Genomic DNA, 60,948 nt, shown 5'->3' with positions numbered 1-60,948 from the left:
GAATGAATACACCTGCTCCTGTCTTCCCATTCATGAGATCCTTTGAACCATCTGTATTCACTGCAAGACAAGAATAAAACGTATTACTACTATATTGACCCACTATTGTTCCTACATTATCTTCTTCACACCACTGTTTCTTTTCTTCTGTCAGGCTCAGATCAACATGTGGTCTTGTATAAAACGTGTATAAAACCACAGTGGCACATTTCCTATTGCCACAGATGGCCTTATAATAACATCTCTGAGTCCATATTCATCAACCCTTTTTCCAATCTTTGGGCCAAAACCTCTCTTTTGATATTGTTCATATTCCCAGCACTCTTCCAGTACTGTCAGTATATGATGGTCTACCATACTACCCTTTAATCCAGTATGCCAGGGCTGGCTTAACTCTTCTAAGGGATAGTGGCATTTACCCAGTATCTACTTGTGAAGCCTCAACCGGTGCAGTTTTAAATGCACCACCGCACATCCTGAGTGCCCTCACTTGCATCCTATACTATTGACATCACTTCCTTCATTGGCAAAGCTTTGGTCCTCTCAGTACTAACTTTAACAAATGCATCAAGGCTGGTTCTTCATTTTCTGAATCCACTCTGGTGTGGACTTAATAGACCCCTATGTCCCAGATAATACATAAATCTGCCTACAATCCTGCTGGATTTAGGTTTTTCCTTTCAATTAAGACCTAACCAACCAGGTGAGGGGAATTCCTTACTAATTAGTGACCTTAATTCATCAATCAAGTACAAGGGAGGAGAGAAAACAGACAACCGGCCCTCCGTGGAATGAGTTTGACACGTGATGTAGGCTATACCTGCACTGTATCTGTTAGCTGATTGCTCAGGTACGTGTCATACCAAAGTGGGAACATTCGCTACAGCTTAAAACACTTCCTTTTTTGTGTGACAACACCAACAGCTGAAAATATGATGGAAACCCATTTCATATATTTTTTAACAGGTACATTTCTATTTGTTTATTTCATTTAACTAGGCAAGTCAGTTAAGAACAAATTCTTATTCACAATGACGGCCAAACCCTCACCCTAACCCGGACAACGCTGGGCCAATTATGCGCCACCCTATGGGACTCCCGATCACAGCTGGTTGTGATACAGCCCTGGATCGAACCCGGGTCTGTAGTGATGCCTCTTGCCTTGCAATGCAGTGCCTTAGACCGCTGCGCCACTCGGGCCCCAAAAGTTATTTTTATGGGCATGTCATCATGCCCAGCCTTATATCTGCAAAAAGACAGTTTGATGGAAACATCTCTGGTGGGAAAGTGTGCAGACTGTTTTTATGCAGATTTGTGAATATTCACGTTAAAGTCTGTCACCAATTGGATGGAAACCTAGCTCATGAAACCGCTCGCATGTGCTGTGTGCATTTTAGAATGTTTTTTCTTGTTTTTTCTTCATTCCCCCTACATGCTGGGTTCTTAACACCTCTATCTAGACTCCCACTGGGAGGAGGAGGAAGACGCATATTCAAGGAGGAAGGAGTAGCATCCTGGAAGGAGGGACATGTATATATGAAATATATATGTCAAAAATGTGATATGAAAATATATACTTCCACACTATGAGGTTGGTATAATACTGTGAAATTGTGAAAATTATGATAATGCCCTTTTAGTGTTTAATTGTTATTATTTTTATTTCACCTTTATTTAACCAGGTAAGCTAGTTACTAGAATTGACAGATGTGGAAAATGAAAAACCCAGTGGAATATCAGAATTTCTGCCTGACAGGCCCAGTGGGCAGCAGCAGTAGAGACCTGTCTGACAGGCCCAGTGGGCAGCAGCAGTAGAGTTCTGTCTGACAGGCCCAGTGGGCAGCAGCAGTAGAGTTCTGTCTGACAGGCCCAGTGGGCAGCAGCAGTAGAGTTCTGTCTGACAGGCCCAGTGGGCAGCAGCAGTAGAGTTCTGTCTGACAGGCCCAGTGGGCAGCAGCAGTAGAGTTCTGTCTGACAGGCCCAGTGGGCAGCAGCAGTAGAGTTCTGTCTGACAGGCCCAGTGGGCAGCAGCAGTAGAGTTCTGTCTGACAGGCCCAGTGGGCAGCAGCAGTAGAGTTCTGTCTGACAGGCCCAGTGGGCAGCAGCAGTAGAGTTCTGTCTGACAGGCCCAGTGGGCAGCAGCAGTAGAGTTCTGTCTGACAGGCCCAGTGGGCAGCAGCAGTAGAGTTCTGTCTGACAGGCCCAGTGGGCAGCAGCAGTAGAGACCTGTCTGACAGGCCCAGTGGACAGCAGCAGTAGAGACCTGTCTGACAGGCCCAGTGGGCAGCAGCAGTAGAGATCTGTCTGACAGGCCCAGTGGGCAGCAGCAGTAGAGACCTGTCTGACAGGCCCAGTGGGCAGCAGCAGTAGAGTTCTGTCTGACAGGCCCAGTGGGCAGCAGCAGTAGAGACCTGTCTGACAGGCCCAGTGGACAGCAGCAGTAGAGACCTGTCTGACAGGCCCAGTGGGCAGCAGCAGTAGAGATCTGTCTGACAGGCCCAGTGGGCAGCAGCAGTAGAGTTCTGTCTGACAGGCCCAGTGGGCAGCAGCAGTAGAGTTCTGTCTGACAGGCCCAGTGGGCAGCAGCAGTAGAGATCTGTCTGACAGGCCCAGTGGGCAGCAGCAGTAGAGTTCTGTCTGACAGGCCCAGTGGGCAGCAGCAGTAGAGACCTGCCTGACAGGCCCAGTGGGCAGCAGCAGTAGAGACCTGTCTGACAGGCCCAGTGGGCAGCAGCAGTAGAGATCTGTCTGACAGGCCCAGTGGGCAGCAGCAGTAGAGATCTGTCTGACAGGCCCAGTGGGCAGCAGCAGTAGAGACCTGTCTGACAGGCCCAGTGGGCAGCAGCAGTAGAGATCTGCCTGACAGGCCCAGTGGGCAGCAGCAGTAGAGATCTGCCTGACAGGCCCAGTGGGCAGCAGCAGTAGAGACCTGTCTGACAGGCCCAGTGGGCAGCGGCTGTAGAGTTCTGTCTGACAGGCCCAGTGGGCAGCAGCAGTAGAGTTCTGTCTGACAGGCCCAGTGGGCAGCAGCAGTAGAGATCTGTCTGACAGGCCCAGTGGGCAGCGGCTGTAGAGTTCTGTCTGACAGGCCCAGTGGGCAGCAGCAGTAGAGACCTGTCTGACAGGCCCAGTGGGCAGCGGCTGTAGAGTTCTGTCTGACAGGCCCAGTGGGCAGCAGCAGTAGAGACCTGTCTGACAGGCCCAGTGGGCAGCGGCTGTAGAGATCTGTCTGACAGGCCCAGTGGGCAGCGGCTGTAGAGTTCTGTCTGACAGGCCCAGTGGGCAGCAGCAGTAGAGTTCTGTCTGACAGGCCCAGTGGGCAGCAGCAGTAGAGATCTGTCTGACAGGCCCAGTGGGCAGCAGCAGTAGAGATCTGTCTGACAGGCCCAGTGGGCAGCAGCAGTAGAGATCTGTCTGACAGGCCCAGTGGGCAGCAGCAGTAGAGTTCTGTCTGACAGGCCCAGTGGGCAGCAGCAGTAGAGATCTGTCTGACAGGCCCAGTGGGCAGCAGCAGTAGAGTTCTGTCTGACAGGCCCAGTGGGCAGCAGCAGTAGAGTTCTGTCTGACAGGCCCAGTGGGCAGCAGCAGTAGAGACCTGTCTGACAGGCCCAGTGGGCAGCAGCAGTAGAGATCTGCCTGACAGGCCCAGTGGGCAGCAGCAGTAGAGATCTGTCTGACAGGCCCAGTGGGCAGCAGCAGTAGAGACCTGTCTGACAGGCCCAGTGGGCAGCGGCTGTAGAGTTCTGTCTGACAGGCCCAGTGGGCAGCAGCAGTAGAGTTCTGTCTGACAGGCCCAGTGGGCAGCAGCAGTAGAGATCTGTCTGACAGGCCCAGTGGGCAGCGGCTGTAGAGTTCTGTCTGACAGGCCCAGTGGGCAGCAGCAGTAGAGACCTGTCTGACAGGCCCAGTGGGCAGCGGCTGTAGAGTTCTGTCTGACAGGCCCAGTGGGCAGCAGCAGTAGAGACCTGTCTGACAGGCCCAGTGGGCAGCGGCTGTAGAGATCTGTCTGACAGGCCCAGTGGGCAGCGGCTGTAGAGTTCTGTCTGACAGGCCCAGTGGGCAGCAGCAGTAGAGTTCTGTCTGACAGGCCCAGTGGGCAGCAGCAGTAGAGATCTGTCTGACAGGCCCAGTGGGCAGCAGCAGTAGAGATCTGTCTGACAGGCCCAGTGGGCAGCAGCAGTAGAGTTCTGTCTGACAGGCCCAGTGGGCAGCAGCAGTAGAGACCTGCCTGACAGGCCCAGTGGGCAGCAGCAGTAGAGACCTGTCTGACAGGCCCAGTGGGCAGCAGCAGTAGAGATCTGTCTGACAGGCCCAGTGGGCAGCAGCAGTAGAGATCTGTCTGACAGGCCCAGTGGGCAGCAGCAGTAGAGACCTGTCTGACAGGCCCAGTGGGCAGCAGCAGTAGAGATCTGCCTGACAGGCCCAGTGGGCAGCAGCAGTAGAGATCTGCCTGACAGGCCCAGTGGGCAGCAGCAGTAGAGACCTGTCTGACAGGCCCAGTGGGCAGCGGCTGTAGAGTTCTGTCTGACAGGCCCAGTGGGCAGCAGCAGTAGAGTTCTGTCTGACAGGCCCAGTGGGCAGCAGCAGTGGATCTGTCTGACAGGCCCAGTGGGCAGCGGCTGTAGAGTTCTGTCTGACAGGCCCAGTGGGCAGCAGCAGTAGAGACCTGTCTGACAGGCCCAGTGGGCAGCGGCTGTAGAGTTCTGTCTGACAGGCCCAGTGGGCAGCAGCAGTAGAGACCTGTCTGACAGGCCCAGTGGGCAGCGGCTGTAGAGATCTGTCTGACAGGCCCAGTGGGCAGCAGCAGAGTTCTGTCTGACAGGCCCAGTGGGCAGCAGCAGTAGAGATCTGTCTGACAGGCCCAGTGGGCAGCAGCAGTAGAGATCTGTCTGACAGGCCCAGTGGGCAGCAGCAGTAGAGTTCTGTCTGACAGGCCCAGTGGGCAGCAGCAGTAGAGATCTGTCTGACAGGCCCAGTGGGCAGCAGCAGTAGAGTTCTGTCTGACAGGCCCAGTGGGCAGCAGCAGTAGAGTTCTGTCTGACAGGCCCAGTGGGCAGCAGCAGTAGAGTTCTGTCTGACAGGCCCAGTGGGCAGCAGCAGTAGAGTTCTGTCTGACAGGCCCAGTGGGCAGCAGCAGTAGAGTTCTGTCTGACAGGCCCAGTGGGCAGCAGCAGTAGAGTTCTGTCTGACAGGCCCAGTGGGCAGCAGCAGTAGAGACCTGTCTGACAGGCCCAGTGGGCAGCAGCAGTAGAGTTCTGTCTGACAGGCCCAGTGGGCAGCAGCAGTAGAGTTCTGTCTGACAGGCCCAGTGGGCAGCAGCAGTAGAGTTCTGTCTGACAGGCCCAGTGGGCAGCAGCAGTAGAGTTCTGCCTGACAGGCCCAGTGGGCAGCAGCAGTAGAGTTCTGTCTGACAGGCCCAGTGGGCAGCAGCAGTAGAGATCTGTCTGACAGGCCCAGTGGGCAGCAGCAGTAGAGTTCTGTCTGACAGGCCCAGTGGGCAGCAGCAGTAGAGTTCTGTCTGACAGGCCCAGTGGGCAGCAGCAGTAGAGTTCTGTCTGACAGGCCCAGTGGGCAGCAGCAGTAGAGTTCTGTCTGACAGGCCCAGTGGGCAGCAGCAGTAGAGACCTGCCTGACAGGCCCAGTGGGCAGCAGCAGTAGAGACCTGTCTGACAGGCCCAGTGGGCAGCAGCAGTAGAGTTCTGTCTGACAGGCCCAGTGGGCAGCAGCAGTAGAGATCTGCCTGACAGGCCCAGTGGACAGCAGCAGTAGAGACCTGTCTGACAGGCCCAGTGGGCAGCAGCAGTAGAGTTCTGTCTGACAGGCCCAGTGGACAGCAGCAGTAGAGTTCTGCCTGACAGGCCCAGTGGGCAGCAGCAGTAGAGTTCTGCCTGACAGTACCAGTGGGCAGCAGCAGTAGAGATCTGCCTGACAGGCCCAGTGGACAGCGGCAGTAGAGACCTGTCTGACAGGCCCAGTGGGCAGCAGCAGTAGAGTTCTGTCTGACAGGCCCAGTGGGCAGCAGCAGTAGAGACCTGTCTGACAGGCCCAGTGGGCAGCAGCAGTAGAGTTCTGTCTGACAGGCCCAGTGGGCAGCAGCAGTAGAGTTCTGTCTGACAGGCCCAGTGGACAGCGGCTGTAGAGTTCTGTCTGACAGGCCCAGTGGACAGCGGCTGTAGAGATCTGCCTGACAGGCCCAGTGGACAGCGGCTGTAGAGTTCTGTCTGACAGGCCCAGTGGACAGCGGCTGTAGAGTTCTGTCTGACAGGCCCAGTGGGCAGCAGCAGTAGAGTTCTGCCTGACAGGCCCAGTGGGCAGCAGCAGTAGAGACCTGTCTGACAGGCCCAGTGGGCAGCGGCTGTAGAGATCTGTCTCATTTTTATTTTTAATTTTTAATTTCACCTTTATTTAACCAGGGAGGCTAGTTGAGAACAAGTTCTCATTTACAACTGCGACCTGGCCAAGATAAAGCATAGCAGTGTCAACAGACAACAACACAGAGTTACACATGGAGTAAACAATAAACAAGTCAATAACACAGTAGAAAAAAAAAGAGTCTATATACATTGTGTGCAAAAAGCATGAGGAGGTCGGCGAATAATTACAATTTAGCAGATTAACACTGGAGTGATAAATGATCAGATGGTCATGTGCAGGTAGAGATACTGGTGTGAAAAGAGCAGAAAAGTAAATAAATATAAACAGTATGGGGATGAGGTAGGTAAATTGGGTGGGCTATTTACCGATGGACTATGTACAGCTGCAGCGATCAGTTAGCTGCTCAGATAGCAGATGTTTAAAGTTGGTGAGGGAAATAAAAGTCTCCAACTTCAGCGATTTTTGCAATTCGTTCCAGTCACAGGCAGCAGAGAACTGGAAGGAAAGGCGGCCAAATGAGGTGTTGGCTTTAGGGATGATCAGTGAGATACACCTGCTGGAGCGCGTGCTACGGGTGGGTGTTGCCAAAGCTGTTTGAAAAGACTGCCTGAAATGTCAGCCTGTTTGGGTGGGATGGAGCTTTGACCTGCCTGGTGACATCACCAGGAGGTAAATTAGTTAATAGACCAATAAGAAATAGTTCCAAACCTCTCTGCCAATAATACCTAGTTTTGAGTTTTCCCCTCCTTACTCAGACCACTCCCAGACAGTTCCAGCAGTTAGAGCTTGAGAAATTGCTCTTTGATAATTGAAAACAATCACAGTAAGGTACTTAATTGTTACCCAGAAATGATTTGATATGAAAAAATATTATAAATAATTAAAACGGCTGCATTTGACCTTTAAATATATTTTAAAACAAATATGTTAGGCCAATTTTAAATATTACATGTATCCTTAAAATCCACACAAATATATATTTTAAATCATTTTTTTGTATGGGAGTTCACACTGACAACAAGCTGCTGCTTTTTAGGCTGAATCAAATACACCGAATCGCTTTAGAATATTGAGGTTTACTGAGGAGCGTTTGAAAATCAAGTGAAGAAGCAGTTATAAACATGTCCTCAAGATGTCAGCAAAACCCCAATTTATTCACATGTGTCAAAGCAACGGTCTAATCAGTTCCTGATTAATTTGGGCCTTACTTACACACTCCGACAGAAACACACTGTGATGTGGCACCTCCAGTTTCTCCCCTTCACATGACCATATGTCATATATTGTACTTTTGGGATACATGTTGAGTGGGAATCTACACTCTGATAGTTAAAAACCACACTCTGTTACAGGCTTATGTTCATATCAATTACATTCTGTAGCTGCATGAATTACACGTTTTGATTGGTGATGAGTATTTTACCCTGTGCCCATAGAGGGTGAATGTCCATTTTTTTCTTCAAAATTGTGAATTGTATCCTGCTGCATCTTACATAGTGCTGTCCAGGGGGAGTACTTGTACATCAAGCTGCCTCACACTACACAAACATATACAGTGAGCTCCAAGAGTATTGGGAGTGTGACACATTTTGTTGTTGTTTTGGCTCTGTACTCCACACTTTGGATTTGAAATGATACAATGACTATGAGGTTAAGGTGCAGACTGTCAGCTCTAAGTTGAGGGTATTTTCATCCATATCGGGTGAACCATTTAGACATTACAGCACTTGTTGTACAATCGTGAATAATGATGAGTGAGAAAGTTACAGACACACAAATATCATACCCCAAGACAGGCTAACCTCTAACCATTACAATAACAGGGGAGATTAGTTTTTGGGGGGGTATGATGATATTTGTGGGTCTAACTTTCTCACTCATCATTATTCACGATTCATTCAAGACTATACATAATCATGGTAGCATCCAGGGGCGTAGGCATGGGTGGGCCTGGGTGAACGCAGGCCCACCCACTGGCGAGCCAGGCCCTGCCAGGCTCAGATTGAACAAAAACAAAAAATATAGAATTTGAAGAGTAAAAGATTACTTTTACTCTTATATATATATATATATATACAGTACTGTGCAAAAGTTTTAGGAAGTTGTGAAAAAATGCTGTAAAGTAAGAATGCTTTCAAAAATAGACATGTTTTGAAGGCAAAGGCTGGTCACACCAAATATGGATTTGATTGAGATTTTTCTTCTATTCACTCACTTTGCATTTAGTTAGTTGATAAATATAATCTATTAACATGTCTATTTTTTTTAAAGCATTCTTACTTTACAGCATTTGTTCACACCTGCCTAAATCTTTTGCACAGTACTGTATATACACTCCTCTCGCTACATTTAAAACCTGTATTTCTATGCCAACGTGCATATCATCAATTTCAAGAATATCAGATCACATGGTTATCTAAAATAAAAGTAAAAGTAGAGAAAAGGACTGGTGAAAACACGAGGACACACAAAATGACACAGGTCTTTTAAGGTCCATGTTTTATTAAAAACTATACAAATAAAAATCTACATTTCCTTTCAGTTTTTTGGGGGGGATTTTTATGTTTGTCGTTAATTATTTGAAGCGCTAACAAACAAACATATCAAACATGACACCAAAATCAATTGTAAACAAATGGAACTTGTTCAATCTTTTCCAAAGTTTGTTTCACATAGCTTCCACTTGTTAGCCGGTGTAGATAGATATGGGATTTGGGAATGCTTCCTAAATGACACACTATTCCCTATGTAGTGCACTACTTTTGACCAGGGCCCATTGGACTCTGGCCCAAAATAGTGTAATATAAATAGGTTACTACGTATATAGGGACTGGGGTGCCATTTGGGACACAAACAGGGAGTTGTTTAATAGCTAGAGAGGTTCTTAATAGTTAGGGAGGCTCTTAATAGCTAGGGAGATTATTCATAGCTAGGGGGTATTTAATAGCTAGGGTTCTTAATAGCTAAGGAGGTTCTTAATAGCTAGGGGGTTCTTAATAGCTAGGGGGTTCTTAATAGCTAGGAGGTTCTTAATAGCTAGGGGGTTCTTAATAGCTAGGGGGTTCTTAATAGCTAGGGGGTTCTTAATAGCTAGGGGGTTCTTAATAGCTAGGAGGTTCTTAATAGCTAGGGGTTTCTTAATAGCTAGGGGGTTCTTAATAGCTAGGGGGTTCTTAATAGCTAGGGGGTTCTTAATAGCTAGGGGGTTCTTAATAACTAGGGGGTTCTTAATAGCTTGGGGGTTCTTCTAGTTCTCAAAGGAATGTCTTTACAGAAACTTCACAGCCATCATCCTCCTAAAGTAATCTTTTACTCTTCAAATTCTATATATACATATATCAAAACCTTTTTTTCTATACAAAACTATTTATATCAAAGACATTGAGAAGAAATGTAAAATTCTCACTACATGAGTTTTAGAGCGTGATTACATGTTCTATTAGTTAATTCAATTTTCATGTTAATTCAAGTTGTGTTTGTCGGACCGTTTGGGTATGTCACATAACAACCACACTCAATTCTACATTCTAGATTTTCTTCTGCCCAATCATTACGACAGTAACACCATAGAACTGGGAAGTACAATTTAATAGGATCTCGATTAGAATAATAGACTGAAAAGTTTAAAAGCAGAAAAGTACCAATTACCTTTAGTGCTCTATTTACAGCTGGCTCTAAGGAGGCGCGAGTGTCAAAGGCACGTTAGTTTGCAATTTCCTTGTGTAAAAACTGTCGCACTGGCATTTTCCAGGCCTCATGCCAGGTTTGGCAATTTAGCTGTTTTAACATCAGCTCGATGGCGCTGAGGTGGTGGAGGGGGGTGGGGGTGGGGGGGGGCAATATTTGATGTGTGTCCTTAAAAACGAGTGACAATTTTAACAGTTTTAAAGGGACGTTTTAAGACGCACAAAAAGCAGGTCTTAACATGTAACAGAGTTGATAATGGAATGGATGTTGAGAGAGGAAGCGCAGCCTATCCTGCCATGGCACACAGTGCCCATAGAAGGAAAGCTGTGCCTTTTGTGCTGGTGAATCTCATATTTATAAACATTAAAAAATGATTGGTTCCCCCCCTATTTCGTTTAATTTGCTAGAAATCCAAGCACAACCTATCCTCCCTTTAATCAAGGCTGGTTTAGCAGAATTACATTGGTGCTGCTTTTTATCCTGGACATTATCCAAGTAGCTTATTATTAAAGGTGCTTGAAATTGTCTACCTGAATTTCGTTTGTTCAAGTAGGCTATCCATCCCTTCTCCTATTACCGAAGATGCGCTCCTCCAAATGATTCAGTCCTATAATGCTATGTTAATGAACAATCTTTTGAGAATCTACCTCGCACATAGGGAACGATACAATTGACAGGATTCTAGTATTTTGTTTACTGTAGATGTGCAAATGCTATGCGTGAAGACATTTAGGCCTGCGTGTGCACACAGTGCCATGGAACGAAAGAAGCGATTTATGATATCATGCTTCTGACTCGATCATATTTAGAAATATTGTTGTTTGAAAATCGTGTTGTTTAACGTTTAACGTTGTTTAACGTGTTGTTTAACGTGTTGTTTAACGTTTGTTTAACGTGTTGTTTAACGTTGTTTAACGTGTTGTTTAACGTTGTTTAACGTGTTGTTTAACGTGTTGTTTAACGTGTTTTTTAACGTGTTCTTTAACGTGTTGTTTAACGTGTTGTTTAACGTGTTGTTTAACGTTTAACGTTGTTTAACGTGTTGTTTAACGTGTTGTTTAACGTGTTGTTTAGCATTGTTTAACGTGTTGTTTAACGTGTTGTTTAACGTGTTGTTTAACGTGTTGTTTAACGTGTTGTTTAACGTTTGATGAACTTGATTACCGTATTATTAAGATTAAACCTTCCATGTGTTTATGGTGAGGCTGGTTTAAGGCTCAAATGCAATGCAATTTAATCTGCTATTTCTGGAGAAGTGCAAATATGATCTGTGAGATGGTTCCATAATGTTTACAGAACATTACATTTGCAAGCAGTGTAACGGTGAGCGGACATGACCCTTTTCTCTTCATGATGGATCTTTATCCCGTTTGGATGCGCGTAAAACCCTCCATAGTCTAAGTTGCCTTGTCTGTATTATACGCCCAACGCAGCAATTACGGTGCTGTAACTGTATTTAAACATAGCCTATTTAAAACAAGTTATGGTTCCATTTGTATTAGAATTTGATTAGAATGATATACTGTCTTCTTTGGCTATATCAATAGCCTAGGGAATGTTATATCACTTATTGACTACGTTTTGCATGTCCATGTCCAGCATGAAATAAACAATACGCCTAGCCCCTATTTTAGTGAGAACGCTACAGCCTATGTTAACAATGTATTTCCATATTGAAGAAATGCAACTAGATCAATGTGGACTGCAAACATGTTCAACATATTTAGCTAATATGGGGGCAGGCTATTTAAGGAACTAGGTTATAATGGGACTAACATTCGAATTAGAGTTGACGACAACACAATACATAAAAGACGGTAAATGCACAACTTGAAGCAACCATGGAGCATGTTCTGATTGGCCAGTGAGGGGCCAAGTCTCGACACACCACAACTGGATTATTCATCAAAACCCAGCCCTTTCATGTCACCGCCAGCTATTGGGCTCATTGCATTACATTTGTTAACATAGAGCCCTTCGACATCAAGGGTTTCAGTATCAAATCATGAAACTTGTTCAACTGTAATAGGGATCCTTGTAATGTCTTTACACAAAAAGGCATGACCAAAATTGTAACATACAGAAATTGTTTATATTTTTGGTAAGATTATAATTATGTGAAAATGTCATACTGTTCAACTCCCACCTCAAGTTGAAACTAATATTTTGGCAGTTTTACAAACAAAAACCTCAATCTAAAAAGCTCTGATGCAAAAGGTTTGGCAACCTATTCTGGTTTGTCAGGCGTAAAAAAAAAAAAATGACAAAAGCAAGAATGAAAGACCACATAATTTCACATCTGATTTATCAAAAATAAATCATCTCTGTCAAACTGTTGAACTTTAAACACCATCAAAGGGTATGGTAAAGGCATCTTATAGAAGAGTGGCAGGGACCCTTAGTTATTCCCTACCCAGAAAACAGGGGATGTCCTGATGACAATCAGCTCTGTTCCCAGTTAGGTTCCTTAAAGGTTTGGGATGGTCCCAAGGGAACATTCTCTGGGGGACCTTTTTATAGTTCCTAGTTTGTCCTGAGGACATTTTTAGGACGTTGTGTCATGGTAGCCTGAAGGTCCCCTGAACATTCTTGGGATGTTGTGTCATGGTCCCCTGGACGTTTTTGTCACGTGATGGTCCCATGTGTCCTAAACCATTCTAAGTAATATAATGATATGACGGTTTTCAGGTAAGTGGTAGGCTGTACATCTAAAACAGTGTAAACATCTATAATCAATGATTACATTTGACATGATCACTTCGTACTGACTTTTCAATATGACCCCAACTTCATTTCTAACTCATGACCTCTGGATTTAGGATATGCTGATCAGGGTATGATGTGTAATGAAACTACTGAAACATTTCTTTGCGACCTTTAGGGGACGAACAGGAAACTAGACAAAAACCTCCAGGAGGGACCATGACACAACGTCCTGACAACTTTAGGCGACCATTTTGTGACATCCTGGGGATGTCCTAATGACTCATTATTGTTTGCTGGGTATCTAATTCAGAAGTTCAACATTTTATGTATGTAATTCATACTAGGCACTTAAAACCATTGATTTACAGTAGGGTCCGAAATGGTTGACACCCATAAAGATCAGTGGTGTAAAGTACTTAAGTAAAAATACTTGAAAGTACTACTTAAGTCGTTTTGGGGGGGAATCTGTACATTACTATTTATATTTTTGCCTCCCTTTACTTCACTACATTGCTAAAGAAAATAATGTACTTTTTACTCCATACATTTCCCTGACACCCAAAAGTACTCGTTACATTTTGACAGGAAAATGGTCCAATTCACACACTTATCAAGAGCACATCCCTGGTCATCCCTAAAGCCTCTGATCTGGCGGACTCACTAAACACAAGCGCTTCGTTTGTAAATTACGTCTTAGTGTGCCCCTGGCTATCCGTCAATAAAAATAAAATAAAAATAATTGTGCTGTTTGGATTTCTTAATGTAAGGAAAGTGAAATGGTTTATTTTTTATTTATTTTACCTTTATTTAACTAGGCAAGTCAGTTAAGAACAAATTCTTATTTTCAATGATGGCCTGGGAACAGTGGGTTAACTACCTGTTCAGGGGCAGAACGACAGATTTGTACCTTGTCAGCTCTGGGATTCGAGCTATACTTTTACTTTTGATACTTAAATATATTTAAGCAAATTCTTTTACTTTCGATACTTAAGTATATTATAAACCAAATACTTGTAGACTTTTACTCAAGTAGTATTTTACTGGGTGACTCTCACTTTTAACTTGAGTCATTTTCTACGAAGGTATCTTTACTTTTACTCAAGTATGACAATTGAGTACTTTATCCACCACTGTTAAAGATGAGCAAAAAATACTGTTTAAAAGAATTAAAATACTGAGCTATGTTGTATGCTCCATTTCTTTTTAAAATTATATTATTTTGTACTAAAACAATTGCTCAGAGAAATGATATTGTTTAACAAGTGATATATATCTATATATTTTACCTCCCCTTGCGAAAATAATGACACTGAGCCTTTTTCTAAAAATGTGTTATAAGATTGGAGAACACATTGGGATCTTCGACCATTCCTCCATACAGAATCTTTCCAGATCCTTGATATCCTTATTCTGCACTTATGGCCTGCCCTCTTTGATTCAAACCACAGGCATTTTCATGTCAGTCCATGAGCGCAAGATCCCTCCCAATGTGTTCTCCAACTCATAAAATATTTTATCAAAAGGCTCAGTGTCGTTATCCTCACAAGGTATTGAAAACAGGGGTGTCAATCATTTTGACCCTTACCTTTTTGAAAAAAGAATACATGACTTGTTAAACAAAATCTATTTTTTTCCGCACTATTCTATAAGTATAAAATAATATAACTGTCCTTTTTTTTGTGCATACAATATAACTCAGTAATTTAATTATTTATTTGATACGGTCATTTTTGTAGATTTTTATCAACGGTGTTAATGATTTCAGACCCCATTGTATCTTCTTGATTAGATCAATATCAATAAGTTATTCAATGAAATCTAATCAGCACGAACGGCTGCAGAACTCCTGATCAAATAAAATACATCCTGTACATACTCTTGGTTCAGCTTCTTGGTCTAAACAAACACTATCATTTTTTTTAGTGTTTTGAAGATTGATATGAGTTGCTTCCCTTTACCATGGGATTAAAAACACCACAGTGGTCAAACTGTTGGTGCTACATCTTGGTCTCACTGACTGGAGGCTTCTCGTTTTCATGCTCGTTCTCGTGGGCGATGAGCTGGTATGATTTCTTGTCTTTCTCCTCCACCACAGAGTTCCCCATCTCCGCATCCTTGGATTGTAACTCATGACGAGACAGATACTCAACAATACCTGTGCCAATCGAGTCTCCCAGCACGTTAGTGGTGGTACGCAACCTGTCTCTGTATAAAATGGAGGGAGTCCAGTTGTTAGAGATAATATACCGTACAGAAGGGGAATGTAACACTCAGAATATTACTCTTTCAGCTTTCCTACGAGGGACTCATTTTCTAAAATATTTTTCTCCCCAAAGAAAAGGCAAGGTTTGCACAGAGGCAACACTTTGGTGTGAAATTTGGCAAAGGCATGCATGCACTACTCAGCCTATTTCTTAGAGAGAAAAAAAACGGTTTATTTTCCATTGGAGGTTTGGCAAACTAAAACCAGGTGTATCATTTCACATACTGGTGGACATAATTTGTATTTAATAGGATTTATTAGGGATGTCCATTAGTTCCTGTCAAGACAGCAGCTATTCTACCTGGGGTTTATTAGGGATGTCCATTAGTTCCTGTCAAGACAGCAGCTATTCTACCTGGGGTTTATTAGGATGTCCATTAGTTCCTGCCAAGGCAGCAGCTATTCTACCTGGGGTTTATTAGGGATGTCCATTAGTTCCTGTCAAGGCAGCAGCTATTCTACCTGGGGTTTATTAGGGATGTCCATTAGTTCCTGCCAAGGCAGCAGCTATTCTACCTGGGGTTTATTAGGGATGTCCATTAGTTCCTGCCAAGACAGCAGCTATTCTACCTGGGGTTTATTAGGGATGTCCATTAGTTCCTGCCAAGGCAGCAGCTATTCTACCTGGGGTTTATTAGGGATGTCCATTAGTTCCTGCCAAGACAGCAGCTATTCTACCTGGGGTTTATTAGGGATGTCCATTAGTTCCTGCCAAGGCAGCAGCTATTCTACCTGGGGTTTATTAGGGATGTCCATTAGTTCCTGCCAAGGCAGCAGCTATTCTACCTGGGGTTTATTAGGGATGTCCATTAGTTCCTGCCAAGGCAGCAGCTATTCTACCTGGGGTTTATTAGGGATGTCCATTAGTTCCTGTCAAGACAGCAGCTACACTTCCTGGGGTCGAAATATATTAAAGCACTTACATCACATATAAAACAAAATATAAAACACTACATCATGTAACATTATTACACCACTTCATATCTACAATACAAAATATATAATACAACAATAGTATGATTATTGTTGAACACAATGGGTATGTTTAAATAACCTCAGAAAAGAAAAGTGGAAACGCTCAGCCACTCGATCCCATGCATGAGATCTTTAGAGGAATCACATGTCGATAGAATCAGAAACAGATGGATTGGGATGAATGGAATGTGAAGGGAGTTTCTCACTACCTATACTGACTGAGTCTTCCCTAAGGCTTTGGTTTCTGTCCAGAGATGGAAATTAAGCTAACCCGTTAGTCACTGGCTAGTTTTCAGACCAGGCTAGTAGAACATATATAAAATATATAAAATATAGCCAGAAATCTGTCTTCTTAAATATGGCATGGCATAGATTTTGGCTAGTGGAACAACACATGGGCTGGTAGAAACTGCAGTCTACTAGTCCAGCTCGTCAGGACCCAACATCTTAAAATTTCATCCCTGTGTCTGACACTGTCCACACAGTAAATATCCAAACTTCTTTAGAAGATGATCATATCAGTCAAACTATAAATAATTGTTACAGAAAATAGACTGTACTCACAGGAGCCAATCCACTGCAATGATGAGGGTGATGTCATCAGTGGGCAGTCCAACAGAGGTCAGCACAATCACCATGGTGACCAGTCCAGCCTGTGGTATCCCAGCTGCACCGATACTTGCTGCGGTGGCAGTGATGCTATTCCACAGGACAGAGAGACACAACCAAAGAAATAGAATAGATTAGATCAGGGTTTGCCAAACTCAGTCCTCAAAGGGTGCATGTTGTTTTTTGCCCTAGCACTACACAGCTGATTCAAATAATAAACCAATTTAGTGGGGTGTCAGGTAACCTAGTGGGGTGTCAGGTAGCCTAGTGGGGTGTCAGGTTGCCTAGTGGGGTGTCAGGTAGCCTAGTGGGGTGGCAGGTAGCCTAGTGGGGTGTCAGGTAGCCTAGTGGGGTGGCAGGTAGCCTAGTGGGGTGGCAGGTAGCCTAGTGGGGTGGCAGGTAGCCTAGTGGGGTGGCAGGTAGCCTAGTGGGGTGGCAGGTAGCCTAGTGGTTAGAGTGTTGGACGAGTAACCGTAAGGTTGCCAGATCAAATCCCTGAGCTGACAAGGTTAAAAAAACATCTGTCGTTCTGCCCCTGAACCGGCAGTCATTGAAAATAAGAATTTGTTATTAACTGACTCACCTAGTTAAAAAAACTAATTTAACATGCACTGTTTGGAGTCCTGAGGACAGAGTTTGGGAAACATTGGATGAGATGAACACACTAGCTGCCAGTCCCACCTGTTATGCCATTCTAGTTCTGTGGACACATCACTTCTGTAAGACACTTTTCCCTTAAAAGGATTAGCCCTTTTTTTTCTTCAATTTTCGCCTTAAATGACATACCCAAATCTAACCTGCATGGAGCTCAGGCCCTGAAGCAAGGATATGCATATTCTTGGTACCATTTGAAAGGAAACACTTTGTTGTTTATGGAAATGTGAAAGGAATGTAGTAGAATAGAACACAATAGATCTGGTAAAAGATAATACAAAGAAAGAAAAAAACTTGTTTTTGTATTTTTTTTGTAGCATAATCTTTGAAATGCAAGAGAAAGGCCATAATGTATTATTCCAGCCCAGGTGCGATTTAGATTTTGGCCACTAGATGGCAGCAGTGTATGTGCAACATTTTAGACTGATCAAAGGATCCATTGCATTTCTGTTCAAAATTTTGTGTCAAGATTGCCCAAATGTGCCTAATTTGTTTATTAATAACTTTTCATGTTCAAAATTGTGCACTCTCCTCAAACAATAGCATGGTATTCTTTCACTGTAATAGCTACTGTAAATTGGACAGTGCAGTTAGATTAACAAGAATTTAATCTTTCTGCCAATATCAGATATGTCTATGTCCTGGGAAATTTTCTGGTAATTTACAACCTCATGCTAATCACATTAGCCTACGTTAGCTCAACCGTCCCGTGGAAGGGACACCGATCCTTAACAAACCCTTGACTCATTCAGTTTCAAAGAAACCAACCTCTACAGCTCCTCCTTTTCCCAGAAGCTTACTAAATCCCAGAAAAATATATTTTAACTTCCATGAATTTGCATTGATGTTAGTGGGAGACTAAGCGTAAGTCATGATTCATCCCAAAGAGCTTGGTTAATGGACTGGATGGACATACCTTATAGTGAGGATCTGTCCAAAGTTCATGTCCATGTTGTTGACCTGGGCTATGAAGAGAGCCGCGATAGCTTCGTACAAGGCGGTGCCGTCCATGTTGATGGTGGCGCCCACTGGCAGCACGAAGCGTGTCACTCTCTTATCTATCCCATTGTTCTCCTCCAGACACTTAAAGGTGATGGGCAACGTGGCTGAGCTGAGGGTGAACAGGAGGAAAGGCGAGAGAGAGACAGACGAGACATTAGGAGTCAGTAAAAGTCAGATCTACTGTCTATCACCATGACAACTCACCTAGATGAGGTCCCCAACGCGGTGATGAGAGCCTGTAGGAGTCCACAGATGAAGACAAAGGGATTCTTCCGTGTGATCACAAAGTAGAGTGTGGGCAGTACCAGGAAGGCATGGATAGACAGGCCAATGATGACTGTTATTGTGTACATGCCCAACTGGCCGCCCGTTTCTGTGATGTCATCCATCTCCACTATCTTCCCAGCGATGAGAAACAGGATACCAACGGGTGCATACCTGATGCAAAACAAATGTAAAACAAATCCCACGTCAAATTTAGGCTCACAATACCAAGCGAGTGCTACATCACGTTATTGTGGTACCGTCAAGATCAACACATTTCCACTATCACATAGTACACAATACCAAGTTCTACTTTTCTTATTTTTTTAAGTATTTTCTCTTTATTGGATAGATACAGAGGTTAATTAAATGGGTGAGAGACCGGTACATTGAGATTTAAATTCCCAGCCAGTCTGTAATTCCCAACCAGTCTGTAATTCCCAGCCAGTCTGTAATTCCCAGCCACCCTGTAATCCCCAAACAATCTGTAATTCCCAACCAGCCTGTAATTCCCAACCAGCCTGTAATTCCCAACCAGTCTGTAATTCCCAGCCACCCTGTAATTCCCAAACAATCTGTAATTCCCAACCAGCCTGTAATTCCCAACCAGGTCTGTAATTCCCAACCAGCCTGTAATTCCCAACCAGTCTGTAATTCCCAAACAGTCTGTAATTCCCAACCAGTCTGTAATTCCCAACCAGTCTGTAATTCCCAACCAGTCTGTAATTCCCAACCAGCCTGTACTTCCCAATCAGCCTGTAATTCCCAACCAGCCTGTAATTCCCAACCACCCTGTAATTCCCAGCCACCTTGTAATTTGAACTCTCCGGGGTGAGGTTTCCTCTAGGTACAGATTTAGGATCTGCTTCCAGTCCCACAATCCTAAAACTGAATCAAGATCAATGTCTAGGGGCAACTTCGCCCTAAACCTAATTCAAACCATGCCTAACACTACACCACGCACCACATGATAATGGCCACCAGTCTCATGATAGCCTCGTTGAGACAGACAAAGAAGTCCTTGAGGGGCTTTCCCTGCTCCTTCATGCTGCCAATGATGAGACCGAAGCATATGGAGAACACGACCAGACCCAGGGCATTGACCCCGTTCACCTGCCCCGGGATGGGGATCACCTCCTCCCGCATGATATGCTGCCCCTGGGTCCCGTTCAAGACGAAGAGGGTATCGTTCACCGTCATCTTCACATGGACCACTCTCTTTCCGTACTGCGTTTTAAACTGTAGGGCAAAGGTGCAAAGCTTTATTGATTTTTGTTCAGTGTATATACAGTGTATTCAGAAAGTATTCAGACCCCTTGACTTTTCCACATTTTGTTACGTTACAGACTTATTCTAAAATGGATTACATAGTTTTCCCCCTCATCAGTCTACACACCATACCCAATAATGACAAAGCAAAAACTGAAATATCACATTCAGACTTTTTTCTCAGTACTTTGTTGAAGCACCTTTGGCAGCAATTACATCCTTAAGTCTTTTTGTGTATGATGCTACAAGTGTGTCTTGGACTATCATTACTGTGAAGACTTAAATTATCAAATCAATTGTCTATGTGTAATTATTACATGATTAAACTAACACCATGGGAAAATGTTGTTTAAATAGTTACTATTTCCAGAATTTAAGTCTCTCAGATATTTTCATATCTTATCGATTACAGTCACTTATTAATGTATTATCACATCATCAGTCATATTCTGAAGGTCGCAAACTCTTGGATATCAGCACGAACCCTAGTATAAATGATGAATCAGTGATATATCAATTGCTTAATTATTTATTTACTAACTAGCTAAATAATCACACAGAGAAGTACATAAATACACACAGGATAGGTTATACATTATATGTTCCTAGGCCGTCATTGACTGACTTGCCTAGTAAAATAAAGGTAAAATAAATAAATAAATAAATAAATACTTGATACAATGAAAAGTCCCTAGTGGACAAAACCAATATGACGGCTTGTTACACCAAATGAAAAGGGAGGGGCAGGTGAGAAAGAGCGGGAGAAAGAACAAAACGACTCCACTATCGTACACACAGCTGATAACTATGCTCATGGAAATGCTAATAACTTGCACATGAATGGCCGCTCATTCGAAAATAATTGCAATTTACACATTTACGATTGTATGCCTTTGTTTGATTCCTGGGACCACCGATATGATAAATGTATGCACGCATGACTGTAAGTCTCTATGGATAAAAACTTCTGCTAAATGGTATATATTATTGTATACATCTGGGATCTGTATAATATGTCATGTACACTGAGAGTAGAAAACATTAAGAACACCTGCTATTTCCATGACAGACTGACCAAGTGAAGGCTATGATCCCTTTGTGATGTCCACTGTTAAATCCACTTCAAACATGTCACACCCTGACCATAGTTTGCTTTGTATGTTTCTATGTTTTGTTTGGTCAGGGTGTGATCTGAGTGGGCATTCTATGTTATATGTCTAGTTTGTCTATTTCTAAGTTTGGCCTGATATGGTTCTCAATCAGAGGCAGGTGTTAGTCATTGTCTCTGATTGGGAACCATATTTAGGTAGCCTGTTTTGTGTTGGGTTTTGTGGGTGGTTGTTCCTGTCTTTGTGTTTTCTGCACCAGATAGGGCTGTTTAGGTTTTTCCATGTTTATTGTTTTGTATTATGTTCATGTTTAGTTTTCTTATTAAAAAACATGAACCTCAACCACGCTGCATTTTGGTCCTTCCCAGGAAGAACCCTGTTACAAAACAGTGTAGATGAAGGGGAGGAGACGGGTTAAAGAAGGATTTCTAAGCCTTGAGACATGGATTGTGTATGTGTGCCATTCAGGGAGTGAATGGGCAAGACACAATTATTTAAATGCCTTTGAAAGGGGTATGATAGTATGTGCCAGGTGCACCGGTTTGTGTCAAGAACTGCAACAACGCTGCTGGGTTTTTGACACTCACCAGTATATCAACAATGGCCCACCACCCAAAGGACATCCAGCCAAGTTGACAAAACAGTGGGAAGCATTGGAGTCAACATGGACCAGCATCCCTGTGGAATGCTTTCGACACCTTGTGGAGTCCATGCCCCGACGAATTGAGTCTGTTCTGAGGAAGGTGTTCCTAATGTTTGGTGTATTCACGATAAGCAGTGGACTTTGATATTTCCCTGTGGGTTATATTACTAGGCTTCGTTAATACTATCTGGAAATGGCACTGATCCGGGTTTCACATTGTTCCCTTTGTACAAATATGTCAGTGAGATCGATGTACGGTCCAGGTTTACATTTTGGAACAGAAAAGGACGTACCTGCTGTGTGCAAGCTTGCACAATGTTTGGAGGGAACATGTTTCTAGAAGAGAGAAACAAACCAATCAAATCTCACTACTGAAAAAAGTATTTTACTTGATTTTTATTTTCCTTTACAGTGACAAACTGATCATTCAAACTGATCATTCAAACTGATCATTCAAACTGATCATTCATGTGAATGTAAGAGAACTAGAAAACAACAACAGAACAGCAACGGGAAGCAACAACAGAACAGCAACAGGAAGCAGTATAAATTACAGTTGCGACTCTAACTCAACACCAAGTGACCTCGTTAGCCAGTTTCGGATCTCTTGGCGTAACGGTTAAGGTGTTGGGTTGACAATCGCTGGACCTGGGTTTGAGTCCCGGTCAGGGCACCACCCTGAATACACAACAATGATTATGGCCTACCTGATGAGGTCCAGGAAAGCGTCAGCAGGGCTGACCTGCTCGATCTTCTGCTGATTTTTGAATTCATCCTTGGAGCCCTTCCCAGGGTGGATGATGAGCACCATGACGATGCCGATGAAGACTGCGATGACTGTGGTGGTCATGTAGTACACCACTGCCCGCATACCCATCTTCCCAGAGGCACGGCTGTCCAATGCTGCAATGCCTGGTGGGACAAAAAGACAGCCTGGTGAGTCAGTCTGAGAATAGAGAAAACACTTGATGACAATCCCAGATCTGCCATGCTCACCAAGTTTGTGTTCCAAATGGCTCCCCATTCCCTCTATAATGACTAGGGTGCTATTGAGGACACAGGCCACCACTATCCCCTGACGTTTTCTAACACAGGAATTGAAACTAGCTGTGACTTCCAGGCTGGACTGCTTCAGCTGAGTCGCTGGACCTGAGTTTGAATCTCTTTGATGGGATGTAAAGGATGTTAAAGTGAGACATTTTTTTAAAATGTTATTCTGGGGAGGATAACATACTGGGACAATAAGCTTGCTTCAATAGCAATGACGTTAGTTAGCGACATATTTTCAGTGTCAGCAGTTCTTATGGGCTATTCCCCCCAGTTCAGCCTTTTGTGTGAATGAGATGTGATGTATGTGTTCTTTTCAGAGGTGCACTGTGTGACCCCTACATGGCCCCCAGTCTCTCTCCTCTGCTCTCCCCCTTTACACACAAATCTTATTGCCTGCAATTCTCTTTCTTTACTCCCCCCCCCCCCCCTTTCCCTTTCGGACAACCCTGGGAAAACTTGTTGACTTAGTCCAGCTTGCACAGCTACATTGATTCTCCCCCATCTCTTTGGCAACAAGAAATGCAGCCACTGCATTTTCATCCTTTAGAGTGAAATAATGACTTTCTCATTCAGAGAATGTTCATTAAACCAAAGTGCTGTACACCCTTAGGAAAAGAGTTCCAACAGGGTTCTTCAACTGGCCCCATAGGAAGAACCTTTTTGGTTGCAGGTAGAATACTCTGTGGTTCCAGGTAGAACGCTTTTGGGTTCCATGTAGAACCCTCTGTGTAAAGGATTCTACATGGAACTCAAAAGGGTTATAAATGAAACCAGAAGGGTTATTCAAAGAGTTCTAGAGGAGAGGAGAGTAGAGGAGACATTGTGATGTTAGAGCTATGCCAACTAAAATTCACAGCCATCCAGCACAATACCTATTCAGTTCCTTTAGGTCCCGGACAATGAGCATGAGGCCATTAACTCTGTATAGGATCTGTCCTAAATGGTACTCTATTCACTTAAAAGTAGTGCACTATATGGGGAATAGGGTGCCTTTTGGGATGCAAACCCAGATCTCTGGCATTAGCACAACAGACAAAAGTGAACTATTTATTTGAAGCCTGTCAGAAGTAGAAGTTCCCTGCAGGGTTCCTTCATTTATTGAACGGATGCAAATGCAGATAGTCTGTCCGATGGTCTATATTGACTTAGACCTTTTATGAACAGTGATTTTTAGGCCAATTTTTTTATGGCAAAAAAACATCTTGAAGACAACTGATCGTGCCAATCAAGGCACTGTTTAGGCCTACATTGCCAACTGTGCATCAACAGTGTGGTGTTTACTTTAAAATGAGAGATTATACATACATCCGGATGAGCAAAACAGAGGCACAGTAATTAGAGCAGCTGACGCAAAGAGGGAGAAAACAACAGAGGCCTCTCTCTCCCTCTCTCTCAATTCAATTTACATTTCAATTTAAGGGCTTTATTGGCATGGGAAACACATGTTAACATTGCCAAAGCAAGTGAGGTAGATAATAAACAAAAGTGAAATAAACAATAAAAATGTACAGTAAACATTACACTCACAAAAGTTCCAAAAGAAGAACGACATTTAAAATGTCCTATTATGTGTATATACAGTGTCGTAAAGATGTTTTTTTTTTTTTAAATGTATTGTTATTTCACCTTTACTGAACCAGGTAGGCTAGTCGAGAACACCTTTATTTAACCAGGTAGGCTAGTCGAGAACACCTTTATTTAACCAGGTAGGCTAGTCGAGAACACCTTTACTGAACCAGGTAGGCTAGTCAAGAACACCTTTATTTAACCAGGTAGGCTAGTCGAGAACACCTTTATTTAACCAGGTAGGCCAGTCGAGAACAAGTTCTCATTTACAACTGCGACCTGGCCAAGATAAAGCATAGCAGTTCGACACATACAACAACACAGAGTTACACATGGAATAAACAAACAGTCAATAAACAAACATACAGTCAATAATACAGTAGAAAAGTCTATATACAGTATGTGCAAATGAGATAGGGTTATTATTTTTTATTTTATTTTACCTTTATTTAACTAGGCAAGTCAGTTAAGAACAAATTCTTATTTTCAATGATGGCCGAGGAACAGTGGGTTAACTGCCTGTTCAGGGGCAGAACAACAGATTTGATATATAAATAAATATAGTATGGGGATGAGGTAGTTGGATGGGCTATTTACAGGTGCTGTTCGACACATACAACAACATAGAGTTGTTGGAGTAAATGGAGTACATGGAGTAAAACAAACATACAGTCAATAATACAGTAGAAAAATAAGTCTATATACAATGTGAGCAAATGAGGTGAGATAAGGGAGGTAAAGGCAATACATAGGCCATGGTGGCGAAGTAGCAATTAAAACACTGGAATGGTAGATTTGACAGTAGGTGCATGTGCAAAGTGGAAATACTGGGATTTAAATGAGCAAAATAAATAACTAAATACAGTAGGGGAAGAGGTAGTTGTTTGGGCTATTTATAAATGGGCTATGTACAGGTGCAGTGATCTGTGAGCTGCTCTGACAGCTGGTGTTTAAAGCTAGTGAGGGAGATAAGTGTTTTCAGTTTCAGAGATTTTTGTAGTTTGTTCCAGTCATTGGCAGCAGAGAACTGGAAGGAGAGGCGGCCAAAGGAGGAATTGCCTTTGGGGGTGACGAGAGAGATATACCTGCTGGAGTGCGTGCTACAGGTGGGTGCTATGGTGACCAGCAAGCTGAGATAAAGGGGGACTTTACCTAGCAGGGTCTTGTAGATGACCTGGATCCAGTGGGTTTGGCGACGAGTATGAAGCAAGGGCCAGCCAACGAGAGCGTACAGGTCGCAGTGGTGGGTAGTATATGGGGCTTTGGTGACAAAACGGATGGCACTGTGATAGACTGCATCCAATTTGTTGAGTAGGGTGTTGGAGGCTATTTTGTAAATGACATCGTTGAAGTCAAGGATCGGTAGGATGGTCAGTTTTACGAGGGTATGTTTGGCAGCATGAGTGAAGGATGCTTTGTTGCGAAATAGGAAGCTAATTCTATATTTAACTTTGGATTGGAGATGTTTTATGTGAGTCTGGAAGGAGAGTTTACAGTCTAACCAGACACCTAGGCATTTGTAGTTGTCCACATATTCTAAGTCAGAACCGTCTAGAGTAGTGATGCTGGACTGGCGGGCATGTGCAGGCAGCGATCGGTTGAAGAGCATGCATTTAGTTTTACTTGTATTTAAGAGCAGTTGGAAGCCACGGAAGGAGAGTTGTCTGACATTGAAGCTTGTCTGGAGGGTTGTTAACACAGTGTCCAAAGAAGGGCCAGAAGTATACAGAATGGTGTCGTCTGTGTAGAGGTGGATCAGAGACTCACCAGCAGCAAGAGCGACATCATTGATATATACAGAGAAGAGAGTCGGCCCAAGAATTGAACCCTGTGGCATCCCCATAGAGACTGCCAGAGGCCCGGACAACAGGCCCTCAGATTTGACACACTGAACTCTGTCGCAGAAGTAGTTGGTGAACCAGGTGAGGCAATCATTTGAGAAACAAAGGCTATTGAGTCACATCTGTTGATGTGCAAATGGTTAAAATACAAAAGGGAAAATAAATAAACATAAATATGGGTTGAATTTACAAAGGTGTTTGTTCTTCCCTGGTTGCCCTTTTCTTGTGGCAAAAGGTCACAAATCGTGCTGCTGTGATGGCACACTGTGGTATTTCACCCAATAGATATTGGAGTTTGTCAAAATTGGATTTGTTTTTGAATTCTTCGTGGATCTGTGTAATGTAAGGAAAATATGTATCTAATATGGTCATACATTTGGCAGGAGGTTAGGAAGTGCAGCTCAGTTTCCACCCCGTTTTGTGGGCAGTGTGCACATAGCCTGTCTTCTCTTGAGTGCCAGGTCTGCCTACTTTCTCAATAGCAATGTTCACTGAGTCTGTACATAGTCAAAGCTTTCCTTAAGTTTGGGTCAGTCACAGTAGTCAGGTATTCTGCCACTGTTTGGGGCCAAATAGCATTCTAGTTTGCTCAGTTTTTTTGTTAATTCTTTCCATGTGTCAAGTAATTATCTTTTAGTTTTCTCATAATTTGGTTGTGTCTAATTGTGTTGCTGTCCTGGGGCACTGTGGGGTCTGTTTGGGTTTGTGAACAGAGCCCCAGGACCAGCTTGCTCAGGGGACTCTTCTCCAGGTTCATCTTTCTGTAGGTGATGGCTTTATTATGGAAGGTTTGGGAATTGCTTCCTTTTAGGTGATTGTATAATTTAATGGCTCTGTTCTGGATTTTGATAATTAGCGGGTATCGGTCTAATTCGGCTCTGCATGCATTATTTGGTGTTTTACGTTGTACACTGAGGATATTTTTTGCAGAATTCTGCATGCAGTCTCAATTTGTTGTTTGTGAATTCTTGGTTGGTGAGTGGACCCCAGACCCTCTCTCTCTCTATCTACCTCCGTCTCTCCTTCTCTCTATCGCTGTCTCTTTCTCTCTCTCTCTACCTCCGTCTCTCTCTCTCTCTCTCTCTCTACCTCTGTCTCTCTCTCTCTCTCTACCTCCGTCTCTCTCCCTCTCTCATCTAACAGCCAACATAATTTGAAGGACAGGCAATATCAGAAATTATCTAGACATTATGGTACAATTTATCAGTAAAATATTGGTATATACACTAAACAACATATGGATATTGGCAGGAAATGGAACACGCTGTTGTACATGTCGATCGAGATCTTTCCAAACATGCTCAAAGGGTGACATGTCTGGTGAGTATGCAGGCCATTGAAGAACTGGGCCATTTTCAGCTTCCAGGAATTGTGTACAGATCCTTGCGACATGAGGCCATGCATTATCATGCTGAAACATGAGGTGATGGCGGTGGATGAATGGCATGACAAAGGGCCCCAGGAGCTCGTCACAGTATCTCTGTGCATTCAAATTTCCATTGACAAAAAGCAATTGTGTTCGTTATCCATAGCTTATGCCTGCTCATAACATAACCCCACTGCCACCATGAGGCACTCTGTTCACAACATTGACGTCAGCAAACCACTCTCCACCCGACACCATACATGCTGTCTGCTATCTGTCCGGTACAGTTGAAACCAGGATTCAACCGTGAAGAGCACACTACTCCAGCATGCCAGTGGCCATCAAAGGTGAGCATTTGCCCACTGAAGTCGGTTACGACGCCAAACTGCAGTCAGGTCAAGACCCTGGTGAAGACGATGAGCACGCAGATGAGCTTCCCTGGGACGGTTTCTGACAGTTTGTGCAGAAATGTTTTGGTTGTGCAATCCCACAGTTTCATCAGCTGTCTGGGTGGCTGGTCTCAGACGATCCCACAGGTGAAGAAGCCTGATGTGGAGGTCCACGGCTGGCATGGTTACACGTGGTCTGCGGTTGTGAGCCGGTTGGACATACTGCCAAATTCTCTAAAACAACATTGGAGGCGGCTTATGGTAGAGAAATTAACATTAAATACTCTGGCAACAACTCTGGTGGACATTTCTGCAGTCCGCATGCCAATTGCACACTCTCTCAAAACTTGAGACATTTCTGGCATTGTGTTGTGTGACAAAACTGCACATTTTTAGAGTGGCCTTATTGTCCCCCCAGCACAAGGTGCACCTGTGTAATGATCATGCTGTTTAATCAGCTTCTTTATAAACCACACCTGTCAGGTGGATGGATTATATGAGAACTGCTCACTAACAAGGATGTAAAAAAGAAAAAAAAGAAAAAAAAATTGTCCACAAAATATGAGAGAAATAAGCTTTTTGTGCATATGGAACATTTCTGAGAATATTTCAGCTCGTGAAAATGGGATCAACACTTTACATGTTGCGTTTATGTTTTTGTTCAGTATAAAAGTGTCAACCCCTTTAACTGTTGTATGGCACAATATATTTAAATGTTTCACTCTTCTTTACAATGTTGAAATTCCCGAAGTTGTACGTAACATATTTTGTACCATCAGAAGTCATATTAGCCAAGCTCAACAATATCCATCCATTTTATCACGTCCATGTTTGCATTTGATGGGATACCAAAAAGCTTCCCTACATTCTTATATTATATATCGTAGTCTGAATCAAAGTGTTTATTTCAAGTCTCAATGTGGCAGCCACCCAGTGTTAACATCGATGTCATTCTCTAACCATAGACTCCAATGTAGTCAGGCAACAAGAGTTTCCCATTTCATAGTGTAAATCAAACCCTGCGGCAGTTTTATGAGCCAATGACCAACGTAATGTTTCCTACAGCTGTTTAACACAGTATGCTAGATGAGGAAACACTTTCACAGATGTAATAATACTGATAAGATTATATATTTACAGAAAATAATTGCCCAATATGCTCCTTAATAAAGTTATTCTCTTCTTCACTGTTTTGGGGGGGTTTACTTTAGTCTACACAAAGTTCACAGTATCAAAGAGGCCCAAACTTTTCCTTTCACTTTCAATGGATTTTTCCTCCATTGTCAAATTCTGAATTATAGATTAAATTGCAACCAGTAAAAATGGGGGAAAAAACATCCCCCTTCACATTTTTAAAGTGTGAAATGCTTTTTTTGGGAAACATAGGCGCAACATATCTTACTGGAAGAGTCTCTTTTCATGACGTGAGAGAAAGGCTGCTTTGTCTCTCCAGGCTGTCTCTGCATGGCCACCGTGACCCTTGACCCTAATCGACCCTTGGCCATACTCAACCCGAGTCGGAAGCTCCTGTTGGGTGAAGAGATCGGCGACCACACAGGAGCAGCACCACCTAGTCTCACAACAACCCCTGTTCAGTTCACTCTTCCCCTTTATTACTCTCTCTCCATTCCATCTGTTCATCTGTAACTCAACACTCAATCACCTATCTTTACTCCCCCAAAACAGATCTGAAGGTTTATGCTCGATACCACAACTTCCCAGAGCTCAGTCTGAACACAGATCCTATTAAATGACAGTCTGGCTGGCTAGCTAACAAACATACTGCGCAGATGTACCTACAAATGCATTGATTAAAGATCCAATGCAGCCGTTTTTATCTCAATATCAAATAATTTCTGGGTAACAATTAAGTACCTTAGCGTGATTGCTTTCCATTCAAATGTTCAAAAATAAACAAAAATAGCTTTTAGCAAGGACTGACTGGGAGTGGTCTGATTGGGGAGGGGGAAACTGAAAACTAGTTGTTATTGGCTGAGTGGTTTGAAACTCTCTTTCTTATTGGTCTATAAACTAATTGACTGCCTGGTGATGTCACCAGGAAGGCCATAAGTCCATCCCACAAGTCTTTTCAAACAGCTCTTACATCATTTTCACTTTTCACACTATTATTCCATTTGACATTTTAGCCATTTAGCAGATGCTCTTATCCAGAGTGACTGACAGATAATGCATTTTAAGATAGCTAGGTGGGACAGCCACATATCACCTTCATAGTAAGTACATTTTCAAATGAAGCATGTGTTTTGTTAGTCCACCAGATCAGGGGCAGTAGGGATGACCAGGGATGTTCTCTTGATAAGTGCGTGAATTAGGGAATTTTCAAAATGTAATGAGTACTTTTGGGTGTCAGGGGAAATGTATGGAGTAGAAATTACATTATTTTCTTCAGGAATGTAGTGAAGTAAAAGTAGTACTGTATAGTATTTTTTACTTCACCACTACGGCATCGGTGACACTACCACGAGACGGTTGAGCTAACGTAGGCTAATGTGATTAGCATGACGTTGTAAGTAACATTTCCCAGGACATAGACATATCTGATATGGGCAGAAAGCTTAAATTCTTGTTAATCTAACCGAACTGTCCAATTTACAATAGCTATTACAGTGAAATAGTACCATGATATTGTTTGAGGAGAGTGCACAGTTATGAATTTGAAAATGTATCAATAAACCAATTAGGCACATTTGGGCAGACTTAATAAAAAATGTTTAACAGAAATACAATGGTTCATTGGATCAGTCTAAAACTTCACATACACTGCTGCCGTCTAGTGGCCAAAATCTAAATTGCACCTGGGCTGGAGTAATACATGATGGCCTTTCTCTTGCATTTCAAAGATGATGGTACAAAAAATTACAAAAGAACGGTTGTTTTTTCTTTGTATTATCCTGTACCTGATCTATTGTGTTATATTCTCCTACATTCCTTTCACATTTCCACAACCTTCAAAGCGTTTCCTTTCAAATGGTACCAAGAATATGCATATCCTTGCTTCAGGGCCTGAGCTTCAGGCAGTTAGACTTGGGTATGTCATTTTAGGCGAAAATTGAAAAAAACCAGTCTGATCCTTAAAAGGTTTTTAAGTACTTTACACCACTGTACAAACTAGAGGGATTTCTTGAAGAGCTTTGGTCTGAAAACACAGAGCGTTGTTTACTATCCTGTATCATGTGACATTAGCTCAGAGGATATGTTAATGAAGAGCTGCACGGTACAAAGCATGTTATTATAGGCCAAGAAGACTTCAAGGGAACTGGGCCAGCCCTCTGTCTCACTCACTGTGAGCAACCACTCAGAAGCCACATGCATAACGCCCACTCCTTGTCAAATACAAATAAGCAGACACGACCAGGTACGAGCCCATCCGGAATCACTGATGTTTTGGTTTGACTTTGTACATTGGCTAAGAATTGGGACAAAGAAATACAAATATCTGTCTTTGGAACATGACCTAAGGTAATTTAGAAGAACATCTGGACCCCAAAAAACATGCACTGGTAAACATGGAATAGTGTTTGCTCTCAGGTTAGGTCCTAAATACCACCTTATTCTCCTAAATAGTGTACTTGGCCTGAAGAAAAGAAGTTCACTATATAGGGAATAGGGTGCCATTACGACGTGACCTCAGAGGTACATGGTAAAGTCAAGAAACAACAAAGTGTTCACCTAAATCACATAGCAATATCTATCAATATATACTGAACACAAATATAAACGCAACAATTTCAAAGATTTTACTGAGATAAAGTTCATATGAGGAAAATCCTAATCTCTAGATTTCACATGACTGGGCAGGGATGCAGCTATGAGTGGTCCTTGGAGGGAATAGGCTTACCCACTGGGGAGCCAGAACTAGCTAATCAGAATATGTTTTTCTGGACAAAAGGGCTTTACCACAGACAGAAATACTCCTCAGCACCCACCCAATGACGATTCCGCAGGTGAAGAAGCCGGATGTGGAGGCCCACGGCTGGCGTGAGGCCGGTTGGACATGCTGCCAAATTCTCTACAACGACATTGTAGGCAGCTTATGGTAGAGAAATTAACATTAAATTCTCTGGCATCAGCTCTGGTGGACATTCCTGCAGTCAGTATGCCAATTGCACACTCCCTCATATCTTGACACATACAGTATTTGGCATTAACAAAACTGCACATTTTAGAGTGGCCCTTAATTGACCCCAGCACAAGGTGCACCTGTGTAATGATCATGCTGTTTAATCAGCTTCTTGATATGCCACATCTGTCAGGTGGATGGATTATCTTGACAAAGGAGAAATGTTCACTAACAGGGATGTAAACAAGTTGTGCACAAAATTTTGGAAAAGTGGTCTCATCTAAAGGCTACAGTGCATTCAGAGAGTATTCAGACCCCTTCCCCTTTTCCATGTTTTGTTACATTACAGCCTTATTCTAAAATGGATTGAATAAAAAAAAATCCTCATCATTCTACACACAATACCCCATAATGACATCACAAACCCCATAATGACATCACAATACCCCATTATGACATGGCGAAAACAGGTTTTTAGAACTTTGTGCAAATGTATTAAAAATAAAAAACAGTAAGCATTCAGACCCTTTGCTATGAGACTCGAAATTGAGCTCAGGTGCACCCCGTTCCCATTGATCATCCTTGAGGTGTTTCTACAACTTGATTGGAGTCTACTGTACCTGTCGTAAATTCAATTGATTGAACATTATTTGGAAATGCACACACCTGTCTATATAAGGTCCCACAGTTGACAGTACATGTCAGAGCAAAGACCAAGCCATGAGGTCGAAGGAATTATCCTTAGAGCTCAGAGACAGAATTGTGCCGAGGCACAAATCTGGGGAAGGGTACCAAAATATTTCTTCAGCATTGAAGGTCCCCACGAACACAGTGGCCTCCATCATTCTTAAACGGAAGAAGTTTGGAACCACCAAGACTCTTCCTAGAGCTGGCCGCCCGGCCAAACTGAGCAATCGGGGAGAAGGGCCTTGGTCAGAGAGGTGACCAAGAACTCAATGGTCACTCAGACAGAGCTCCAGAGTTCCTCTGTGGAGATGGGAGAACCTTAGAAGGACAACCATCTATGCAGCATTCCACCAATCAGGCCTTTATGGTAGAGTGGTCAGGCCGAAGCCGCTCTTCAGTAAAAGGAACCTGACAGCCCGCTTGGAGTTTGCCAAAAGGCACCTAAAGGATGCTTAGACCATAAGAAACAAGATTATCTTGTCTGATGAAACCAATATTGAAGTCCTTGGTCTGAATGCCAAGCATCACGTCTGCAGGAAACCTGGCACCATCGCTACGGTGAAGCAGGGACTGGGGGACTAGTCAGGACTGAGGGAAAGATGAACTGAGCAAAGTACAGGGAGATCCTTGATGAAAACCTGCTCCAGAGCATTCAGGACCTGAGACTGGGGCGAAGGTTAATCTTCTAACAGGACAATGACTCTAAGCACACAGCCAAAACAACAAAGGACTGGCTTCAGGACTAGTCTCTGAATGTCCTTGAGTTGCCCAGACAGATCCCAGACTTGAACCAGAACGAACATCTCAAGAGAGACCTGAAAATAGCTGTGCAGCGACGCTCCCTGTCCAACCTGACAGATCTTGAGGAGATCTGCAGAGAAGAATGGGAGAAACTCCCCAAATACAGGTGTGCTAAGCTTGTAAAGTCATGCCCAAGAAGACTCGAGGCTACAATTACTGCCAAAGTACCGAGTAAAAGGTCTGAAAATTTAAATGTGATATACGTTTATTATTTTGAATAAATTAGCACAATTTATACAATGTTTTTGCTTTGTCGTTATGGGGTTTTGTGATGTCATTATGAGGTATTATGTGTATATTGATGAGGAAACTTTTCATCTGTGTTTTTAGGGCAGTAGTAGCAGTTAATTTATTATAGCTGCTTGTCCAGCTAAACCATTCATGTTTTCTCAGCAGTAGTATCGCAACAGTATAGACGATGTTGGTAGAGTTAAAGCCATGGTATGAGCAGTGGGCACGCTCCTGGATGAAGTACAGATCTAGGATCAGCTTCCTCTTCCCTAAACTTCACCCAACTCCAGTGTGGTGTGGTGGAACAGGCGGTTCCTCGTCTAACCTGTGATGAGACTGGACACCAGCAAGGGAAGCACCAGCATCTGCAGCATCCTCATCAGCAGCTCTCCAGGAAATGAGAAATACTTCACCTCGCGGTAGGTCATCTTGTACGGCCGCAGTGCAAATCCCAGCCCTATACCTGTCAAATAAAATAAACAACCTCATCTATATAATAGCCTGACTGGAACAGATGCATGCAATTATCCATCCACAATAATCCCACAGATGTATATCTCGTTAAAGAGATCTACACTGAGTGGACAAAACATTAGGAACACCTACTACCACACCCTGTTCAAAGGCACTTATATGTTTAGTCTTGCTCATTCACCCTCTGAATGGCACACATACACAATCCATGTCTCAAATGTCTCAAGGCTTAAAAATTCTTCTTTAACCCGTCTCCTCCTCTTCATTTACAGTGATTAAAGTGGATTTAACATCAATAAGGGATCATAGCTTTCACTTGGATTCACCTGGTCAGTCTATATCATGGAAATAACATGTTTTGTCCACTCAGTGTATATGGGATTGAAAAAAGGCTTCCGTTTGTACGAAAACTCCTAACACAAGTTGAGGATATGTCCCAAATGACACCCTATTTTGCCTATATAGTGCACTACTTTTGACCAGAGCCTACGGTCGTAGTGCACAATATAAGGTATAGGGTGTGATTTGGACCACTCTATTAGTGTGATCCTGAATTTCAACATGACTCCAGGTGGCAGGGTTAGGGTTCAGGAAAGGAGGAGCAGGCACTTCAATTGACCCTTTCTCTGGGGGTGTGTGTGGAATTCTATCACAGAGCTTTTCCCTGCTATGATCCTGCTGGGATAGGCTAAGGGGTTAATGGGTAGAGGTTAGAGGTTAGAGGTTAGTGAAGGGTTCCTCCACTCACTTCATCTGACTCGCCATTATTCTTCCCTGGGAGCATGAAGGCATGGTGGGAAGCTACACTGCTATCAGATGCACTGATGTCACAACAGATTATCAATCGTGACCAAATTCTCCCATTTTGCATGATGTGAGAAGGAGAATATGAAAACATTGATTCTAAGTGGAGAACCAACCTTCAACACAATGCATTTTTTTTAAAGGAAATCTAATAATGTGTTTGTTTGTGTGTGTTTGTTTGTGTGTGTGTGTGTGTGTGTGTGTGTGTGTGTGTGTGTGTGTGTGTGTGTGTGTGTGTGTGTGTGTGTGTGTGTGTGTGTGTGTGTGTGTGTGTGTGTGTGTGTGTGTGTGTGTGTGTGTGTGTGTGTGTGTGTAAGAGAGAGAGAGAGAGAGGATTATGAAGAAATTAATACCAACTCTGTTCATCCTGGCCCTTTCTCATTTCTCAAACTAAAAGGCTAAAAGACACAACACTTGCCGATGATGACCGCAGCGACAGTGAAGATCACAAAGGCGTTTCTGCGGAAGAAACCCTTGACGTCATCCTTAGTGACACTCTCCACCCTCTGCACAGCCTTCAGGGAACGGGACTGGAGGCCATCGCGGATCTGTCTGACTCGGCTTCGGGTCTGCGGGTTCTCCCCGTTGCTCTTGGTCATAGTTGCTGGTAGTGCTGTTGCTGGTACCACTATATTCCCAGCACCTGTGAGGACCTATAGATCCTGATTCTGTGTCCGGATCCCCACACTGGTCTTAGAGCTGAGATGAGACAATCTGGGGAGGGAAGGAGGGTGGAAAATGTAAGAGAAGAAGAGGGCTATAATATGTATTTGTTTAATTCATGTTTTATTGTCACATACACCAGATAGGTGCAGTGAAATGCATTGTTTTACTGGGTCAGCCACTCCTGGAGCAAATTAGGGTTAAGTGCTTTGCTCAAGGCACATCCACAGATTTTTCATCTTGTCAGCTCAGGTATTCAAACCAGCAACTTTCAGTTACTGCCACCCCAAATCATCACACTTACCAACCACAATCTCTGGACCAAAACCTGGTGCAAAGCCCACCAGTGGAAACGTACCATAATGATCCATTGAAAAATCCCTATTAAGTATCAGACAATTAAAACCCCCAAAACTGTACAGTGTGTAGACCTCCATGTTCCAATGATAATCACACATTAAACTCTCAAGGGGCCAAGTGGGAATGAACAGAAAGAAAAGGGAACTTTCCCAAAACAACATCAAATGACATGGATTGGATAATATTTTCACAGGAAGTAAGTCATATAAAACACCCTGGGGCGGCAAGGTAGCCTAGTGGTTAGAGTGTAGAGGCGGCAGGGTAGCCTGGTGGTTAGAGTGTAGAGGCGGCAGGGTAGCCTAGTGGTTAGAGTGTAGAGGCGGCAGGGTAGCCTAGTGGTTAGAGCGTTGGACTAGTAACCGAAAGGTTGCCAGTTCATATCCCGAGCTGACAAGGTACATATCTGTCGTTCTGCCCCTGAACAGGCAGTTAACCCTCTGTTCCCAGGCCGTCATTGAAAATAAGAATTTGTTCTTAACTGACTTGCCTGGTTAAATAAAGGTAATAATAATATATATATAACCTAAAGAAAGTCATTGATCTGATCACCAATAATTTACTTTTAGATTTCAGTTTTAGGTGAACATCTGTGATATATACTGTATGTACGTACACAAAATATATAAAATAAAGATGAATATATCTGAACTGAAAATATAAGGAATATAGACAAGTTCTTTATGCAGTAGCTGTTGTAGTGTAGGAGCCAGCCTGGTCTCATAGACTAGACGTAACAGAGTAAATTTAAATCCGAGATGCTGAAATTAGCATAGTATATTTGGTATGGTTACATATGACAGACGGTTACATATAACGAACGTCTAGCAATGCAAAGGTTGCATGTTTCGAACCCTAACCTTAGCCCTAGCCTAGCTAATGTTAGCTACCCAGATAACATTAGTCACAACTATTTGAAATTCGTGGCATTTCATACGTTTTACAAATTCGTAACATATTGTACAAATTATAATTCGCAACATGATATAAGAAATGGATGATGGACATTCAAAAATTAAGACATACCATAGTAAACGTAACATATCATGCAAATTGGACTTTTCTTGATTTACTTTTACTATGTTACGTCTACCCCTGAGTCCAGGTTGGCTACATTGCTCGGGCTACAATGAAACAACATAGAACTGAAGGAAGCAAAACTCCACTGCCTTAGTAATGCCACATGTGGAATCACAGAATGTTTTTGTTCAGTCTGAGCTGCCAGATAGTGAGTAACCAATAGAAAACAACCAATAGTGAACTGCCAGATAGTGAGTAACCAGTAGAAAGCAACCAATAGTGAACTGCCACATAGTGACTAACCAATAGTGAGTCATGAGTAAACAGTAGCATGGTTCAGCCAGTGGTTCAGTCAGATAAACACATTTTAAAAAGTGTGAAAAGAGTTGCTACTGTACCTTTAAACTTTGGGATACCTTCCTTTAGGGAGTCATTTCTTGGCCTTTGCAGGGTTATTTGGGGTAAATCTCAGTCAATAAACAACAGAGAAGAGTAGCTCTTTAAGTCGGATCTGGTACAACCAGTGCTGGAGAGGAGGGAGAGAGGGAATGAGGGAGAGAGGGAATGAGGGAGAGAGGGAATGAAAGGGCCAGTGAGCGAATGGAGGGAGGTGGTGCACAAACCTCTCTCACACGCTGGAGGCTCACTGAAGAGGGAGGAGATTGTAATCTCCTCCAAGGAACACCTCCCTTTCAGACAGAGGGGCTTGAGGGAATAATGAGGTTTTGCCACAGCAGGGAAAAAGAGGCCTTCTTAATTTTCTTCTTTCACATGCTTTTCAAGCTTCGTCAGTTCAGCTTGATTGGACATGAAAAAGCAGAATCAGACACGAGACCAACAGCTGTGCTATAGCCATCTAAAATATGGACGGAGCTTCCTTTTGTTCCTCCCAAATTCCAGAAGGAACCATCAAACCAATTAACATACAGATATAGCAATTATGACATAGGCATTCTAATGATTAGAATACTGCCGTTCCTGCCTCCCGAGTGGCGCAGCACATTGCCGCTACACATCTTCCTCCCAAATTCCAAGAAGATGACTCCCTCAGTCATGTGCAGTTGTGTTGATATTTGATATCCAGTTTGACCCTATGCTAGAAACCTCAGAATCAAGTGTAGAGTCCAAGCAAATATTGACCGTGTTGCTGTGGTTTCATGCAACTTTACACTGAAAGAAACACAGGCCTAAAATATACAGTCAGATAGTAAAATAATCATTGCGAGGGACTTGAGGGCCAAAGCTCAAACCACTAGGCTACTTGCTGCCCCATGTGACTTAAATGAATAAAAAAAAATAAAAAAACATTGGTAAGAGGGAAAATAATTGGCAGTGACGGTACAATACAATACATTTGCTCTTTCGAGACTATTGGATACTGCATCTCCAAACGTACACATACCTACGGAACAAATACACAGTAAGTCAAGGCAGTGACATAACAACATTGGCAGCGTTGAACAGCTAATCTGTTCTATTTAACGTTTCTCCTGTTGTCCCCGGACCCTCGTCGTCTCAGTGGAGAACCAGTACAAAGAAGCCCTCAGTCAAGCTGTCAGGAACAATACAGTACATCTGAGCACAAGATCATTTGTCAGTGGACAAACAGCTCCTGAGTGCCAAATTTCGGTGAGAATCCCCACTGTGCTGCGGTCTCCCCCTGGGGCTTGAGAACGTCTGGATGATTCTCATCACCTATAGTATACTGGACTGGCCAGCGCCTGGCTTATTAAACTACACTGGCTGGACTAGGGACCACACTCAGGGGCCTCTCAGGGAAGAGCACAGCTATGGAAAGCTTTCTGCATTACAGGAAAACGAGGGCAAAGTTTATGAGAGAAAAAGCAATGCAGGACTGCTGATGGATAATAGAATATGAATCAGTTGTATGTCACATGTAAGATTTTCACCACATTTATACGTAAGTAATCAATACGGAGTCGATTCAGTAGTCTGATCCCATATCTGTATAGCAAACTCAGACTGATCTGGGATTAGGTTATTGATTCAGTTGATGAGTGATCAAGTTGTGGGTGAAAGGAAGGAACCATCAAACCAATTAACATACAGATATGGCAGTTATGACATAGGCATTCTAATGATTAGAATACTGCTGTTCCTGCCTCCCGAGTGGAGCAGCGATCTACCACTACAGACCCGGGTTCGAACCCAGGCTGTGACTGAACCCAGGCATGACATGATCATTACACAGGTGCACCTTGTGCTGGGGACAATAAAAGGCCACTCTAAAATGTGTAATTTTGTCACACAACAAAATGCCACACATGTCTGAAGTTTTGAGGGACCGTGCAATTGGCATGCAGACTGCAGGATTGTCCACCAGAGCTGTTGCCAGAGAATTGAATGTTCATTTTTCTACCATAAGCCACTTCCAACATGATTTTAGAGAATTTGTGTGTATGGCCTCTTGTGGGTGAACGCTTTGCTGGTGTCAACGTTGTGAACAGAGTGCCCCATGGTGGCAGTGGGGTTATGGTATGGGCAGGCATAACTACGGACAACGAACACAATTGCATTTTATTGATGGCAATTTAAATGCACAGAGATACCGTGATGAGATCCTGAGGTCCATTGTTGTCCCATTCATTCGCCGCCATCCTCATGTTTCAGCATGATAATGCACAGCCCCATGTCGCAAGGATCTGCACACATTCCCTGGAAGCTGAAAATGTCCAAGTTTCCTTGATGTTCCCTTAATTTCAGTATGATGTTTCCTTGATGTTCAGTATGATGTTTCCTTGATGTTCAGTATGATGTTTCCTTAATGTTCAGTTTGATGTTTCCTTAATGTTCAGTATGATGTTTCCTTAATGTTCAGTATGATGTTTCCTTGATGTTCAGTATGATGTTTCCTTAATGTTCAGTATGATGTTTCCTTGATGTTCAGTATGATGTTTCCTTGATGTTCAGTATGATGTTTCCTTGATGTTCAGTATGATGTTTCCTTGATGTATAGTATGGTGTTGCTTAATATTCTATGGTGTTTCCTTAATGTTCAGTATGATGTTTCCTTGATGTTCAGTATGATGTTTCCTTAATATTCAGTATGATGTTTCCTTAATATTCTATGATGTTTCCTTAATGTTCAGTATGATGTTTCCTTAATGTTCAGTTTGATGTTTCCTTAATGTTCAGTATGATGTTTCCTTAATGTTCAGTATGATGTTTCCTTAATGTCCAGTATGATGTTTCCTTAATGTCCAGTATGATGTTTCCTTAATGTTCAGTATGATGTTTCCTTGATGTTCAGTATGATGTTTCCTTGATGTTCAGTATGATGTTTCCTTAATGTCCAGTATGATGTTTCCTTAATGTTCAGTATGATGTTTCCTTGATGTTCAGTATGATGTTTCCTTAATATTCAGTATGATGTTTCCTTAATATTCAGTATGATGTTTCCTTAATATTCAGTATGATGTTTCCTTAATGTCCAGTATGATGTTTCCTTAATGTTCAGTATGATGTTTCCTTAATGTTCAGTATGATGTTTCCTTGATGTTCAGTATGATGTTTCCTTAATGTTCAGTATGATGTTTCCTTGATTTCAGTATGATGTTTCCTTGATGTTCAGTATGATGTTTCCTTAATGTTCAGTATGGTGTTTCCTTAATGTTCAGTATGATGTTTCCTTAATGTCCAGTATGATGTTTCCTTAATGTTCAGTATGATGTTTCCTTGATTTCAGTATGATGTTTCCTTGATGTTCAGTATGATGTTTCCTTAATGTTCAGTATGATGTTCAGTATGGTGTTTCCTTAATGTTCAGTATGATGTTTCCTTAATGTTCAGTATGATGTTTCCTTAATGTTCAGTATGATGTTTCCTTAATGTTCAGTATGATGTTTCCTTAATGTTCAGTATGATGTTTCCTTGATGTTCAGTATGATGTTTCCTTAATGTTCAGTATGATGTTTCCTTAGTATGATGTTTCCTTGATGTATAGTATGGTGTTGCTTAATATTCTATGGTGTTTCCTTGATGTTCAGTATCGTGTTACTTGATGTACAGTAGGGTGTTTCCGTTTTTATTTTATTTATTTTACCTTTATTTAACTAGGCAAGTCAGTTAAGAACAAATTCTTATTTTCAATGACGGCCTGGGAACAGTGGGTTAACTGCCTGTTCAGGGGCAGAACGACAGATTGTACCTTGTCAGCTCGGGGATTTGAACTTACAACCTTCCAGTTACTAGTCCAACGCTCTAACCACTAGGCTACTCTGCCGCCCCAGGGTGTTTCCTTTGATGTTCATTTTTCAGCCTTACTGTAAATGTTTCTCATCCCAGTGGCTTTTACAAATGTAAAAGAATAAGCCGTAAACACAAACGTTTGTCATTGAGATGCCTAAGTACATTATCTTAGCGTCAGTGAGGTTCTGCCTGGAGGAAGGTTTGAGCTAAGTCTCTCCATGCTGTAATGTTGTGGAGTCTGGTGAATAGATTCTGTCTGAAATGCAGAACAGAACTAATTCTGGTATGTCTGTTCCATTTGGTCATGGGGTGACAGTCGGGGCTTATAATGGCCATTGTCATCGCACGTCATGTGAATTTGAAGGGTGTTATCCCTGTGATTGACTGACGAATCAACATCTTTGCATGAAAGATGATATTTTTGTGAAAACACTTTTACAAAAATTCACTCATTCTTTTAGATGATAACGGTTCAATTGCTAAGATGTCAAGGGTGGAAAGTGATTCATTCTAGGCCTGGGTGAACAAGCATAGTGAAGTAGCAGAGTAGTTAACATTTCCTTAAGGCATGGCTCTCTCAACATGAAATCAATGTTCAAGCTTGTTCTTGTTTCACATTAGTATTTCAGTTCTGTAAATCATGTCCACACGTCGTTTCATTTTCTAACACTTCCAGCTTGTTTGAGGGAGGGAACTTGTTTGAGGGTGTGAAATAGGTGTGCATATTTACTTGGCTACCTGGGAGTTAGCTTTCCCTCCATGGTTGCATGTTCACTACAACTCAAACCCACTTTATGTCACTGACCAACTAATGCCCCAAGAAATAGGCTGTAATGGACACTGTAACAAAGCGTCCCAAACTAGCTTGTACACTGCCCTCGATTTCAGTGTGGAAACGTATACCTCTTTGTGGAGATATCGTCGGGTAAAGCTACCATAGGTGGGCTGGGGAGTGGCCCCTCCCAGGGGGTGCTGGATCGGGGGCAGGTTATGGGATCCGTGCTCTACGGTGCCACTCTAGGGACCAGCAACACTGTGCCTGCTTTGTCCCACAGCATCTTTGTGCCCAAGGTTTCCCATGGATCAAACTTCAAACAAAGGTCTCAACGTAGCCGTAGTCTGTTGTTTAGAAGAGTCCAGGACAAGGCAAGTGGCTTGTTCTCCTATCTGAATGGACCCTACTTCATCTGCCCACGGCTGGTTACTTGTCTGTCTGAGAAACACACTCACGTCTTCCTGTACATCACCAGAAATATCCCGTGTATTTCGTAATCTGCTCAGGAGGAGTCCATTTTCAGTTTCATTGGCAACAAGGGCTGAAGAGTTCCTCTTTCACAAGCCCATGGTGTAATTCTTATGGTGCCAAGGGGAGTTATCAGAAACCCAGTAGCAGCCTTTGTTAGTTCCCTGTTTAAAGTTACCTTTCTTTAGAAAGGTAGAAAATACTGCTGATCTTTTATCCCCCATATTAAACTTGTATTGTTTGATACAAAAACAATTGACACGAGAAGCCATCAATATCACAAAATATAACAGCATGATATTCTGGATAAAAACAAACCCAGAGAATAGGTTGCTCTGTGAGAATTCCTACTGCTTTCCTCGCCCAGCCTGTTTAAAGGGACAGTTCACCCAAATTACAAAATGACACAGTGAACAGGTCAACAAAACCAATCCACACCTTGTCCATAGATGGCTTACAGTGCAAAGAAACCAAAATGTAGTTTTGTCATTTGAGTGGACTATCCCTTTAACATTGTAAAAGATGTGGGCATGACCTTGTGATTGAAACACAATAGAAAGAGGATTATAGTAGATATCCTTTATTGGAGAATAACAGCTTAGAATTGTTCTTATCTGATTATATTGTTTTAATTATAGTCATTGAACGTGTTCAAGTGAACTGTAACTCAGTTAGACATGTCATGTAAACTGCATTACTGTAGTATTTGTGAAATGTAATTTGTGAAGAAAGAAATATACCTATCATAACAATTTGACATTTCTCTGTAGAAAGTAACACATAGTTAGTAGTTAATAATATATCGTGGTGTAGATAATGTAATTAAAGTATCCACGTCAGCCTGGTTGTGAACCCAGAGACAAGAGTGTGAACTACTCCCCATTACATATGTTTTTAATGTCGTTCATATAGCTGCCGAAACACTTATTGCAGGAAGGTCTGTAGCCAGTCACACGACTGACTTTACCTCGAAGCAACTGGGATTCTCCTTTGTTAGTGAAACCTTTACGTGTAACGACGTTTGAGTTAATAAGACATTGCGGGTTTTAAGTGACAGATCGGTTTGTAAACAATCCTCCACAGAGATCAGCGTCACAATGTTGACATCAGTGCCACCTGGTGGTTATCCTTAGGAAATTCAGAAAAATGCATTTGCGAACATTTCCCTACTTTTTCCAAGGTCTTTGACCACTCATGGAACATGTTTGCATTAACTTCCCTGCATGAATATGTGATTGAATAGGAAGGGCTAGACCCTCAAGTAATGATACGTTGACTTGGCTGGAGAGAGAGGAGACTCGAGGCCATGGAGGTGGTAGAATTAATTCATCTAATACCGAAGTGCGAGAGGAGGTTCAATCTTACATGCAAGGGCATAGTAGTAAATATGGGAATCAAAATGGCACGGTATAATACTAATCTGAACCCTGGGGGCTAAAAGGCAAATAGTTTAAAGGCAGAGAGCAAATTAGTCTCGAGATTCTATAGTAAATCTGAATGCTATATACATGTGCTATTATAAATGTTGGTTGATACGAAACTGATACAGCTTTCAGTTGAACAATGAGAACAGTGAAACATTTGCTACTTCGGGTACAGACAGTGTTCAGCAGCTTGAGCCAGTTCAGGGTCAGATTGAGTTGAGGCCTCTGTCCTGTGAAGCACAGATAAGTATTGGAAAACACTTGTACACTTAGACCATTTGGAGTTACGTGTTTTCACTGAAGTATGTTATTCGTGATATGATTGTAAGCGAAGACATGTAAAAAGATGTGACATGTAAGACATGGAAAAAGATGGTTCTCCACCGTCATCAGTGGATGTTTACACCTCACAAATTGATTAGGAGACGAGTGAGAGATGCTTACTGGCAGTGCCAGTCTGGCCAATGAGGTTCTTCTATATGAGGACTAATCCCTTGTAGTCTGACAGGCTCCTTTGCCCTATGTGTGTGTGTTACTGGGGAAGGGGGTTAAATTCAGGATGTAGACAGATGGCTTCACTAAGCTCCTGAGAGAGAGAGAGAGAGAGAGAGAGAGAGAGAGAGAGAGAGAGAGAGAGAGAGAGACAGAGAGAGAAACAGAGAGAGACAGAGAGAGACAGAGAGAGAGAGAGAGAGAGAGACAGACAGAGAGAGAGAGAGAGAGAGAGAGACAGAGAGAGAGAAACAGAGAGAGACAGAGAGAGAGAGAGAGAGAGAGAGAGAGAGAGAGAGAGAGAGAGAGAGAGAGAGAGAGAGAGAGAGAGAGAGAGAGAGAGAGAGAGAGAGAGAGAGAGAGAGAGAGAGAGAGAGAGAGAGAGAGAGAGCACTTTGCCACACACCGTCATTGGCAGTATGGACCACATGAACTACTACCATGGAGTCTGATTGAAACCAAACTGCACAAACAGGACACAAGCAATGGATAACCTACTTGAAGATTGGCCACAATCTCTGGACATTTTTGGATCATTATGGTTGAATTTACTCGGAGGTCCAGAGAGCGTGGATGACTGGAGCGTCTGTCTGTGTCTGCTGGAACATCTCAGCTTGGACCTCATTGGACAACTAGACTTTCTCCTGGAGGACAGAATGGTGTGTTTTAACTTTCTAGGGCCTCTGGGCTCTGAGGATGCCTATGTCTGGATGTTTTCACATTGCTGACTTGAATGTTATGTGTCATGAGAGCAGGCCTGCACCTGTATACACGGCGTGTACTTGAAAAGGTCCCAGAAGACCTTAAAACAACCAGTCGTGTAAGCGTTCATATAATCTTCCAAGTTCCTTGACTAACTGTATACAAAATGACATTCCACCTGAATGTCACATCAAATGGGAAGGTGATGAGAAACAGGAAGGAATGCACAGATTGAAATTGAAATCGGATCAAAGAAATGAGGCTGTCTCAGGTGGAATAGAGACTCAAATAGTATCTCAATGTAGGTGACTACATAGAAATGAGTTCCTCAACCACCTGATCATTTTCTTGGAGATGTATTTTTGTGACCCTGTAGAGCTCTGGAAGAGCCAGGATTGAATGAGTGTTTTTCTTAATAAAAACCCATTTGTTTACACAGCACACCTGTGTGTTTACCTTTGAGTCATTTCCTGTGCCTGACCCCCATAGACAGTGTAAACCCCTTGCACTGTCACAATGAGTGTCTCATGTAGAGATGTAGTCTCAGCTTACATAACTGTCATTAGGTCTGTATCCCAATGCAAGATAAATGGATACATCCGGTAGAAACCCGTTAACATGGTTTTAGGATGCCTACTTTACAGTTAGGCCTTGGTCTATAGCCATTGATCGTTGAAGAATATAACTTTTAAAGGCTGTCTTACCCCATGCCTCAAAACCCAAAATATAATCAGTGTATATATATATTTATTTCTCCATTGTTTGTTAAACATATAATTTTGATCTGAATGGTCAGGCCTTGCATCCATAGCTCCATATCCGAATTTAAGAGTGGTTACATTTTTCCAGCTCCATGCCCCATTAGTTTGTGTGGGCATAATATTGTATTTATTTAATGTAATCTTTATTTAACTAGGCAAGTCAGTTAAGAACAAATTATTGTTTACATTGATGGCATATTATGTAGGCTACATAATTTAAATAGCCTACAGAATATTAGATAGCCTACAGCTATCTGAGCAGCATACTGATCGCTGCAGCTGTACATAGCCCATCTGTAAATAGCCCATCCAACTACCTACCTCATCCCCATATTGTTTTTATTTACTTTTTTGTTCTTATTCACCAGTATTTCTTCATGCACATCATCATCTGCACATCTATCACTCCGGTGTTAATTTGCTAAATTGTAATTAATTCCCTACTATGGCTTATATGTATCAATTTATTCTAGCCTCAGACCCACTGTATATAGATTTTTATATTGTTATTGACTGTACGTTTGCTTTATCTTGGCCAGGTCGCAGTTGTAAATGAGAACTTGTTCTCAACTGGCCTACCTGATTAAATAAAGGTGAAAAAAAAAACATAATTTAAACGAGCCTACAGAATAGAGAAGAATAGGTGAATTCACCAATTTGTAAGTCGCTCTGGATAAGAGCGTCTGCTAAATGACTTAAATGTAAATGTAAATGTATTAGATAGCCCACATAATTGAATTAGCCTACAGAATATTAGATAGCCCACATACTTGAATTAGCCCACAGAATATTAGATAGCCCACATAATTGAATTAGCCTACAGAATATTAGATAGCCCACATACTTGAATTAGCCCACAGAATATTAGATAGCCCACATAATTGAATTAGCCTACAGAATATTAGATAGCCTACATACTTGAATTAGCTTACAGAATATTAGATAACCTACATAATTGAATTAGCCTACAGAATATTAGATAGCCCACATACTTGAATTAGCCCACAGAATATTAGATAGCCCACATAATTGAATTAGCCTACAGAATATTAGATAGCCCACATACTTGAATTAGCCCACAGAATATTAGATAGCCCACATAATTGAATTAGCCTACAGAATATTAGATAGCCCACATACTTGAATTAGCCCACAGAATATTAGATAGCCCACATAATTGAATTAGCCTACAGAATATTAGATAGCCTACATACTTGAATTAGCTTACAGAATATTAGATAACCTACATAATTGAATTAGCCTACAGAATATTAGATAGCCCACATACTTGAATTAGCCCACAGAATATTAGATAGCCCACATAATTGAATTAGCCTACAGAATATTAGATAGCCCACATACTTGAATTAGCCCACAGAATATTAGATAGCCCACATAATTGAATTAGCCTACAGAATTTTAGATAGCCCACATACTTGAATTAGCCCACAGAATATTAGATAGCCCACATAATTGAATTAGCCTACAGAATATTAGATAGCCTACATAATTGAATTAGCCTACAGAATATTAGATAACCTACATAATTGAATTAGCCTACAGAATATTAGATAGCCTACATTCTTGAATTAGCTTACAGAATATTAGATAACCTACATAATTGAATTAGCCTACAGAATATTAGTCAACATAGTTTAAATAGCCTACAGAATATTAGACAGCCTACATAGTTTAATTAGCCTACAGAATATTAGATAACCTACATAGTTTAATTAGCCTACAGAATATTAGACAGCCTACATAGTTTAATTAGCCTACAGAATATTAGACAACCTACATAGTTTAATTAGCCTACAATATTAGCCTCAATTGTTTATCCCCTAAAAAGTAGCAGCCAATGCTTTGTTGTGGTTTCAGATTGTCCATTGAAATTCATGAAGACAGTCCTCTCTATAAAAGCACTAAAGGTGTCATTTTTTTTTACCCCAAATTGGAAATGATGGCAAAATTACACTTCCTGTCGAACATTAACACATTTACTTTTTAAAACCTTTTGTGAGACAATGAGCATATATTTGGCCAACTTCGACGTTTAAAAATATACATTTTTTGTATGTTTTTAACAGTTATGTTGATCAATCCAGAGCAACTTGTCATAAGCATGTTTCTGTTGTTAATTTAAAGTGTTGTGTTTCTGGGATACTCAGAGGCTGAGAAATTGGCGATTGAGCTTATTTTATGTACCAGTACGATCTAAAATAACCACTGATATGCCTTACAGGCGACTTGGCCACCAGTGTCATCAGACTTTAGCTTTCAACTTAGTTCCAAATGTATCTGAAAGATGAGACTCTCAACTTGGTATAGAGACATTGACTGGAATTTAAAATATATAGTGGCTGCCACACCCCCAGGGGCCAAATCTGGGGTGGCTCCATATGTATATATTTTCAGGGTACATACATCTACCGCTGTCCCAGATTTTGTGATTTTATCACAAACTTTGAGTCCACATTTTCAGTTTAGCAGCACACCACTAGTGTACAAAACATAGATTATTTTTCATTCCTCCAAATTAACACAGAAAACATCTTAAATTCTTTTGTTTTTATGTCGGTAACTAGCAGCTCGACAAAGTCCTACAATTTCAGAAAGATTTTAAAAAAAGAGTTTAAAACAGTTTTGACACCTCGTTTTTTTGACCCTTGGAGTTAAGGGGCAATCTCCGATTGGTTTTATTAATAATAATACATTATTGGACTTTGATATTATTAATATACTGTATATATCCATCAATTCTTGGGGAATAGGCTAAAACATATAAATGTCTCATGTGTTTAGTTCAACTGAGTAGACCATCAGATCCCAAAACATAAGCTTGTTTTACTACATTGTTTGTAAAGAACAAATTGTATACAGCCTCAAAAGATGGTTAAAACTATAAAATGTTGATCTCAGGGTCAGTAAGCCCACATGCATCCTTGGCTCTGTCCATTAATTTGAGATAAGGTACAGTACATTTCTCCAGCCCATTTCTCAAGCTGTTTTTCCAAAACAATGGCGGAGTGTTCACTGTGTTATTGTTTGAAATGCAGATGAGGCATACCCATTCAAAAAATGAATGTCCCATTCAAAAACATAATGTGTTGCTAGCACACACGTGTCAAACACATTTCACTGAGGGCCGAGTGTCTGCGAGTTTTTGCTCCTCCCTTGTACTGGATCGATGAATTAAGGTCACTAATTAGTAAAGAAAACCCCTCAACTGGTTGTCTCGGTCTTAATTGAAAGGAAAAAACAAAAACCCGCAGACACTGAGCCCTCGGTGGAATGAGTTTGACACCTCTGTGAGCTTGAGGGTGTACGCACATAGCCTACATTTCCCGACATGCCAAGTTGGTGCAGACACGCGTACTGTTGCTTAACTGTTTCAAAGGTTGTGTACGCGGATTCCACTTTTCGGGAACACACTGTTATTGTCAGGTTATTAAACGTGAGAGAAGAGACCGGCTCGAAGAATTTCAGCTGGGGTTCAAGGATCGAGGTCAACTTAATATACTTTTATTTGTGGCTTGATATTAACAATACTGTTAACCGTAATTAATTAAATCAACCAAAAATATCGCAAACGTTAATGTATTGGCTACTAGTCCTTATAGGCTAGATTACAACATTACATTTTCAACCTATTAGGAAAATGTTATGTAACGGGTAAAACAGATGAGTCATATTTGCATTTAGCCTACACAGCCCTTTGGATTTGTTCCGTAGCATTGTCAATGTGTTTGTATTGCTCCCTATGTACCCGCCCCCCAGTCTGTGCAGGGTTCAGACAGACAGACAGACAGTGTGTGAAGGTGATGGCACAGTATGTGGGTATAGCAGCAACAGGATGAGCGGTGGAGCCCTGGGTATCGAGATTGTGCTGGTCTTCTTCCTGCCACTATTTCTCCTGCATCGCTATGGACACTTCCGCAAGCAACACCCACTGGTGCTGTTCGGGACCCTCCTGTCCTGGTATCTCTGCTTCCTTATCGTCTTCATCCTTCCCCTGGATGTCAGCACGGTATGTTGCCCCGACCCGCCGATCGTGAGTCAGTTTAGCATTTCCCCCACTATTGTCTAAGGGAAGCTGATCCTACATCTGTACCAAGAGGAAACTTCACCTCAGAGTGTATGAACATCTGCTCATGTAGGAAGCTGTACAGTAGGGTGTGAAAGTGATGAATAACTGTTACTCTGTCATGTAAAATAGTAGGACATTAAATTGTGCGTGTGTGTGCGTGCTCACACGTTCTTATTTCAGACCATATATAACCAGTGTAAGATTGACAACGAGAAACCCAGGGCTCTGACCAGTTCAGACCCCTCTAATCAGACATCCAACTCCTCTGTCTTCCCTACAAGGTACAGTACCAACACATCTGGTTCAGGACGGTACCGCGTTCCTCAACCACACACCCTGTTACGCTATGTACTGAACGCCATTGACTAAATTCATGACCAACTTGTGTAGTGACTGGCTTCAATGTAGCGTAAGAGGGCTCTAGTAGAGGAACTCGCTAACTAAGTACCTGGACCAGAGATATAGTTGAATTCGGAAGTTTACATACACTTAGGTTAGAGTCATTAAAACTCGTTTTTCAACCACCCCACAAATTTCTTGTTAACAAACTATAGTTTTTGCAAGTCGGTTAGGACATCTACTTTGTGCATGACACAAGTATTTTTTCCAACAATTGTTTACAAACAGATTATTTCACTTATAATTCACTGTATCACAATTCCAGTGGGTCAGAAGTTTACATACACTAAGTTGAATGTGCCTTTAAACAGCTTGGAATATTCCAGAAAATTATGTCATGGCTTTAGAAGCTTCTGAATGGCTAATTGACATCATTTACCTGTGGATGTATTTCAAGGCCTACCTTCAAACTCATGTCCTCTTTGCTTGACATCATGGGAAAATCTAAAGAAATCAGCAAAGACCTCAGAAAAAAACCCAGCAAAAGACCTTGTGAAGATGCTGGAGGAAACAGCCACTGCTCCAAAACTGCCATAAAAAGCCAGACTATGGTTTGCAACTGCACATGGGGACAAAGATTTTACTTTTTGGAGAATTGTCCTCTGGTCTGATGAAACAAAAATAGAACTGTTTGGCCATAATGACCATTGTTATGTTTGGAGGAAAAAGGGGGAGGCTTACAAGCCGAAGAACACCATCCGAACTGTGAAGCACGGGGGTGGCTGCATTATGTTGTGGGGGTGCTTTACTGCAGGAGGGACTGGTGCACTTCACAAAATAGATGGCATCATGAGGTAGGAAAATTATGTGGATATTTTGAAGCAACATCTCAAGACATCAGTCAGGAAGTTAAAGGTTCAAAGATCGAGGGTCTTCCAAATGGACAATGACTCCAAGCATACTTCCAAAGTTGTGACAAAATGACTTAAGGACAATAAAGTCACGGTATTGGAGTGGCCATCAGAAAGCACTGACCTCAATCCTATAGAAAATGTATGGGTAGAACTGAAAATGCATGTGTGAGCAAGGAGGCCTACAAACCTGACTCAGTTACACCAGCTCTGTCAGGAGGAATGGGCCAAAATTCACCCAACTTATTGTGTGAAGCTTGTGGAAGGCTACTCAAAACGTTTGACCCAAGTTAAACAATTTAAAGACATTGCTACCAACTACTAATTGAGTGTATGTAAACTTTTGACCCACTGGGAATGCAATGAAATAAATAAAAGCTGAAATAAATAATTATCTCTACTATTATTCTGACATTTCACATTCTTAAAATAAAGTGGTGATCCTAACTGACCTAAGACAGGGAATTGTTACTTGGATTAAATGTCAGGAATTGTGTGAAACGTTATTTAAATGTATTTGGCTAAGGTGTATGTAAACATCCCACTTCAACTGTGAGTCCCCACTGGACTGTCTGCTGACAGCTTTATGACTTGTGTTTATGCAACGGTTGTACTGTATTCATGTGGTTTCCTTTACAATGTGTACATAGTGTTGTCTCTTAGGAGGATGACCTGTGCTGCTGTCTCTTTAATTACAGCACACCTAAAGTATGTCACAAGCCATGGAGCTATATTCCCGATGGAATTTTGCCAGTGTTCTGGCGCGTGGTCTACTGGACCTCTCAGTGTCTGACCTGGTGAGCTCTACTGTCCACCCACCCTGACTGCAATAGCAACCATTTACCAGTGGATTTTTCCACTCTATTTTTGGCTAATGTTGTTTTTGTTTGTCTACTCAGGCTGTTGCTCCCCTTCATGCAGTCCTATGCAAGCTCTGGGTGCTTTTCTATCCCCGGAAAGATTAAGACGGCCCTTATCGAGAACGCCATCTACTATGGCACCTACCTGGTCATCTTTTGCTCCTTGCTTATCTACTTGGCTGTCCATCCCCAGTGGCAGCTGACCTGGTGAGTAAAACCTCATCACACCTTCTGCATCCCTGTCCCGTCCCCCCTCCTGAATCAATCCAACCCAATCTAAACATTAGCCATTCGTAGGGAAAATGCAAATCTGACCCTAGATCAGCATGTAAGCGTCTCTGTCTTCTCTTCCAGGCAGGGCCTGCAAACCATTAGCATCGCAGCAGCAAACACCTGGGGGCTTTTCCTCTTGGTGCTGTTGCTAGGTTATGGCCTGGTGGAGATCCCGTGCTTGTACTGGAACTCTTCTCGCCACGGTTACCTGTTGGCCAAGACCTACTTCAAGGTGGCCAAGCTGGCGACGGAAAAGTCAGACGCCGAGGAAAACATGGATGACGCCATGGAGGTGAGATGGACGAGAAGAACTAAAGGAAGTAGTAAAGTATGATGGTTTTCAAAGGTCCACTCAGCGACGTGTCCGTAAGTATAGCGGGGCAGACCTCCAACGCAAACAAAGACAGTACGACGCAAGGGGCTAATCTTGGCAGCATTTGTTCTCACGTTGTACGAGAGAGGAGCGCACTCCCGTGCAGATGGTAAATATTGTGGCTCCCTGTGGGCCCCTGGTTAAAAGTGGTGCTCTATGTATTACCATTACTGACGCCCACCGATATCGGTGAGGCAGTTCATAACAGATCAGCCTCTCGCTTTGCACTCTCTCTGGTGTTTACACTACTCTTTACGGAGACAGTCATATCGCCGAGTAGAGGTAGGACAAATCAATGCATTGTTTTAGGCCATTGAATGAATTTCTCTTTGACCAGGAGGTGGCAAATGTCAACGAATCAATCGGGTACGGTCACCCCCTAAGGATCAGCATTGACACTATTTTGAGAAAGGTAAGAATGTCAGAACAAAGTTGAATACGTCTGTGTGTAAATGAGCGGTACAGTCTACGTTGATGATAATTAATCATGTTCACTGTTAATATGAACGACTAAGTCTAAAGTCTAAAATAAGCACGTCCATTTTAGTGTCCCATGGAAATCCAGGAGAAAATGGCGAGGCTGAACACGGAGGACAGTGAGAATGAAAGCACACAGAGGACCTATCCTTCCAAAAGGAGCCTAGTGAAGCTTCATAAGCAAGTAATTATGGGTTGAACCCCCCCCCCTTCATATATCCCTTCACATGGTCAGCCTGTGATTGAATTCGACTCACATTGTTGGTGTGAAAGTAACCCATGATGTACATAGTGTCGAGGAGTGGGGTGATCCTAGTATTGTGTGTTGGCCAGGTGATCTGTGCTGGCCAGAGACACAGTCAAACCCAGGTCCAGTGGGCGATCCTTCTGGAAGAGGCCTTCCATTTAGAGGACGTGTGTATGAATGAGACCAGTACCTCCCATCAGTTTGTCCATAGTTTCCTCTCCTCCCATCCACCCGGCTGGCTCGGCAAATACCTGTACACTCCTACCATAGGTGAGTTCAAGTAGGGGCCAACGGAATTCTTCAATAGTCCCATGGCTGTGTTCCAAACGGCAGCCTATTCCCTATGTAGTGCACTGCTTTTGACCAGGGCCTATAGGGAATGGGATGCTATTTGGGATACAATTTACTGTATGCCTACTGTCTAGCCACGGTCAGCTTACCTGTGAACACGTTGAACTCTGGCTGTCGTGAAAAGGACTGTGTTGTGGAAGCTGTATCAGCCCCTAGAAAATCCACTTTTATCAAATGTACACAGAGAATGACTTTATTCTGTATCTTCAACACACTGGCTCTTGATATTCATCAATTGTGTGTGTATGTATGTATGAATGTATTATTATCTATCCTCATGCGTGTCCCTCCCTGCCCCAATACTCATGCCAATATCTGACCGACATGGGAACCTTTCAAAAGAGTAAACTCACACACCTTAATTTACTCAGTGCATGGAGCAAAAAGTACACTTATTAAAAAGGAGCAAAACTCCTCACACCAGTAATCTTAACGCTTCCAACAATCTAATGGATCTATTTAGCAACATTTGTTGTGATGTTTTTCTACAGAGTGGTACTGGGAGTGTGTGCTGCGACAGTGTTGCTATCGGATGCTGGCACTACTGCTGTCTCTACTCTCTGTGGCTGTGGTGTGGTCTGAATGCACGTTTTTCAGCACACATCCTGTCCTCTCTCTCTTCGCCATCTTCATCCAGTTAGCAGAGAGTGACTACAACTACTTGTACATAGAGGTAGATATTATTTTGGGGTTTCTGTGTGTATTGTTAGCTTGGGTGCCAGTCTGCAGAACACAAGCTGATTTGGGACCGGGCTAGTTTTTTGTCATGTTGATCTGAAAAATGTCTTAACTGCGACGATAAAGTAACTAATACTATTACTAGATGTTTAGGATAACATAGTTGCAAACACAGTGTGGATAAATTACATACATGAAAATGTATAAGTATAACAAGAAATATGGAGAAAGTACTCAATGGAAAAACCTAACGAGCCAAATGATCGTTGCGATGTTCTGTCCACCACCAGATGGCGTGCTTTGTCACTATTTTGTTCCTGTGTGTTTGTGTCTACTCTACCGTGTTCCGCATCCGAGTCTTCAACTACTACTACCTGGTACCTCATCATCAGACAGACGCCTACAGCCTACTGTTCAGCGGAATGTACGTATCTCACCGCTAAAATATACCGTGTTTTGTGAAGGTGTGTCTATGGTGTCCATTTTAGGACAGCCTCGAAAAGAAGTCTTGCTGAGACTGAAAGAAGCTGAGACTGGGGCTGTCCTAATATGGAAACAGTAGATTTCACTATTTGAGCTTGGTTTTAGAGCTTTAGAACTCTACAACATTTCAGTCCACATGTTCGTCTGAGTATCACTTTGAGCACCGTGTCTATACCTTTAAAACGCAGGTTGTTCTGTCGACTGACTCCTCCACTGTGTCTCAACTTCCTGGGTCTCATCCACATGGACGCCTCCATTTCTCACCAGCAGAGAATAGAGACAGCATACACCACAGTGAGTCACACCCGGTGTGCATCCCAAATGGCGCCCTATTCAATATACACTGCCCTGAAAAACACAAAACGCAGTAACTACAGCAACAGTCAAAATTAAAATATATATTTTTTTTGCTAACCAGCCAAATAGGTTGATTAACTGATGTATCATATTATTATGAATGAATTTTTATGCATATTAACTATGACCACTGATTTGACCTATGACCCCTCAAATGATTAAAAACTTCTTTTTTTTGCAAATGAAAGACAGATATATAATTTATATACATATTCACACCCCTGAGTCAATATATGTTAGAATTACCTTTGGCAGTGATTACAGATGTGAGTCTTTCTGGGTAAGTCTCTAAGAGCTTTCCACACCTGGATTGTACAATATTTGCACATTATTCTTTTTTAAATTCTTCAAGCTCTGCCAAGTTGGTTGTTGATCTTTGCTAGACAGACATTTCAAGTCTTGCCATAGATTTTCAAGACGATTTAAGTCAAAACTAACTAGGCCACTCAGGAACATTCAAAATCGTCTTGCAAAGAGAAAGGGAAGGGGGATACCTAGTCAGTTGTACAACTGAATGCCTTCAACTGAAATGTGTCTTCCACGTTTAACCCAACCCCTCTGAATCAGAGAGGTGCGGGGGGCTTCCTTAATTTACACGTCTTCAGCAACTCAGGTATATATTTGGCCTTGTGTTTTTAGGTTATTGCCCTTCTGAAAGGTGAATTTGTCACTCCGTGTCTGGTGGAAAGCAGAATGAACCAGGTTTTCCTCTAGGACTTTTTATCCTAAAAAACTCCTTTGTCCTTGAAGATGATAAGCATACCCATAACAGGATGCAGCCACCACCATACTTGAACATATGAACAGACCTCCCGAGTGGTGCAGTGGTCTAAGGCACTGCATCACAGTGCTAGCTGTGCCACTAGAGATTCTGGGTTCGACTCCAGGCTCTGTTGCAGCCGGCCTCGACCGAGAGTCCCATGGGGCGGCGCACAATTTACCAGCGTCATCCGGGTTAGGGGAGAGCTTGACCGGCAGGTATGTCCTTGTCCCATCGCGCACTAGCGACTCCTGTGGCGGGCCGGGCGCAGTGCACGCTGACATGATCGCCAGGTGTACAGTGTTTCCTCCGACACATTGGTGCAGCTGGTTTCCGGGTTAAGTGGTTTGGTTGGGTTGTGTTTCGGAGGACGTACTTCTTTTGAACTTCGCCTCTCCCGAGTCTGCATGGGAGTTGCAGCAATGAGACAATTTGATACCACGAAATTAGGGAGAACAATTGTGAAAAAAGAAGAGTGGTACTCAGTAATGTGTTGTGTTGGATTTTCCCCAAACATAACACTTCTTTGTATTCAGCACATAAAGTTCATTTCTTTGCTGTTTTTTTGTTGTTGCAGTTTTACTCTAGTGCCTTATTGCAAACAGGATGCATAGATGCATATTTTTATTCTTTACAGGCTTCCTTCTTTTCACTCTGCCATTTAGGTTAATATTGTGGAGTAACTACAATGTTGTTGATCTATCCTCTGTTCTCCTATCACAGCTATTAAACTCTGTAACTGTTTTAAATTCACCATTGGCCTCATGGGGAAATCCTTGAGTGGTTTCCTTCCTCTTTGGCAACTGAGTTGAGAAGGATGCCTGTATATTTGTAGTGGCTGGGTGTGTTGATGAACCATCCTAAGTGTAATTAATAACTTCACCATGATCAAATGGATATTCAATGTCTGCTTTTTTTTATACCCATCTACTAATACTAATAGATGCCCTTCTTTGCAATACTTTGGAAAACGTCCCCCTGGTCTTTTTTGTTGAATCTTTGTTTGAAATTCACTGCTCGACTGAGGGACCTTACAATTACATGTATGTGTGGGGTACAGAGATGAGGTATTCATTAAAAATATGGGTTGTGGGAAAATTGATATAATTTTTTTTTGTCCTGAACTTATTTAGGCATGTCATAACAAAGAGTTTGAATACTTGCTGACTCAAGACATTTCAGCTTTTAATTTTTTATTAAATTGTAAACATTTCTTAAAACATAATTCCACTTTGACATTATGTGGTATTGTGTGTAGGCCAGTAACACAATATTTAAATTTAATCCATTTTAAATTCAGGCTGTTAAAACAACAAAATGTGTAAAAAGTCAAGGGGTGTGAATACTTTCTGAAGGCTCTGTGTATGGTTAATACAAAGGCAAAGTGCAGAATCTACAATCTAAATGTGTTGATCCAACTTTCTTGTTGTTTTTCTGTTTGATGGGAACTGTTTGAGAGCTCTCACTACATTCCAACTGTATTTAATGATATGTAGTTGTGTTTTCATGTTTTGAATGTTGTATTGTAGTAACCCTCAAGTCCTTTCTCCATAGGACTATTTAATCACGCAGAATGCTTATACTAAATATTTGTCTTTGTGCAGCATCTACAATCGAAATGTGTTTATTCAACTTTCTTTTTTTCTTTTTTCTGTTTGGTTTTGTATGCTAATTTATTTGACTTAGGGGTCATAGGTCAAATTAATGGTCATGGTTTATATGCATAAAAATAACTTCATAATCGGATGATACATCAGTGTATCACTTATCTACCTACAACATATTTGGCTGGACAGCAAATGCATTTTAAAGACATTTTTCTCAGTGTCATTGTTGGCGTACTTACTGCTTGTAGCCTTTGCTTGGCAGAGTGGGAAACAGGAGGCAAAACACGGTGTAAAAAAGCTGAAGTGCAAATGTCACACTCCGTTTTCTCTGAAACGGAACATATTTGAACCATTTTATTTACCTTTATTTTACTAGGCAAGTCAGTTAAGAACAAATTCTTATTTTCAATGACGTCCTAGTGGGTTAACTGCCTGTTCAGGGGCAGAACGACAGATTTTGTACCTTGTCAGCTCGGGGATTTGAACTTGCAACCTTTCGGTTACTAGTCCAATGCTCTAACCACTAGGCTACCCTGCCTCCCCAGAAAGGACACTTTGCCACAAGATAAAACAGATACTGCAAAGCCTTATTTTAGTCTTAACTACATTTTGACCAAAAGTGTAGTTTCTGCGTTTTGCCTTTTGTAGGGCAGTATAGACCCCACAGTGGAGGTGTCATAATACCCATAAAACCTAGCGGTCAAACAGGGAAATGGTTACAATCATTTTTCCACCATTCATTTTTTTCCCCGTAGTGCATTTTAGAAACACTTAAAATATGGGTTGTGGGAAAATTGATTGAATTTGACCGCTAGATTTTATGAGTATTATGACTCATACTGTGGTAGTCTATAGTGCACTACTCTAGACCAGAGCCCTATTTCCTATGTCGTGCACTACTTTTGACTAGAGCCCTATTTCCTATATAGGGAATACAGTGCCACTTGGGACGTTGCCTTGGTCACATGGGCTCTCTCATTGTAAAGGAAAACTAGTCAAGTCGTGAGGAACCCACTTGACATGCTACTGAACAATGAACATCACCCTACTGGGATTTATTTAATCAGCTCGACGTTCTAGGGATCGGAGCCACCATTTTCTCAACTCCTTTTTTTCTTGTGTCTACCAGATCATGGGCTCTATGCGTCTCCTTTCCTTCATAGCAGATGGTTTCTACATCTATTACCCCATGCTCATTGTCCTCCTCTGCATCGCTACCTACTGCAGGTATGTCTTGTCTGCAGGTCTATTTGACATCCTCTCCAGGGGATTCCCATCATAAGACAACAGGGTCTGTATTGACATTTGTCTCATAGTGGTGATCTAGGATCAGTTTGGAAGTTATATGCTTTAACAATCAATGGCTATATTCATTTAAATGTCCAGAAATGGAACCCCAGATTGTCTCCTTTACCTAACACATGGCCGTGTGTTTTTCTTTCTCCCCTCCCTGTGTATTTTCAGCCTGGGTACCCGCTGTCTCAACCTCCTGGGGTTCCCACAGTATATTAGTCAGAGCGATGACTTGACCTCTGAGCTGGTGGAAGAGGGCAGGGAGCTTATCAGAAGAGGTACTATTGTAGGGTGAAGTTGCCTCTAGACTCCGATCTTGGATCAGTTTTGCATTGGTTGAGGTTAATATTGTGGGAGGGGCAGCTGATCTTAGATCTGTAACGAAGGGAAACTTCACCCCAGAGCAACAGTTGTACACTCAGCCTGGATGCCATTTGAGAAGCTCTCCTTTTGGAGTCCAGTGTGGATAAGACCAAGTCTAGGACAATGTTGCCACAATGTTGCCACTATCTCTGCTTGTTGTTGTTGCAGAAAGAAGAAACCGACAGAGAAGCGAGGATGCGGAGAGTCGGAAACGAGTGAGCACGGTCCTTTCTTATTTGGAGTCTTCTCTGGACACTGGAGAAGACCCCATATCAATGTTCATACCACTGCATTACCAAACTAAGAACCACCCACCAGCTCATTGGGTTCACTGTCTATGTAAAATGCTCCGGCATGAAGTTTCCCTTAGGTACAGATCTAGGATCAGCTTCCCTAATCCTGGATGCAAAAACTGACTCAAGAACGGGCGTCTAGGGTCAACTTAACCCTACACCATGTAAAGTAACTGTTTTTCAGGGATGGAGAGAGCGCTATGGAGAACAGCGAAATGTGAGGAGGAGCAGAAATGGTTATTCCGAGTTAAAGGACAACGACTCTCCCTCAGACAACAGTGACAGTGAGTATGACGTTTATGATGATCATTTTCAACAGACCTAAAATATTTAATGCTTATGGCATAATGCATTATAGCCGTCAATCAAATGTTATTTGCGTCCCAAATGAACAGTGTTCCCTATGTAGTGCACTACTTTCCCTATAGGCCCTGGTCAAAAGTAGTGCACTACATTGGGAATATGTTGCCATTTGGGACGCAAACTTAAATGTGTGTTCTCTTCAGCTGCCCAGTTGACGAGGAGAGAGAGCGGGGATCACACTGGGTTACTTCAGGACGTGGACACCACAAGCCTAGATCCTAGTGATTCTCCCACCCAGAGGTACTAGATCCTAGTGATTCTCCCACCCAGAGGTACTAGATCCTAGTCATTCTCCCACCCAGAGGTACTAGATCCTAGTGATTCTCCCACCCAGAGGTACTAGATCCTAGTCATTCTCCCACCCAGAGGTACTAGATCCTAGTGATTCTCCCACCCAGAGGTACTAGATCCTAGTCATTCTCCGACCCGGAGGTACTGTGCCCTAGTCATTCTCCGACCCAGAGGTACTGTGCCCTAGTCATTCTCCGACCCAGAGGTACTAGATCCTAGTCATTCTCCGACCCGGAGGTACTGGTCATTCTCCGACCAAGAGGTACTGTGTCATTCTCCGACCAGAGGTACTGTCCCTAGTCATTCTCCGACCCAGAGGTACTGTGCCCTAGTCATTCTCCGACCCAGAGGTACTAGACTTGCCCTAATAGTATCGTTTAATCCGTGTCCAGAGGTGAATTACTTTAAAGAGCGCTCTAGTCATTCTCCGACCCAGAGGTACTGTGCCCTAGTCATTCTCCGACCCGGAGGTACTGTGCCCTAGTCATTCTCCGACCCGGAGGTACTGTGCCCTAGTCATTCTCCGACCCAGAGGTACTGTGCTCTAGTCATTCTCCGACCCAGAGGTACTGTGCCCTAGTCATTCTCCGACCCGGAGGTACTAGGCCCTAGTCATTCTCCGACCCAGAGGTACTAGACTTGATTTGAAATAGTATTAGGGCTAGATTTAATCGGTGTCGCGGAAGATCCGTGTTATAGCGTGAATTAAATTTAAAGGCGATTTCCGATTGAGCCGACATGCAGCGTTTACCGTGAATGCAGTCTCCGCAAATGCACCTTAAATTTTAATCGCACTATAGAGCAGATATTCCACGATATTGGATT

At 42.5% G+C, this 60,948-nt stretch overlaps 2 protein-coding genes across 4 annotated transcripts in view; one reads left to right on the top strand and one right to left on the bottom strand.

Annotated features, from left to right (window-relative positions):
* Positions 1-12,132: 12,132 nt before the first annotated feature.
* On the bottom strand, positions 12,133-37,470 carry LOC135513811 (excitatory amino acid transporter 1-like). Its single transcript, XM_064936794.1, has 10 exons — positions 37,285-37,470; positions 35,265-35,560; positions 33,894-34,031; positions 22,264-22,468; positions 21,850-21,892; positions 19,500-19,774; positions 18,476-18,709; positions 18,186-18,380; positions 16,571-16,705; positions 12,133-14,973 (listed from the first exon to the last, which is right to left on the bottom strand). The coding sequence occupies exons 2-10, from the start codon at positions 35,443-35,445 to the stop codon at positions 14,766-14,768; spliced, it is 1,614 nt and encodes a 537-aa protein (XP_064792866.1). The 5' UTR covers positions 35,446-35,560; positions 37,285-37,470; the 3' UTR covers positions 12,133-14,765.
* Positions 37,471-49,110: 11,640 nt separating this feature from the next.
* LOC135513628 (G-protein coupled receptor-associated protein LMBRD2B-like) overlaps positions 49,111-60,948 on the top strand; it is a 13,187-nt gene continuing 1,349 nt past the window's right edge. Inside the window, exons 1-17 of one of the 3 annotated variants that reach the window (XM_064936520.1) lie at positions 49,111-49,222; positions 49,495-49,744; positions 49,985-50,085; positions 51,753-51,851; positions 51,954-52,121; positions 52,269-52,479; positions 52,898-52,972; positions 53,108-53,221; positions 53,371-53,554; positions 54,127-54,308; positions 54,604-54,737; positions 54,985-55,090; positions 58,650-58,747; positions 58,985-59,091; positions 59,345-59,391; positions 59,654-59,753; positions 59,976-60,072. In XM_064936520.1, coding sequence (XP_064792592.1) covers positions 49,571-49,744; positions 49,985-50,085; positions 51,753-51,851; positions 51,954-52,121; positions 52,269-52,479; positions 52,898-52,972; positions 53,108-53,221; positions 53,371-53,554; positions 54,127-54,308; positions 54,604-54,737; positions 54,985-55,090; positions 58,650-58,747; positions 58,985-59,091; positions 59,345-59,391; positions 59,654-59,753; positions 59,976-60,072 — 1,997 coding nt within the window. In that variant the 5' untranslated portion in view covers positions 49,111-49,222; positions 49,495-49,570. Of the gene's footprint in view, positions 49,223-49,494; positions 49,745-49,984; positions 50,086-51,752; positions 51,852-51,953; positions 52,122-52,268; positions 52,480-52,897; positions 52,973-53,107; positions 53,222-53,370; positions 53,555-54,126; positions 54,309-54,603; positions 54,738-54,984; positions 55,091-58,649; positions 58,748-58,984; positions 59,092-59,344; positions 59,392-59,653; positions 59,754-59,975; positions 60,073-60,948 lie in introns of those variants that run through there. The other 2 variants (XM_064936676.1, XM_064936593.1) reach the window with 2 other exon arrangements.

This window comes from Oncorhynchus masou, chromosome 1, assembly GCF_036934945.1.
Source record: "Oncorhynchus masou masou isolate Uvic2021 chromosome 1, UVic_Omas_1.1, whole genome shotgun sequence".
Taxonomy (NCBI): Eukaryota; Metazoa; Chordata; class Actinopteri; order Salmoniformes; family Salmonidae; genus Oncorhynchus; species Oncorhynchus masou.
The sequence above is the reverse complement of the archived record's forward strand: the minus strand, read 5'-3'. Positions and strand labels throughout refer to the sequence as shown.

What these genes read in the sequence shown, in the direction of transcription:
- LOC135513811 (XM_064936794.1), bottom strand. Translation starts at nt 35,445, where the DNA reads ATGACCAAGAGCAACGGGGAGAACCCGCAGACCCGAAGCCGAGTCAGA. An exon ending in TGTCGCTGCGGTCATCATCG is followed by an intron (nt 34,032 to 35,264) that starts GCAAGTGTTGTG and finishes TTTATTTGACAG; the next exon opens with GTATAGGGCTGGGATTTGCA. An exon ending in GGACAGATCCTCACTATAAG is followed by an intron (nt 16,706 to 18,185) that starts GTATGTCCATCC and finishes CCTGTGGAATAG; the next exon opens with CATCACTGCCACCGCAGCAA.